The 72,089-nt window shown below is 35.7% G+C and overlaps 1 protein-coding gene and 2 long non-coding RNA genes across 4 annotated transcripts in view; 1 reads left to right on the top strand and 2 right to left on the bottom strand.

Annotated features, from left to right (window-relative positions):
* Positions 1-2,729, bottom strand: part of LOC136833977 (uncharacterized) — a 10,186-nt gene extending 7,457 nt beyond the window's left edge. For both annotated transcript variants that reach the window (XR_010851637.1, XR_010851638.1), the window contains exons 1-3: positions 2,503-2,729; positions 363-532; positions 1-77 (exon numbers count right to left, since the gene is read on the bottom strand). The exon at positions 1-77 is cut by the window's left edge and continues 99 nt beyond it. This is a non-coding gene — a long non-coding RNA (uncharacterized lncRNA). The remainder of the gene's footprint in view (positions 78-362; positions 533-2,502) is intronic.
* Positions 2,730-16,771: 14,042 nt separating this feature from the next.
* LOC136833835 (uncharacterized) lies at positions 16,772-18,594 on the top strand. The gene is made up of 4 exons (XM_067096135.1): positions 16,772-16,979; positions 17,367-17,503; positions 17,985-18,239; positions 18,349-18,594. The coding sequence occupies exons 1-4, from the start codon at positions 16,772-16,774 to the stop codon at positions 18,499-18,501; spliced, it is 753 nt and encodes a 250-aa protein (XP_066952236.1). The 3' UTR covers positions 18,502-18,594.
* Positions 18,595-23,636: 5,042 nt separating this feature from the next.
* On the bottom strand, positions 23,637-26,674 carry LOC136833871 (uncharacterized). The gene is made up of 4 exons (XR_010851604.1): positions 26,550-26,674; positions 25,996-26,131; positions 24,407-24,820; positions 23,637-23,877 (listed from the first exon to the last, which is right to left on the bottom strand). It is a non-coding gene; the product is annotated as an uncharacterized lncRNA (long non-coding RNA).
* Positions 26,675-72,089: the final 45,415 nt, after the last annotated feature.

The raw sequence follows: 72,089 nt of genomic DNA, 5'->3' as shown, positions 1-72,089 counted from the left end.
GTTTTCGAACTATTGCTTCAGTCATTCAGTATCATTTATATTTCCAGTGAAGTGAGATTCAGTAATATTCTTGATATCTGTAAAAATTAAGTCACGTATAAGAACTGTACTTTCTAATACTGTATATTCAAGAGCGATACCTAAATCACTTCTCATCTTCTACAATGTTAACAGAAAATGTCAAACACTTTCCATGACTTCTATTCCCTTACTAACTTCTATTTATCATACCTTTGTAGACTACTGAATGCATGTCACATTTCTGATTTCACCTGCTCCAACTGTGTTTACTTAAGTAATGTACTCAATCTGACAACTCCTTTTTCCTTTCACTCTTGATGAAGCTTAATAATGTTACTTACAATGATACGCAGAAGGATCAGTCACCAACAAAGACTTGGAATTGGACCAATACTGCTGCCATTTGTATTGCACTACTGTTACAGTCCATTTTCATTTTGATCATTTGTAACCTGTTTTACCTCGTTCCATTTCAGGTCACATTTCTTCCTCTGGTTCACCGTGTTGTCAGCTGCAAATGATAGTAATAAAGGTCACACAAACTATTTCCTGTAAGTATGCAAACCAATATTTCATGCAAGGTTTCATTATCAGTACTCTGATATGCTCTACATTACACTGCTTCCTAAATTAGCAAAAACACAATCTTTCATGTTTATGTGTGAGTTTTACAGCACATTTTCAAGACTATCACAAACTTACCAAGCTCATTTAGAGCACCGAGACAAAAGGCTCATGCTAACAACAAAAATTCTTAACGATCCAGTAAGGAAATTAACTCAATTTAAAATTAACTGAAAACTAAAAAATTCTTGACAATCCAATAAGGAAATTAACTCTATTTAAAATTAACTGAAATGCATCAAATAATAGACTGCATTAAAACTCGCCGTAAACACACATTGGAATCGTAACGTTAGCGCTTTCAAATCACAAATGGGTTTAGAACAAGTCACCGATCGTATGTAGAGAGTGTATCTTTGACAAACGCTGGATAATCTTAAGGAGCAGTGGTCAGGACATTAATATTACCAACAGGGGGTTGGCTTGTTTTCAACCTGTTTGTGGTTTGTGCAAGATAAGTAACCAGTGTGTGTTTATCAAGTGTTTTACTGCAGTGTGGGTAATGAACCCTTACCTAACCACTTACACAATACATAACAAAGATATCGTACCACCAAAAAGACAACTGTTAACTTCCATATGATGAAATTGCCTCAGCTTTTAACAATACACTTTCTACGATGACGTTAATCAAAAACTGCATAAATGCTGAGGACATTTATAATACCATAGAGATACTGATTAAGTGTATGAGTACCTAAGCTTTTCAAGTTGAACAGTTTTATTCATGGCTCTTTCCACTGCTGAATGCTGAAAATATAGCTCCACTATCATACCACAGATATAACCACTTCAACAGTTTTTATTACTACTAACCTAAACATACTAGCCAGCTCTGTAGTAAAATATATATGGCATAGATACCTCATGGGATCATGCTTAGTATACAATCTGGTAGTATCTTTAAACGCATGGATGTAATCTCTCAACCAGTACAGTTTGCGTACACAAAAATGTGTAAATCTAAAACCTGATTTTGTTAAGCATCTATTCACATTTCCACTCTTTTTTTAGTGAGTTTACAGTACATGGGTTGATGTTTTCTATGTTATTTTACTTGCTTTACAAGAGTTTAAGGTAATATTTTGCCGGTCGGCTGCTGCTCAACTGTAATTTAAACCTTGAGCTGCGTGCGACCCACTGGCGGTTCTCTCTGCCCACTGGCACAGACGTGCAGTTTTCGAGGTTCAATTACATTTTAGTTACAGCCGACCGACAAAATATCATTTTAAATTCTTGTTTAGCGGATAAAATGGTAAAACTTTATAAGTTGCCAATATAAAATAATACCACGTAACCTAGGGGTGTTTACTGGTTACAATTTTGCCATATTAGCTACGGAGGGGTTGGGGGGCGGGTATCGTCTTACCGCCTTACCTTATAGGTCGTAATTTGATGAAAGAGGTCATTTAAAAACGTAGGTTACAATTTCATATCGTGTATCGGCAACTTATAAAACAATACCGATAAAATAACATAGGAAAACGTCAGTAGGTTCAAACTATCAATGCCTACCCAAGGGCACACCTGTAGGGTACGAGAGGCCTACATTAGCCTTACCTGGGATGGGTTCAGATTGATAATTTAGGGCGAGGCTATACCCACAGTACCCCTCAAAGGCTCATATGTGGTTTATATAATCCTATGATAACTTCTATCAATAACCTTCGCCCTGGGCCAAAGACCCCGGGTGAGCTTAGGGTATGCCATGCAAATTAGGGTAACCAGTGGCCCAGTTCAATTAATTACTGGCGTTACACTGTTTCAGCATTGGACTAAAGCAAATACCTTGTTAGGAAAGGTTAATAAGCCCCCATACCCATACCCAGGGGGGCAAAACATCGAAATATTTCATACGTGATCGAAGGTATTGCCATGGTGGTCGACCGGCCAAAATCCTCATCTCTTCTTTCGTTTCTAGACGACGTCCGGCATTAATTACCGTAATTATCTCTGTAATTATTACTCGCCTGGGGTCGAATTACGTTCCAGTTACGACCTGCCGTTCCCCCGGAGAAAAGGAACCACAATACAGACGTTAATAAGAGGGACATTTTGAGCCTTCGGCGGCTGATCTCTTCCGATTCCGGAGACATTTGTAAACAAACCGGGTGGAAGTTGCCATTCGTAAGTTTTTATTCTTATTTTATTCAAATCTTTTTCGTATATTTATTTAAACGCGCATAATAGCTTGAAATTAATTTAATATACCATTAATTTTTAATTCAGTGTGATTTTATACCTTTTTGTAAGATTTCTTTCAATATACACGGGGTTATAATCGTTTATGCAATGAATGCTGGCAACTCTCCCTGATGACAGCCAATGGCTCCCTTAGTCAAGAATACACGCCACTAAAATTATTTTATTTAAAATTTAAAATAATTTAATAATAATACGCTTTCGTTTACGATAACTAAAAGTGCAATGAGTTGAGTAATTAATGAACAAATGAGTTAGCATCTGCTACACGTAAAACGTATGTGTATAATTTATATAACTTCACCAAGCCAAAACGACGAATCATACAACTGCCGACCCTAATCTGACTCTTGACTTTTTTTTTTTTTCTAGTTCATCATGGACACAATGATGCAGTTCATCATTGACTTAATAATGCACTTCATCATAGACACAATAAGCCAGTTCATACTAGACATAATTATGCAGTTCGTCATGGACATGATAATGTACTGGAGATGCGACATTTTTTTTTTTCATTATACGGCAAAGTCCACCTCTGCAATTCAAATTCTCTTACTACTCCCTTGTCCAGTCTTTCCTATAAGTTTATGTATGAAATCCTTATTGTGCATGAAAAGATTTCCATTTTATCCTCTCTCTCTCTCTCTCTCTCTCTCTCTCTCTCTCTCTCTCTCTCTCTCTCTCTCTCTCTAATCCACGTACTTATATATATATATATATATATATATATATATATATATATATATATATATATATATATATATATATGTGTGTGTGTGTGTGTGTGTGTGTGTGTGTGTGTGTGTGTGTGGATCTGAGAGAGAGAGAAGGAGAGAGAGAGAAAGATCTTGCTGATATAATAGGAATCTTTTCATGCATTATAAGGTTTCAGACAAATACCTATGGGAAAGATTGGGTGAATCTAGGTGTGCCATGTATGCATGTATATATATTACATACACGTATATATACACAATACATGTGGGCTTTGAGTGTCTCAGGTCCCAATCCCGTCGATAATTCCCGTCGAGTTAAGTTTTATTCTGCCATGATAGTGCGCCTAGATCTGAAGCAATGTTCAAGAAGGAGGTTTTGTCACAAACCTAGGTCTTAGGCTAGGCTACCTAACTGAACTAGACTATTTATCAAAGAAATTAAAGTTGCTATAACTAATTTAAAGTCAACACACAGCGGAAGCATAATATGTTCTCAATAATTCCCATCGGGTTGAGTTGAATTCTGCCATTACAGAGCACCCTGATTCTGAAGCAACGTTCAAGAACATGACCTTGTCAAACGCCTAGGCCTAGGCCTAGGCTAGGCTGCCTAGCTGAGCTAGGCTATTTATAAAAGAAATTCAGTTGGTATAACTAAACTAAGTTAACTATCTGAGCTAGGCTATTTATAAAAGAAATTAAAGTTGCTATAACTAATCTAAAGTCCACACACACACACACACACTTAGCTGAAGCATAATATTCTTGATGATTAATTAACACCTTGCTCCTGGGTGGGAACTTTCAGCGATGGCCGCTTAGTTTAACTCGTTTGATTACCTCATAAATCCCCCTTTCCCAACAACCAACCCCCCCCCACCCTTCCCCTCACACGCACACCTCGATAGCACGATTCCCACATCAATTTCACAAGGACAGTTGACCTTATTGCTCTAATTTACATTTCAGTTCCGGCATATTCTGTGTGGGTCTTCAACATTACTACTGTCTCTCTTGTACCCATCTATCTGCCTATCTATCTATCTATCTATCTATCTATCTGTCTATTTATCCATCTATCTATCTATCCATCTATCTATCTATATATATATATATACATATACATATAGATAGATATTTTTACATATATTTGTCTAGCCCTCCCAACAGCTGACTTGCATCTTAATACATATTTATCTGTTTATCAATTTATTTTTTCTTTTTTAATAAGTGAGGTCTCGTCTTCCTGTATTTCTTTTTACCTCCTCTTACTTCTTCCTAATGATAATAATAATAATAATAATAATAATAATAATAATAATAATAATAATAATAATATCCTTTTCAGTTTCTTTGGCAGGCATAACTTTTACCTATTGAGATTTTGTTCTGTGTATTGTTCTGTATTCATAAATCAATTTCATACTTTCTAAATATACCTATCTTTATGCTTCGTTCACCAGCTTTTCCCTAACAGTTTGGAGGGGGGGGGACTAGGATTGAAAGCTGATGAAATTCATGCTAAGATAGAAAGATAGAAGCTTATTGACCACATATACAGTTATTAAAATTACAAGTTCTTGACTATGGTCCACCAAAAGACATATAAAAATATACATATAAATCTCTAGATTAAATTAAAATGAAAATAACATCTCAACTAGAACACGTGAAAATATTATATAATATAATATTTGCAGCATTCTAATTTTTACATATCAAACTTTAATAAGTTTATAACCATTTAAGCAGAACCTTAACTAATTCCTGCGACCATCACTTTCTTCTACAAAACATGAAACTGAAATTATATATATATATATATATATATATATATATATATATATATATATATATATATATATATATATATATATATATATATAACTCATGCATTTTGTAGAGTCTCCACATTTCCTGCATCTAATTTTCTTACCATCAGTTCAACCTTTATTTGACAATTATCTGAGGAGACTGAATAGACCAGAACATAGAATTTAGGCCAAACGCCAAGCCATGGGACCTAAGAGGTCATTCAGCGCTGAAAGGGATATCGACTGCAAAAAGGTCTGAAAGGTGTAACAGGAGGAAAACCTCGCAGCTGCCCCTACGAAACAATTGTTAGGAGGGGTGGATAGTGAGGTAGGAAGAAAGGTAATACAAACGGAGGTACAGCAAAAAAAAAAGAATGAAAGGGGTTGCAGCTAGGGGCCGAAGGAACGCTGCAAAGACTCCTAAGTGGGAGCGTTGGCCAGAGGCTCATGGAATGAAGGAATTAGCTGCTACGGGAATATTTTAGCTGAGTTAGAGAGGAACAAAATACCAGGAGAGAAGGTAACTTGGTTGTAATACGAGAGAGAAGTCAAAAATGCTAATTTCATTTTTCTCGATGGATTTTAGCCACATGTAAGAGGAAACAGTTGAGAGTCAATGACATTAGACTATTGCAACTCGTCTTTGCATAGAAATTTTGAGCACTATGACATTTAGTTTTGTGGGATACAGTAATATTAAGATGGAAGACATGCTAGAAGCTTGTGACGCCAGTTTTAATAGGCCTGATCAATCAGTCAGCATGCTAGAAGCCATATTGGCAGTTCGGAGAGAGTGTTTAGGTCAACAGAGGAGGGAACTCTTGCAATATTGCTGCAATGTCTTACTGTTGTATTACATATCTATTGAAAAATTTTTGGACATATATTTTTTTAGTCATCCAAGCAGGATTCCAGTGCCTTGTTGACAGCTCAAGTAACGGGGGGGGGGGATGGGGGGGGGCTTTGTCGAATCAAGGGATTGTTGTATTTCGGATTATCTGAGGTCGTCCAAGTTTCACGACTTGCAACGTATTTAAGTATATGTATATATGTTATATATATACATATATATATAATATATATATTTATATATACATACATACATATATATATATATATACATATGTATATATACATGGACTGCGTCATAGGGAAGAAACATGTATTGTACGTGTGTACGTGTGCGTGTGTGAGTGTGTGTGCGTGTGTATGTGTGTGAAGGCGAGCGCGCAAAACGAACTGCGCACAGGTGTCCTCTTACCGTCAGCCACTCTTTTTGTAAATATATTCACACCTGGCGTGCTTTGAACAAGTGGTCACTTTAAAAATAGTTAATGGTGTTTTCACACCTGAGGGTAAAATGGTTTTAAAAAATAATTGAATTCAGAATTGCACCGCAGCTGTGGGCTCGCATGAGGGTGCCAACCCTTCCTTACCTTGAACCACAAAGAATCGCCAATGGAATCCCAGAAGTTCAGAACACTATAGTTCCTAATTCACACACTTTTCATGCATCATCCGACTTTAAAGTAACTATAGGTTTTATTTCTTCAAGTTGTTGCGAAGAGGTTTTGCTTCTTAATGTTTATAGACAAAATATATAGATCATTCAGTCCTTCCGCTCAGGAAATAAGCAATTATAAGGAAAATATTATATGCTTCTGTAGAATGCAGTATGGAGTGAATTTTGGAGTCAGCTAAGGACCAAATTCTAATTCAGCACTGTATTGCACAAACCATGTCGTATTTTGCACAATCACAAATAAAATGAACACTCACAAATGAAATGACAATCACAAATGAAATGAACAGTCGCAAATGAAATGACAATCACAAATAAAGTGAACAATCATAAATAAAAATGAAATGACAATCACAAATGGAAATGACAGTCACAAATGAAATGAACAATCGCAAATAAAAATGAAGATGAGACTCACAACTGAAATGACAATCACAATTAAAATGAACAATCACATGACAATCACAAATGACATGACAATCACAAATGACATGACAATCACAAATAAAATGAACAATCACAGATAAAAATGAAGATGACTATCACAAATGAAATGACAATCACAAAAAAATGACCAATCATAAATAAAAATTAAATGACAATCACAAATGAAATGAACAATCACAAATAATAATGAAATGACAATCACAAATAAAGTGACAATCACAGATAAAAATGAAGACGACAATCACAAATAAAAAAAAATGAAATGACACAAATGAAATGACAATCACAAATGAAATGACATTCATAAATAAAGTGACAATCACAAATAAAAATGAAGATAAGAATCACAAATGAAATAACAATCACAAACGAAATGACAATCACAAATAGAATGACAATCATAAATGAAATTAAATGACAATCACAAATAAAAACACAATCACAAATAAAATGACAATCACAAATAAAATGACAATCACAAATAAAAGGAAGATGAAACCGAAAATTTAATCTAGATTTTTAAAGTACAAAATAAACGTATAAAATGAAATTTTTTTTTTTTGCTTACTAAAAAATCTAATCTACCAATAAAGACAATTTGATTTTATTAAAAACTGCCAAGTGTACCGCAAATTTGGAAATTACCAAATTATCTTTTATTTTCAAATGTAATTCAGTTAATCAACATATGATAAAGCATTAAATGGATAACTACAACTCAAGTGTCAGCCTTATTTCTAATAATTACATTAAGAGTATTTTTTAAAAAATACTTTTAACACTGTTTTTAAAAGCAAGGTCTGCCGGCAATTTATTGCAAATCGAACAGCTAAGAAATAAACAGTTTCAGAATGGACGGACATTTGAAAAAACACTTAAAATTGAAGAACAAATATATTTAGGATTGAACTGAATATACAATTTAGACCAGAGGCCAAGCACTGGGACCTATGAGGTCATTCAACGCTGAAACGGAAACTGACAGTAAAAGGTTTGAAAGGTGTAATAGGAGGAAAACCTCAAAGCACTATGAATCAATTGCTAGGAGAGGGTTGAGGACAGTACGATGAATGAAAAGAGATTATGAACGGAGGTACAATGATAGGAATGAAAGGAGTTGAAGCTACGGAAAATCATCAGAACTAAGAAAAAAATATTAATTTAGAAAATATCTAGCGCCAGACAGAAATATTCGCATCCACAACCATCGTGACAGATGGTGGAGGGCTTGTTCTCTCTCCTGTCGAATACAGGTCGTCTTTCCTTGAATGTTGCACGAATCTCAGTGATACAGGTCCCCAACCTTCTTATGCAGGCGACGAGAACAACGAGATTATTATTATTATTATTATTATTATTATTATTATTATTAATCAGAAAGTACACACAAAAATAAGAGATCTCATACATGAAAAAAGAAAAATATATTAATAAATTAATAAATAGATAAAACCGTATTAAATGCAAGGAGACTAGCATTAGGGTGGTAATAACAGGTTGATCATTTGTAACATAAAGCCGAACACCATGTAATGTCATTAACAGTTCGATATTGCGTTCGTTCCCAGAGCATTAAAAAAAAAAAATGGGCCTGAGTTGGAAAACTTTCCATCGCTACTTCTTCGCTTTATCTAGAACAGCTCCTGTGGGCGAGAGAGAGAGAGAGAGAGAGAGAGAGAGAGAGAGAGAGAGAGAGAGAGAGAGAGAGAGAGAGAAATTCCTTCTAAATCTGAATCGTCTCCATGATGTAAGTAATGCAAAATGTGAGAGAGAAATGAGAGAGAGAGAGAGAGAGAGAGAGAGAGAGAGATGAATTCCTTCTAAATCTGAATTGTTTCCATGATGGAAGTCAGCAAAATACGCAGGAAAAGAGAGAGAGAGAGAGAGAGAGAGAGAGAGAGAGAGAGAGAGAGAGAGAGAGCGATAAATTCCTTCTAAATCTGAATTTGGTCTCTATGATGGAAATCAGCAAAATATGTAAAATGAGAGAGAGAGAGAGAGAGAGAGAGAGAGAGAGAGAGAGAGAGAGAGAGAGAGAGACATTCATGTTGAGCTAGCTTAGGTATTGTTTATTACTAGTTCTGAATTGCGTCTTCCATACTTCTACAATATGATGCCAATTACACGCCAACATGGAATGTTTGCCATTTTATCATATAGCGTTTCCTTTACAGAACTATTCTGACCTACATAATACATTATTTACAACTACACATTCTTTAAGAAAATCCCAAATTCGTAAGCTGAGATTTGCAAACCTATGAAGAGATTTTTCGCCGAAAGAGTTGACACGATTTCACACAAGCTCTCGGATCAAATAGGCAGACGACTCATTTTAAATACGCTGAATCTTTTTACCGAAAACCCTGTTAAGATCATTTAAAAACTAAATGTAACTCCATTCAGATTTTATGGTGCTATTTAGTTTTACTTCCATTGTGCTGCTGTGACAGATTTCCCGAGGAACTTTGGAGAGGAATTTGAACTTTGGAGAAACTGAATGGGTCAGTGCTAGGTAGAAGATTCCTCAGTGTCAGACTCATTAAATATGTCTTTTGTCCTCTCCTCTAGAGCAGGTACGTTGACCAGTTCCAATGCAACGCCCCTTTGTCCCATCTTCTTCTTCTGAATAAAAATAATAATAATAATAATGTGGTACCAAATACTTGCATTATTTCATTCAAGAACAGACTAAATCTCCATGTGAACCTTTTTCTTCATTTATTCAGGGGATTGAAATGAACGAATTCATCGATTGAAAAGCAATGAAAAAAAAAAAAAAAGAGTCCTTATTGCGCCTGTCAATTGCACACTTGTTGTTACCCCTCCCCCCTGGAATATCAAACTACCCCAAGGGGGTAATTTAGCCCCAATCTGCCACGGCTTCTTCAAACAAAGCATAAAACCCTGATCTCGCAGGTGTTGCCGACAATTAACTGTAGCTCCGCCTTCAGGTGACGTCAGGAGGCTAAAACGCAATTTCTAATAATTCCCCTTCCAAATCTATTTTTATTTCACGCAGGGTTTAAAACAAAGGCCCTCCCTCCCCCACACCTTCTCGGCAATGTCTATTTATCAATTTATTTTTTCTTTAATACCTTAGTTTTACCAGACCACTGAGCTGATTAATAGCTCTCCTAGGGCTGGCCGCCCGAAGGATTAGACTTATTTTACGTGGCTAAGAACCAGTTGGTTACTTAGCGACGGGACCTACGGCTTATTGTGGAATCCGAACCACATTATAGCGAGAAATTAATGTCTATCACCAGAAATAAATTCCTCTAACTCTTCATCAGCCGGCCGCGGGAATTGAACTCCGGCCCATCGAGTGACAGTCTGAAGCTCAAGCGATTCGGCCAACAAAGGGCTTCCATATGAATGAGTTTCATCTTTTGGTTAATAATAATAATAATAATAATAATAATAATAATAATAATAATAATAATAATAATAATAATCCTTTAACTTTCTCAGCTGTCTAAGATGTCCTTATTCCTATAATCGCAGTTTTCAGACGCGAACTTACAGAGTACCTTTCATCCTAATCTTCAGCAAATGATATTTCATGAGGCTTTTAAAAATAAACATTGGAAATTGGGAAATTTCTCATCGATTTCCTGATATTCCACTGAATGCGTTGACATTCTTACTGATTGTTGCATTTTAAAATGCAAAGAGTTTATATATATATATATATATATATATATATATATATATATATATATATATATATATATATATATATATATATACTAAAAGGACCTCATTCAAACTGGATGGTATCTAACGGAGTTTTTATTCAGGAAAAGTTACAGGCTTTCTTGGACAAACAGTCCACATTGTCAAGTATCCGTTAGATACCATCCAGTTTGAATGAGGTCCTGTTAGTAATTCTACTAATGCACAGAACAATTGTGTATGTGATAAATTATATATATATATATATATATATATATATATATATATATATATATATATATATATATATATAACCATTTTATATATACATTTTATATATATCAATCTTTCGTGTCAGTTTTTTTTTTATTTATTTTGTCGTTGCCATTGAATGCTCTTTCTCAACCCTTGAGAAGAAGAAGAAGAAGAAGAACCCGGATATATTCTTAATATACTGTACAACAAGTGTCATAATGTTCTCGGGAGTCAGGTCATTCTCATAGGTGTCATTTTGCTATAATCCTGTGTTTTGATCCAGTTTAGCCAGTCTGTTAGGAACGGTGTTCTTGACACACAGACATTACGGTAAGGGTGCAATGGAAAGGTCGGGTAATTTCGAATTAACCGATAAACACACACACATATAATATATATATATATATATATGTGTGTGTGTGTGTGTGTATGAATATATATATATATATATATATATATATATATATATATATATATATATATATACACATATATATAGTTATTTGACGATTCACATTTCACCCCTGAAATTATTCAGTCTAAAACGACCGCAATTCTATAAAAGGCGTAAACTAGCCTCTCCGCCTCCGACCTTTTGAAAGTATAAAAACAAATAAAAAGAAATATGGAACAAATCTTCCTATAAAACAATGACAAGGGAAAAGGAAAACATTCTTATCCGTCTATTAATTTATTAATTATTTTTTTTCTTTTTAAATAAGAGATCTCTTTCTCTATTTCCCGTTACTTCTTCCTAATGAACACCATAATATTCTTTGGAAGCTTGAATCTCAAGTCAATGGCTCTTTTGGTGGGTTTGTTCCATATGAATAGGTTTCACTTTCTGAATAATAATAATAATAATAATAATAATAATAATAATAATAATAATAATAATAATAATAATAATAATAATAATAATAATAATAAGTTTTCAGTCAATATGTTTGCTAAAGAAGAATCTTTTTCTTACTGTTAAAACCCATTTCAAGGATACTGTTCTATGGGGGATCGGGGAAATCTCGGGGTTCATTTGAACGATTCGTAACCGAAGTCTTCTGTCAGTTTTCTAAGACACTTTTTGTCGCAGTGGAAAGCATCATTTCACGAGAATAAGACACGGGACCGTTTTGAAATGCAGAACAACTTCCTTTTCGTGCAATTTAGGGATGGTGTTACTTCTGGTGCAGTGAGTCACTGGAGTGAAATATTTTTCAAAGGTTTTATTGACATCGACTTAGACTGATTCAGTACCGTTCTTGTGTTTTCCCCTCTGCTAATTCCTTGATCTAAACATTTTCAAAAAAGTTAGATAAAATTATAAATGCTCTATTTATTCTTGCGGAAGTTGTTTACACTTTGAGCGCTTAAAAAATGATTTTGGGGGTATTCTAAAAACTCATAAAAGCATTTTAATTTTTTTATCTAACTTTAAGGGGTCACATTTGCGTTCATTAAGAGCTCCTGAGGTTTTATTTTTTACGTTATTTGAGAATGAGCATAAAACAACTCATTTGCCTTCAGCTCAACAGTATGAAATTCAGACAGAACAGATTTTAAAGTTACCACGAAATAATCCTGTAATTTTATTTGCTATAACCGCTTCATCACGAGGAACAAAGACAGTCTAGGACAGGACCATTTGTCGATCGTTCCAAGGCCAATGTACACGTGCAAAACAATGCAATTATGATTATCAACCCCACAAAAGTTTCCCCCCCCCCGCCAACCCCTCACTCACGCCAACGAAAATGCTCAGCGGCCGCCCCACGTGACTTCCCCAGGGCCACAATTGTGCCAGAGCTCTGAAGGTCAACCCTTGCAGTGCAGAAGGGCTACAAAACCGCAGCACAGGGCATACCGTCGTCAGTCGAGTGATTCCTCGCCTTCTCCGAAGAACCGAAGAAGAACCGAAGCTCCCCCTCTGAGTCCAGCCGGATCAGTCAAGCCGTTCTTCTTCTTCTTCTTCATCTTCTTCTTCTTCTTCTTCTTCTTCGTCGTCGTCGCTGCAACAATGGAGGTTTCGAGCGTTTGGGTGGTCCTCGCGACCCTGCTAGCTTCTGCCTGCGTCTGTCAGGTAGTATTTTTCTTATTTTTTTATTTTGTCTGTCTGTCTGTCTGTCTGTCCGTCACTTTTAGTAAAGAACTCTTCTTCTCATATACCGTCCAGTTCTGTAGCCAGGAAGATCGAATAAGAGTTGATTTCGAACTGTTTAAATTTAAAAGATGTTTACGTTTATTTTGAAATGGGTAAAAAAAAAGATTATTAAGCTTAGAATTAATACTTTGAAGGTCTCGACTGAGAGAGAGAGAGAGAGAGAGAGAGAGAGAGAGAGAGAGAGAGAGATTTGTCCCCTTCTGTTCAATACTAACTATTCACTTACTTTAGACAGTTACTCAATTACTTTAGCCAGTTACACAGTTACTCAGTTACTTTAGCCCGTTAATCAATTATTTTTGTGAACTTAATATCATTTTTGGTGTTTGATTCGACAATGCAAAAAGCACTTTGAATAAAATGTTAAGAATATACAAATCCGCCATTGTCAAGCTTTCAACAATGTCTTTACTTCTAAACATTCTGAACTCAGTTGTTAAAATATCAGAAAAGAAAGAGAAGAAGTTTGAGAAAACTTCTCCAGATCCAAGAAACTTTTTTGTCAGTTCTCAAAGTTAAGTTTTGAAAGTCTTGGCAAAATTTTTGTCAGTTCTCAAAGTTAAGTTTTGAAAGTCTTGGCAAAATTTTTTGTCAGTTCTCAAAGTCAAGTTTTGAAAGTCTTGGCAAAATTTTTGTCAGTTCTCAAAGTTAAGTTTTGAAAGTCTTGGCAAAATTTTTGTCAGTTCTCAAAGTTAAGTTTTGAAAGTCTTGGCAAAATTTTTGTCAGTTCTCAAAGTCAAGTTTTGAAAGTCTTGGCAAAATTTTTGTCAGTTCTCAAAGTCAAGTTTTGAAAGTCTTGGCAAAATTTTTGTCAGTTCTCAAAGTTAAGTTTTGAAAGTCTTGGCAAAATTTTTGTCAGTTCTCAAAGTCAAGTTTTGAAAGTCTTGGCAAAATTTTTGTCAGTTCTCAAAGTTAAGTTTTGAAAGTCTTGGCAAAATTTTTGTCAGTTCTCAAAGTCAAGTTTTGAAAGTCTTGGCAAAATTTTTGTCAGTTCTCAAAGTCAAGTTTTGAAAGTCTTGGCAAAATTGATAACTTGATTTTTTCACTAAATCGCTGCAAAAAACGTCAAAGCTTTAACCTCTGTGACTTGTGTTTAACTCATACTGCTGTTTCAATAGTCCTGATCCCCCTTACTGTACCTCTTTTCATATTCTCTTTCTTCCATCTTACTCTCCATCTTTTTCTAACAATTGAGTCATAGTGCAACTGCTTTGAGGTTTTCCTCCTGTTACACCTTTCAAACCTTTTGCTGTCAATTTCCATTTCAGCGCTGAATGACCTCATAGGTGCCAGTGCTTGGCCTTTGGCCTAAATTCTACATTCAGTTCAATTCAGTTCAATTCAATTCAACTGTCCTGATAATGTTCAGAAGTAAAGGCACTGTTGAAAGCTTGATAGTGGCGGATTTTAATATTCTTAACATTCTATTAGTCCATTTGTAATGTCGAATCAAACCAAAAATGATATTAAGTTCACAAAAGTACTTGAATAACTGTCTAAAAGAACTGTGCATCTGGCTAAAGTAACTGTGTAACTGGCTAAAGTAACTGTGTAACCGGTTAAAATAATTGAGTGGTTGTCTACAGTAAGCGAAGAGTAAGTGACTATCTAAAGTATGTCAATAGTTAGAAACTGTCTAAAGTAAGTGAATAGTCAGTAACTGTCTAAAGTATGTGAATAGTTAGTAACTGTCTAAAGCATGTGAATAATTAGAAACTGTCTAAAAGTAAGTGAATAGTTAGTAGCTGTCTAAAGTAACTGAATAGTTAGTAACTGTCTAAAGTAACTGAATAGTTAGTAACTGTCTAAAGTAACTGAATAGTTAGTAACTGTCTAAAGTAACTGAATAGTTAGTAACTGTCTAAAGTAAGTGAATAGTTATTATTGCACAGAGGGAGGCAAATAAAAATCTGACTCTAAACACAATCAAATAATTACGTAGGTATGGGTTTCTCTCTCTCTCTCTCTCTCTCTCTCTCTCTCTCTCTCTCTCTCTCTCTCTCTCTCTCTCTCAGATATTCTAACTTCTTTTTAGAAGACAGCCGGTAGCCTTGGTGTAGATTTGTCTTATATCATTTTTTTTAGTTTCATAAATAAAAAATACTGAGAATATAACTGTGTCACATATTGTATACGTTTACAAGCCTATTATTCTGTTCATTTAGCTCGAGACAGCAGCTGTTTGAATACCAAGTGAGGCTAATTTTTATTTATTATTGTCATTAATATTTTTTTTTTTTTTGTATTCCAGGGTCAAGGTACGTAAACCTGTAGTCTCTAGTGACATCAGTGCAACTCCGAGACAAATCTGTAAGTCAAGCCATGCTAACTTCTCATTTTTTTTTTTTTTCGGTTTGCCTCTCTACGCCCACAAGAAACCTTCTCTTAAAAGAGACACTCATTTATTTATATGTCATCGGAACACGAGTGAATCTATCAATTCTCATAGTGCTTGAAATACGGCAGAGTGGGAATGGTCACAATAATGGGGCGGAGTGACGTTCTTTTCCAAATGAGGGTGGTTTATTTTTAGAGTGCCTTGTGATATATTTATACATATATGTATATATATATATTTGTATGTATATATATACATATATATATATATATACACATACATATATATATATATGTGTGTGTGTGTGCATATATATATAATATATATACTGTCCAGCCAGTATACATTCGCATTTATTTGTATTTATAGACTGAGATTCACTAATGCCTCACTATTTATAGACTGAGATTCACTGTCCTCACTATATATAGGCTGAGATTCACGAATGTCCTCACAGCTAACATATTTTCCTTCAAAGTCAAGTATGTACTTATTAGCATTTAGTGGAAATGTGCATTTGAACCAAGCATCCACTGGGATAATCGGTTACGGGACCAATAACAGAGAACCCACTGGGAAGTGGTATTACTGGTAACCGTCTTGCTGCCGTCCTTAGGTACTTGTATTTAAGAGGACCGTCGTGCAAAACTTGCTCATATACATAACTCCGGCTTTTTACTTGTTAACATCGAAATGATGAATGTGAGAGCCTTTACAAATGCCATATCAGTCCTTTCCTCTCACCTTGGGATGTTGGGAGTTTCTTATAAAAAATATCCGACTTTCCCCAAGTTTCAATATTCGGGAATAAACACGCATTCTTCCAGTCGACCTCAATTCAGGAAGTTATTTTCAGTCACTCATTCCCAGATTTTAACTCCATAAAATATGATCGAGATTCAAAGAGGTTCACTTTGACACTGATGCACTTTTCAAATTGATGTTGAAATTGGTAAGTGTCAAATGGAAACTCCTTCTTTGTCCCATATCGACATGGCTTTGTCTAGTGCTCATATTCTCAATGTTCCACTTGATGTAATGACACACTTAAAGGAGAACTGCTACTGTTACATAATATCACTTTCAGGATGTCCAGCAACTGCCAAGTGTGACAATTTGGGAGGTAGTTGCGTGGCCACCGGTAGTTGCAGCGGAATTAGTTATGACGCTTGCGGCTCAGGGTGCACCTGCTGTATTCCTGGTGAGTGCGTTTCCTTAACCAATGCTTCAAGTCAATACCTGTTCGAAAGTTGGTACATCTAGCTGAAGAATCACTGATAAAGTCGGCGATCCAGAAATATGTCCTCTAAGCCTTCACGCAACAAAAGCTGCATCAGGACAACAAAGATTTTCTCTTAACTGGAGAGTTTCATCTATGTTTCTTCTCTCTCACCGTTTTTGGCAAAATTGTAAATGGATGTTTGAAGCAGACTAGAATACTGCATGTAATGTACAAAACTCTCCTTGTGCTTACAAACACTGAAATCTTTTTTCAAAACAGACACACACACACACACACATTTTTTGAATTCCTGTTGTTTCCTTTCATTGCACGCCTATATCATCTAATACCTCATCATCTTTTCAGATAATGGAATTGTACCAGGTTACCGGCTTGTGAATATTTTGCAGGGACGTGCCTCCATCTTGAAGATTCATGCAAGTGCCCAGGCATTCTCGAACCCAGTACATGCCTTGGAACCAACTGTACCTGTTGCATGTATGGTAAGTAAAATCTTCAATCATATTTTTAGATGTAAAAATTTGTTGTGGAGAATTATCCATTGACTACTCATATACATATATATATATATATATATATATATATATATATATATATATATATATATATACAGGTAGTCCCTGGTTATTGGCAATCTGGGAATCGGTGCCGATCTCCAGTTATCGGCACTGATCCCCTGTTATTGGTGCCGATAACCGGATATCAGCACTGTGCTATTACCACCAATTTTTGGTTATCATCATGCTGTCAGGAACGGAACCCCGCTGATAACCGGGGGACTGCCTATATATACATACACACACACATATATATATATATATATATATATATATATATATATATATATATATATATATATATATATATTCTTCATTCTTCATTCTGTAATGCAGTTAATTATTAAAGTGATAACTTTGAAACAACAACACTGACAAACACTTGTCTTCCTTTAACGACCAAAAGGTTGCCCTTGACGTCACGACTGTGCAGCTCTTGGAGGCTATTGCTTCCGGACAGACGGTCCTCACGTGTGCGGAGGCGAAGTTCTCGACTTATGCATCTATGATGTCTGTAAATGTTGCGTGGATCCTCAATGCCCACGCGGGCAGGGGCACGCGTACGCTTATGGTCACCGTAGCTGTGCAGCTGGTGGTCCTGGTCAGGGTAACGGTCAGGGTAATGGTAACGGTAATGGTCAAGGCAACGGTAACGGTAACGGTAAGAAAGATTCTTATTTTCTTGACGTTTGTTATGAGAGGAACCTCTGCCTAAATTTTTCTTGTTCCAGAAGTCATGTTTTTGAAGCCTATGATCTTATCTTTTTCAGGAAACGCCCAAGGATCTGCAGGAGCAGCTGCAGCACCACCGGCAAAAGGTTAACCTTTGCAAACAGAGGAAAGAAAATGGGCGTTGTCTCCTACTAGTGGTCCAAGGCTATTCTAAGATGAGGAAGATTGAGTCATTAAGAATCATAGTTTGATTGAAGACATTCTTTTCATGATAATCATAAATTTTAAACTCTTGTGAAATAGTAAGCTGTAAATCATTCTGCAAATAAATAGCAAGCATTGTACCTCCTTATGATTTCATTCCTACTCTTATCCTCAAAGTGTGTCAAAAGACTTCTCTATACAGGTTAGTTTATACTAGATTTCTTTTTTTTACATAATTTGGTGTTGCTCTGTATACATGGGAATATAAATAAGACTTGATCACTGAAGTCACACAAAAAATTGGACAATTCAAGGGCTATCCCAACTGAAACCAGTCCAGTTACAAAACAGAGGTGATCTGGAAATTCTGTCAAAGATATTTTCCCATTATTACAGAACGTTTTGTGTATCCAAAGTTCTTGATACAAAGTAGATAGGCTGTCCTTGTGTGACAGCTCTGATAGAAGTCAAAATAAGAAATACGACTTATGGTACCAATGTATCTTATTCAGTGCTAAGGTGTTCAAGAACTTCATCAAGATCACAGTATTATCTTTCGTCAAGAAAATCCAAGATCTGAACAAACCATTACAAGCAAGTTATTCCTTTGCTAAACAATGTAACTGAGCACCTATCTAATTTCCTGGGTTGAGATAATATGGGAATCCAGACCAACCACCAAATGAACAACTAAAACAGAATGCTAATGCTGACGTCAGGCAGAAACTACGATATAATGAGAGATGTAAATGGGTTTCCTAGGCTGAGTTTAATTAAAGCATGAACTTATTACTGATTCCCAATTTTTACAGTTGGCTAGAGGTTTGTGATTTCTAGAAGAGAAATGTTTGTGGAATCTCCCAATTACCTGTGTTGGTTTTCACTGGGATTCATTATCACACATTACTGAGTCTTTGTCGTATCTACCTCCTAATTATTTTCCTTCCCTGTTCACATGTCAATACTGAAGCTTTTTTTACTTTAGGATAAGGCCTTTTTTTTTTCTTAATTCGTTTCAGTTCTTCTATATATATATATATATATATATATATATATATATATATATATATATATATATATATATATATATATATATATATATATATATATATATATATATATATATATTATACACTGTTACACAAGGTTGGAGAAAAACTGCTGTAACAAGGTTGGAGACTGCTACATCGAATAAAAACACGTGAAAACGCAATAAAACAAAGAGGGCCGAGCCTTTAACCTAAAACTTACATGAAATAAAAATTTTGCAAATAATGTCAATCTGGTTTGTGTGTTTTACAAGAACGAAATTACAATTCTACCTTCACAGAAACACAGAAACACAAACAATCTACCAACTTGAACGCAAAATTACATGAGCTGAATTGAACTGAATACAGAATTCAGGGCAAAGGCCGAGCACTGGGACTTATTAGGTCATTCAGCACTGAAATGGAAATTGGCAGTAAAGGTTTGAAAGGTGTAACCGTCTGCAGTTGCACCATGAGATCATTGTCAAAAGGGGTGGATGGCGAGATGGAAGAAAGAGAATGTGAAAGGAAATAAGTCTTAGGTCTTCATGAAACCTGTTTCGAAATGTGACACATTGTGACACATTTATTTTAAATATATATGAATAAATAAAAATATATATAAATATATATACATATGTGTACTGTATATATAAATACTAGATATATATATATATATATATATATATATATATATATATATATATATATATATTATATATATATATATATATATATATATCAGTATATGATGGAAAACCCAGCCAAACTGCAGATAAAATGAAAAGCTTGTCAACATGTATATCAGAATTCCACATGAACTTTTCAATGACCAATCCACACACACACACACACACACACACACACATATATATATATATATATATATATATATATATATATATATATATATATATATATATATATATATATATGTGTGTGTACATAATAGTATCATACGTATGCGTGCATATGAATACACATGCACAAGCAAACACATACAAACATACACACATGTATATATGTATGTATGTTTGCGTGTGCATGTGCGTTCATATGCACACATATGTATAATACCCATTATATACATATATCTATTTGTGTGTGTGGGTGTGTATGTGTATATTGGTCATTGAAAAGTTCAATGAGTATACTGTTAGACCTCCAAAAAGTATATTATGGTGTTAGACTAAGCCTAGCCAAAGCAATAACTTCTCATCAGTATTATAATGAATGAGAGTTCAACATATCCATAAAATATTATAGGGAATAAAATAAAAGGTTTTAGTGGTTCCTATCAAAAGTTTTATTTTTCAATACAGCAGCTTAACAAAAGAAAGCTTAAGTTTAAAGGTAACAAAAGACAATGGTTAAATATTTGAGAAAATAAAAGATCCCTCGTTTGCTTTATGGCTGAAAATGACATTTCTCCTGAGTTTCCTTCTACGTAAAGTGGCCATCCTTTCTGCCATGTTCAAATCATGATGAGCCTCTTGCTCAGACGTTGATGTTGACCCGTAGAATCCCCACCGGCAGTCTCTTCGAGCCAGAAGCCAGCTTCCACAGGACACAAGCCATGGTCACGAACAAGAGAACAGAGAGTCTTGGAGAACACACTCAGGCAAACTCTGGTTACAGCCCTGAGACACCAGGAGAACAGTTTCCCCACGCCCCTCCTCCTCAGAGCCGATAATTCAATCACTAGCTGGACATACCATCGAAAGATGAACCAATTGGACGCTGACGCATCTTCGTCCCGATCCTGGAGCTCTCTCGGTTCATCCAGTGGCGATGGTGGCGCAGGAGACGGTGCCAGAGCTCTTGGCACTGCAGACGAAAATGAGGAAAGAGTCGATCGAGGTTCAACCAGAATACCTTCGGTGCTGCCACTCCAGAGCAGGTCTGGTTCGTCGTCATCCTCTTGTTTAATCTGCATCCCTGAGTCAGGTTTAGCTGGAGTACGGCCAGTGTTGGGACGCCAGGGCAGGTCTGGTTCGTCGTCATCCTCTTGTTTAATCTGCATTCCTGAGTCAGGTTTAGCTGGAGTACCGTCAGTGCTAGGACGCCAGGGCAGGTCTGATTCGTCGTCATCCTCTTGTTTAATCCGCATTCCTGAGTCAGGTTTAGCTGGAGTACCGTCAGTGCTAGGACGCCAGGGCAGGTCTGATTTCATCTGCATTCCCGACTCAGGTTTAACTGGAGCACCGCCAGTTTTGGGATGCCTGGGCAGGTTTGTTTTGGTGTCTTCCTCGAGTTTGCTACGCATTATTGGCCCTGGCTCTTCGGGTGGGAATGCCTTCCTTGAACCCTTCGGGTCGATAAAACGATATCTCCCGCAGGTGCATTTGCCATGCCACTTCCCATACCTCAGTTGGTTCATGCAACTGGGACACAAATGGGCTTGAGTGCTCCTGGCAACAAAGACTGCTTTACTCTCCTCGTCCAGTCCCTTCTGCGGGTAGAGCACATATCTTGGAGAATTCATCCTCAGTGACGATACAAGGTACGATGTCTTGTGGATCAGCAGCCATTGTCTTCAATATATAGGTGGCCTCCTCCTCTTTCACAGCAAATTTATGGGAATTTTTCTTTTCATTTTTAATCACACAGACCAGAAGGAAAATTCGCAAAAATGTAGAAACTTTGCAACCTTCTGGATAAAAGATCTTTGGACTCCAAGCTCTCCTGTGTCATACAAGTCTATTGTCTATGTTCAGGGATCTTGTTATTGTGAAGCAGTTGTCTTCGTAGTTGAGACAGCATTGTCGTCTCTCTGCGACAGTGGTTCTCACCCTGGGGGCCACGAGTCCTGTAGAAAAATGAAAAATTCTTTAAATATATTCGTTATTCTCTTAACAAGAGTCACTAAGAAGCAGTGTCAAGTATCTCACTAATTCATTCCCAAAAGAATAAAAGTACCCCTTCTCTTTCTCTTCTTATTTTCATAGATGCAAGGGGGCGTGGAGGGAAGGACCAACTCTTAGAGGGGGCGTGGCACTAAAAGGGTTAAGAACCACTGCTCTACGTGCACTAGAACGCATATGGAATGACCTCTCTCTTTCGCTTTCAACCGGGATAAACGGTTGAAAACCTTGAGTGGATAAATTCACTTAGTTGAGTAAAACTTATGACTTGAGTGTGTTTTTCTGATCACAATTCACACTTAGCTCAGGATATATATATATATATATATATATATATATATATATATATATATATATATATATATATATATATATATATATATTATATATATATAATATATATATATAAATACATATACACAACGTCAGTGACATTGTCAAGTCTCTCATTTCATATGAAATTCTGATATTCATGTTGACAAGGTCCTCATTTTATTTGCAGTTCGGTTGGGTTTTCCATCTTATACTGATGCGCTCTAGGAGGATGACAAGTGTGTTGTGAGACGGTTTGTTCTTGTGGAAAGAACGGGAGTATGAAAGGTTGGTGTAAAAAGAGCAAACACTAAGAATGTGTTTTTATTACCGGAATACTTTGGAAAAGTTAGCGCAGGGAGTTTGACGCTGCTTGGCCTGGTGTTGTTGTGTGCGTGAGTGCGTGTGTGTGTGTGATAATGAATCCCAGTGAAAACCAACGCAGTTAATTGGGATATTCCACAACCCAGGATACTAGACAGATGCCCAGTTACATTATTCAGTAAAGGAACAACCTGCTTTTAATGGTTTGTTCAAATCTTGGATGTACTTGACTAAAGATAGTACTGTGATCTTGATGAAGTTCTTGAACACCTTAGCACAGAATAAGATACATTGGTACCATTAGTCGTATTTCTTATTTTGACTTCTGTCAGTGCCGTCGCAAAAGGACAGCCTGCTTTGTATCAAGAACTTTGGATACATAAAATGTTCCGTAATGATGGAAAAATATCTTGGACAGAATTTCCAGTTCACTTCTGTTTTGTAACTGGACTGGTTTCAGTTGGGATAGCCCTTGAATTGTCCAATTTTTGCTGTGACTTCAGTGATCAACAGTATTCCTTATAATTATTCTCATGTATACATGGGAACACCAAATTATGTAAAAAAAAAAAAACTAGTATAAATTAACCTGAATAGAGATGCCTTTTAACACTTCAAGTATAAGAGTAGGAATGAAATCATAAGAAGGTACAATGCTTGCTATTTATTTGCAGAATGATTTACAGCTTAATATTTCACAAGAGTTTAAAATTTATGATTATGAAAAGAGTGTTTTCAATCAAATTATGATTCTTAATGACTCAATCTTCCTCATCTTAGAGTAGCCTTGGACCACTAGTAGGGGACAACGTCCGTTTTCTTTCCTCTGGTTGCAAAGGTTAATCTTTTACCGATGGAGCTGAAGCTGCTCCTGGAGATTCTTGGACGCTTCCTGAAAAAGATAAGACCATAGGCTTCAAAAACATGACTTCTGGAACAAGAAAAATTTAGGTATTTTTCTTAAAAATACGCAGCATCCATCACCATGCTACTTTGATTAGCCTCTTGGGAGGATTTTCATATTGTGAGCAGGCGATATTTACCTATCAAGTCTGATCGAAATCAGTCAAAAAGGGGGGTGAAAAAAAAAAGACTAAAAAGAGCAGTAATAACAACAAAAGCAATTACATACGTCATGCACAAATGGTAACGATCGAAGAGGGGATCCTAAATGCATGATAAGATGAATAAACTAGTGTTATGAATGTCGAGGCCTAACAGAACAAGGAAAACGAAGAGGGATGGGTGAGGAGTGGGAGTTAAACCTGGGGGAAGTGTTAAGATGCAGAGTATGAAAAATAGAAGCCTATGCAGTCACTGGTGAACAGCTCAGAGTATTTAGTGGTGTGGCTAAACAGTCTCTTTTAAATCACAGAGGTCCCTCTCATAACAAACATCAAGAAAATCAGAAATTTTCTTACCATTACTGCTACTGTTGCCAAGGGCCTTGAGGCAGGACTTCCTACTGCGTCGTCAGCAGGAGCAAGGGGCTTGAACGGGACTTCCTCCTGTAAGGCTACCAAAGACACGGGCCCAAGCGGCACGTGTCTCTCTTTTGTTGCCAGAAGCAGAGGCTTGAGCAAATGTTCCTACTTTTTGGCCAAAACCCCGACCATAACCATAAGCGTGACCAATACCCTGACTTTTAGCCTTTCCATTACCCTGACCCTGACCGTTGCCTTGACCATGACCGTGAGGGGGGCATTGAGGATTCACACAACATTTACAGATACCAAAGTAGCATAAGTCCAAGACATCTCCTTCGCACACGTAGGGACCGTCTGTTCGGAAGCAGTAGCCCCCAGCAGCTGTGCAGTCGTACGTCGTAGGGCAACCTTTGGTCGTTGAAGGAAGACAAGTGTTTGTCAGTGTTGTTGTTTCAAAGTTGTCACGTGAATAATTAACTTCATGCTCTTACATTACAGAATGAAGAATATATATAATATATATATATATATATATATATATATATATATATATATATATATATATATATATATATATATATATATATATATATATATATTACAGTACAAATTACTGATGATCGGTTCATAACTTGATCTGGAACAACAGATTACAAGCAGTTACCCACAAACACACATTTCATATATATATATATATATATATATATATATATATATATATATATATATATATATATATATACATATGGTTATAATTATTTTAGAACGTGACTCGTTCATCAAACATTACCACAGGTGAAAAAATAAGACACGGGGTGTAGGTTCTGACCGGTTTCGACTTTATTTCCAAGCCACTGACGTCATTGGCTTGGAAATAAAGTCGAAAACTAATCCAGGGCCTACACCCCGTCCTAATATATATATATATATATATATATATATATATATATATATATATATATATATATATATATATATATATATATATATATATCTCACACCGTTAACAGAATCCACAGACCTGTCTTTTCAGGGGAGGAAAGTTTAAAGAGTCAGATTAAACAGTCAAAATCTATGCCACAGGAATTAGCTGCTACGCAGGCGGCTTGCCGCTCTTTAAAGATGCGAGATTCCTAAGGACTTGAGGTCGAGCAGAAATACTGGCTGAGGCTAACTCAACACAAAAGGCAGGGTTACTATCCGCCCCCCAACTTCCTAGACTTTACTGAAGGTGGAAATACAGGACGCACACTCGCTTGTGTAACAGTGCTAGAAACAAACTTCCAGCTCACTTTGGGAACGAACTCGGGATTCTCAAATGAAAGGCAAGGGCTCTGCCGACTGACTCGCAGGAAGAAGCCTTGGAAGAAGTTGAAATCTAAGTACTTCTGTACCCGGGCCATTACTCGAACAGGTTACCATCTGCACACCGGAGGGTTTTACCCAACTTCCCGATCCACTCCTTCCATTTGAGTCCCGGGTTCGATCCCGATGCGAGTTAGAAATTCACACTGCGAGTAGTCAGTGGATAATTCTCCGCAACAAATTTTTACATCAAAGATTCCGACTGAAGATTTACTCACTATACGAGCAACAGGTGCAGTCGGTTCCAAGGCAGTAATAGGGTAGAGAACGCCTGGGCACTTGCTCGAGTCGTCAAGATGGATGCATACCCGCCAAAATCCGCACAATCCTGTAACGCGGCACAAGTACCATTATCTGGAAAGATGACGAGATATTAGATGATATACATATACAGGTATATATATACAGTATATGCATGTACGTGTATATATATATATATATATATATATATATATATATATATATATATATATATATATATATATATATATATATATATATATATAATATATATATATAACATGCATTATTTAAATATATATATGCACATATATATATATATTCAATTGTACCAGAAACGGTGCGAGAGAAGAAGCGAAGCTGAAACTCTCCAGTTAAGGGAAAATCTTTGTTGTCCTGATGCAGCTTTTGTTGCGTGAAGGCTTAGAGGACATATTTCTGGATCGCCGACGTTATCAGTGATTCTTCAGCTAGATATACCAACTTTCGAACAGGTAATGACTTCAAGCATTGGTTAAGGAAACGCACTCACCAGGAATACAGCAGGTGCACCCTGAGCCGCAAGCGCCATAGCTAATTCCGCCGCAGCTACCGGTGGCCACGCAAGTACCTCCCAAATTGTCACACTCGGTCGTTGCTGAGCATCCTGAAAATGATATTATGTAACAGTAGCAGTTCTCCTTTAACTGTGTCATTACATTGAGTGAAATATTGAGAGTATGAGCACGTAAATTTATATTCATATATGTATATATATATATATATATATATATATATATATATATATATATATATATATATATATATAGATATACTGAAAATAGATATATGTATATGTATATATATATATAATGTATATATATGTATATATATATATATATCAGAAGGCACTCTAAAAATAAACCACCCTCATTAGGAAAAGAATGTTACTCTTCCATCACTGTGATCATTCTCACCCTGCCTTATTTCAAGCACTGTGAGAATTTATGGATTCACTTTTCCGATACCATATAACTAAATGGGTGTCTATTTTAAGAGAAGGTTTCTTGTGGGCGAAGAGAGGCACGCCAGGAAAAGACCGATAAGTTAGCATGGTGGCTCGACTTACAGTTTTGTCTCGGATGTCCTTAGAGACTACAGGTTTACATACCTTGACCCTGCAATAATAAAAAATAAAAAATTAGCCTCACATGGTATTCAAACAGTTACTGCCTCAAACTGAATGGACGGAATAATAAGCCTGTAAATGTATACAATATGTGACACAAATATATTCTCAGTATTTATCATCCATGAAACTAAAGAAAATGATATTCGACAAATCTACACCAAGGCTACCGGCTGTCTTTTAAAAAGAAATTAGAATATCTAAAGAGAGAGAGAGAGAGAGAGAGAGAGAGAGAGAGAGAGAGAGAGAGAGAGAGAGAACCCAAGCCTAAATATTTATTTGGCTGTGTTTAGAGTCAGGTTTTTATTCGTCTCCTTTTGTTCAGTATTAACTATTCACTTACTTTAGACAGTTACTTAATTACTTTAGCCCGTTACACAGTTACTTCAGACAGCTATCCAATTACTTTTGTGAACTTGATATCATTTTCGGTTGTTTGATTTGAAATTACAAAATGGACTTTGAACAGAATGTCAAGAATTTTAAAATCCTCCACTGTCAAGCTTTCAACAATGTCTTCTGAACATTATCAGGACAACTGAGACAGCATTATGAGTTAAACACAAGTCACAGAGGGTACAGCTTTGACGTTTTTGCAGCGAGTTAGTGAAAAAATGTCACTAAGTTATCAATTTTACCAAGATTTTCAAAAGTTGACTTTGAGATGAGATAGAAAGTTTCTAGGACCCTGAGAATTTTTCTCAAATTTTTTTTTCTGTTCTGATATTTTGAAAACAATTGAGTTCAAAATGTTTAGAGTAAAGGCATTGTTGGAAGCTTGATATTGGCGGATTTTCATGTTCTTAACATTCTATTTCAAGTTTATTTTGTACTGTCAGATCAAACACCCAAAAATTAGATCAAGTTCACAAAAGTAATTGAATAACTGGCTAAAGTAACTGTGTAACTGGCTAAAATAACTGAGTAGCTGTAAAGTAAGTGAATAGTTAGTAACTGTCTAAAGTAAGTGAATAGTTAGTATCGAACAGAAGGAAATAAATAAAAACCCGATACTAAACACAATCAAATAATTATGTAGGTATGGTCTCTCTCTCTCTCTCTCTCTCTCTCTCTCTCTCTCTCTCTCTCTCTCTCTCTCTCTCTAAGTCAAACCTTCAAAGTTTTAATTCTAAGCTCAATAGTCTTTCACAAACGCTTCAATTTTTTTACCCATTTGAAAACAAACGTAAACATCTTTTAAATTTACACAGTTCAAAATCAACTCTTATTCGATTTTCCTGCCTACAGAACTGGACGGTATATGAGGAGAAGAGTTCTTTACTAAAAGTGACAGACAGACAGACAGACAGACAGACAAAATAAAAAAATAAGAAAAATACTACCTGACAGACGCAGGCAGAAGCTAGCAGGGTCGCGAGGACCACCCAAACCCTCGAAACCTCCATCGTTGGAGCGACGACGACGAAGAAGAGGAAGAAGAAGAAGAAGATGAAGAAGAAGAAGAAGAACGGCTTGACTGATCCGGCTGGACTCAGAGGGGGAGCTTCGGTTCTTCTTCGGTTCTTCGGAGAAGGCGAGGAATCACTCTCGACTGACGACGGTATGCCCTGTGCTGCGGTTTTTGTAGCCCTTCTGCACTGCAAGGGTTGACCTTCAGAGCTCTGGCACAATTGTGGCCCTGGGGAAGTCACGTGGGGCGGCCGCTGAGCATTTTCCCTGGCGTGAGTGAGGGGTTGGCGGGGGAACTTTTTGTGGGGTTGATAATCATAATTGCATTGTTTGCACGTGTACACTGGCCTTGGAACGATCGACAAATGGTCCTGTTCTAGACTGTCTTTGTTCCTCGTGATGAAGCGGTTATAGCAAATAAAATTACAGGATTATTTCGTGGTAACTTTAAAATCTGTTCTGTCTGAATTTCATACTGTTGAGCTGAAGGCATATGAGTTGTTTTATGCTCATTCTCAAATAACGTAAAAAAATAAAACCTGAGCAGCTCTTAATGAACGCAAATGTGACCCCTTAAAGTTAAAAAAAAATTAAAATGCTTTTATGAGTTTTTAGAATACCCCCAACATAATTTATTAATGCGCTCAAAATGTAAGCAACTTCCGCAAGAATAAATCGAACACTTATAATCTTATCTAACTTTTTGAAAATGTATAGATCAAGGAATTGACAGAGGGAAAACACAAGAACGGTACTGAATCAGTCTAAGTCGATGTCAATAAAACCTTTGAAAAATATTTCACTCCAATGACCCACTGCACCAGAAGTAACACCATCCCTAAATTGCACGAAAAGGAAGTTGTTCTGTATTTCAAAATGGTCCCGTGTCTTATTCTCGTGAAATGATGCTTTCCACTGCGACGACAAAAAATATCTTAGGAAATTGGCAGAAGGCTTCGGTTACGAATCATTCAAATGATCCCCGAGACTTCTCCGATCCCCCATAGAACAATGATATCTTTGAAAATGGTTTTAACATTAAGAAAAGGATGTTTTTTTTTAGCAAACATATTGACTGAAAACTTTTATTATTATTATTATTATTATTATTATTATTATTATTATTATTATTATTATTATTATTATTATTATTATTATTATTTATTATTATTATTCAGAAAATGAGACTATTCATATGGAAATACAGAATGGGATCTTTTATCTAAAAAGAAAAATATATTAATAAATTAATGAATAGATAAGTACAGTATGTATATATATACACAGTATATATATATCTGTATATATATGTATCTATATATATATACAGTATATATATATATATATATATATATATATATATATATATATATATATATATATATATATATATATATATATATATATATATATATATATATATATATATATATATATATATATCATTAATTCGAATATATATACCTTTCCATTTCAGCATTACTGTAATGTGTGTATGTCAAGAACACCGTTCCTAACAGACGGGCTAAACTGAATCAAAACACAGGATTATAGCAGAAATGACACCTTTGAGAATGACCTGATTCCCGAGAACATTATGACACTTATTGTACAGTACATTAAGGATAAATCCGGGTTCTTCTTCTTCTTCACCTGACTCCCGAGAACATTATGACACTTATTTTCTATTGAGAATATATCCGGGTTCTTCTTCCTCAAAAACAGACGCCGGGGGTGGGGGGGGGACGGGTGGTTAGGTTATACCATCATGCACTGGAGTTGTCTGACTTCCAGCAAGGTGGCAGATGCTGCTTCATGTAAATCGATTCTATTAAAAGGAAACGCGAAAGATTTTGGATACTAAAATAATAAAAATAAAGTAATAAAATTGGTACATATAAAATGTATATATAAAACAAATTTATATAACAAATCTTATATATATATATATATATATATACATATATATATATAAAATCTAATAAAATTAACAAACATATGGTTGATCTATTATAGAAATCGATATATTTATATAACAAATTATATATATATATAATATCATTAAATATCTTTTGCCGGATATATATATATATATATATATCTTAAAAAATAAAATTGGTACATAAAAGGTAAAATGTCTGGAAACCGCGATTATATAATAAAATCTTAGCTGAGAAAATTAAAGGATATGTATCATTATTATTATTATTATTATATATATTATTATTATTATTATTATAATTATAAGTATATATTATTATATTATTATTATTATTATATATATTATATTATTATTATATTATTATTATTATTATATTAAAGGATTATTATTATTATTATTATTATTATTATTATTATTATTAAAATCATTAGTATTATTATTATATTACACACATATATAAAATCTTGGATTTTAAAATATTCAACAAACAAGTGAGAAGGTTACTGACTCAAATTCAAGCTTCCAAAATATCATTTAGAATTAAGAAGGTCGAAATACTTATTAAAAAAATTTCTAATTCAATAAACGTTCATTTTACAAGCTCATTAAATATCTTTTTGCCGGAGTGACTAAAAACCAGTAAATAATTACTTGCTGTTCAAAGGTCTTGAAAAACCAAAGTGACAGATAACACCTGCGGATAAAGGTTTTATGCTCTATCTGAAGAACCCGTTCACGTCTGGAAACCCCCCTTGATTTAATATTCAGGAATAAGGACATCTTAGCTGAGAAAATTAAAGGATAATTATTATTTTTCATTATTATTATTATTATTATTAATAAATATTAAAAGTTATTATAATTATAAGTTAAAGTTATTATTATTATTATTATTATTATTATTATTATTATTATTATTATTATTATTATTATTATTGAAGATGGAAACCTACGTTGCAAGGTAATGGTCACAAGCCTGCTTTGGAGGAGAGAACAAGACAAATTTAATGACTTGACAGTTCAAGGATTTTCAAAGCACTGATATTACAGTTTTCTCCAAAGTCATTTAGTTCCTAAGAGGAGGTCAATGGCAGTGAAAAATACAGAAAAAAGAATAGAATCTTTAGTTTTTAAAAAAAACAAAAAAATTAAGCGTATAAACGAACGTTGTCGATCCACAAACTGTGAGGACCAAGGCATTCGTTTCAAAATCCCTGCGTGAACTGAAAATAGATTTTGGGGGGAAATTAACAGAAATTGCGTTTTAGCTTCCTGACGTCACCTGAAGGCGGCGCTAATAGTTAACTGTCAACAACACCTGTACAAGAATCAAGGTTTTGCACTTTGTTTGAAGAACCCGTGGCAGACACACTGGGCTAAAGATGACAAGCTCTCATCTCTCTCTCTAGTTTAATATTCAAGGCGGGAGGACGCAGTTCAGAACAAAAAATGCAAGTTGAAATATGAATGCAATAAGGACTCTTTTCCATTGTTTTTCAATCTCTCTCTCTTCGTTCATTTTATACAATTTTGCTGAATTCCGTGATGAAAATTCAGATTCAGAGTGAGATTTAGCTCTCTCCTTGAATGAAACAATCTATTATTATTATTATTATTTATTATTATTATTATTATTATTTTTCCCTTCTGATTGGATTATTATTAAATTAGTCTTCTTATTGGAGGTATTCAGAAACTTTCTCCTCTGATTGGGGTTAACAAAGGAAACGTTGCAAGGAGGTTAACTACAAACTAGCTCTGATTGGAGGTTAACAAGAAACAAAGTTTAATTGGAGTCTGAAACTAGTCCTCTGATTGGAGGTTAACTCTAGCTATTGCTATGAACTAGTCCCATTGGAGTTTAAGGAAACTCCATTGGAGTTAACTAAGGAAACTTCCTCTGATTGGAGTTAACTCAGGAAATCTAGTCCTCTGATTGAGCTCAATAAGGAAACTAGTCCTCTGATTGGAAACTAAAAACTAGTCACCATAAAAACTGAATAGTCCTCTGAGAATTACATTTAGTTTTAACTAAAAACTAGTCCTCTGATTGGAAACAGTTTTCAGTTGGAGGTTAACTAAGGAACTAGTCCTCTGATTGGAGGTTAACTGAAACTTCCTCTGATTGAGGTTAACTAAGGAAACTAGTCCTCTGATTGGAGAACTAAGGAAACTAGTTCTGATTGGAGGTTAACTAAAAATCTCTTCTGATTGGAGGTTAACTAAGAGCTAGTTATTGGATTAACTCTTCCTCTGATTGGAGGTTTTAAGTTACTAGTCCTCTGATTTGATCCTAACAAGGGGAATATATAGTTGGAGGTTAATAATGTCCTCTGTGTGGTTAGAGGACAGTTCTGATTGGAGGTTAACTAAGGAAACTAGTCACACTGATTGGAGATAAGATGACAAGCATTCCATATTAACTAAGCGAAACTAGTCCTCTGAATGTTAACTCATATTGTCCAAGAATGGTTAAGAAGGAAACTAGTCCTCTGATTGGAGTAATAAAAAACTAGTCCTCTGATTGGAGCTTAACTAAGAAACTAGTCCTCTCTTGGAGGTTAACTCTAGTCCTCTGATTGGAGGTTAACTAAGGAAACTAGTCTCTCTGATTGGAGGTTTTAGTCCTCTGATTTTTACTGAAACTTCCGTCACGGAGGTTAATTCAAAACCAGTCAGATTGGAGAAGGAACTTTCTCTCTTGGAGGCTCTCTCTCTCTCTCTTGGAGGTTAATCTCAGGAAACTCTCTCTCTCTTGGAGGTTAATTCAGGAAACTTGTCTCTCTGATTGGAGGTTAATTCAGGAAACTTTACTTCTGATTGGAGGTTAATTCAGGAAACAAGTCTTCAGATTGGAGAAGGAAACTCTCTTCTGATTGGAGATTAATTCTCTAGTCTTCTGATTGGAAGTTAATCTCTCTCTTCTGATTGGAGGTTAATTCAGGAAACTCTCTCTGATTGGAGTCTTCTTCTGATTGGAGGTTAATTCAGGAAAACCAGTCTTCTGATTGGAGGTTAATTCAGGAAACTTGTCTTCTGATTGGAGGTTAATTCAGGAAACTTGTCTTCTGATTGGAGGTTAATTCAGGAAACAAGTCTTCTGATTGGAGGTTAATTCAGGAAACTTGTCTTCTGATTGGAGGTTAATTCAGGAAACTAGTCTTCTGATTGGAGGTTAATTCACGAAACTAGTCTTCTGATTGGAGGTTAATTCAGGAAACTAGTCTTCTGATTGGAGGTTAATTCACGAAACTAGTCTTCTGATTGGAGTTAATTCAGGAAACTGTTTCTGATTGGAAGTTAATTCAGAAACTAGTCTTCTGATTGGATGGTTAATTCAGGAAACTTGTCTTCTGACTGGAATTAATTCATTGGAAAAACTTGTCTTCTGATTGGAGTGTTAATTCAAGAACCTTGTCTTCTGACTGGAGGTTAATTCACGAAACTTGTCTTCTGATTGGAGGTTAATTCAAGAACCTTGTCTTCTGATTGGAGGTTAATTCAGGAAACTCGTCTTCTGATTGGAGGTTAATTTAGGAAACTTGTCCTCTGATTGGAGGTTAATTCAGGTAACTAGTCTTCTGACTGGAGGTTAATTAAAAAAAATTTGTCTTCTGATTGGAGGTAAATTCAAAAAACTTGTCTTCTGATTGGAGGTTAATTCAGGAAACCACAACATCGACGCACAAAATCATATTGTTCTCATTAATCTTCACAAATGTTAAAGCATATTTTTACAAGTCGAGGTCATTCGTTCAACAGCATAAATAAAAAAAAAAATAAAAAAAAAAAGCTTCCAAGTTACGACGAGCGGCGCCAGTATTGAATTCGATTCAGATAATTACGAGAATTGTCCAGACAACAGCTGTGCAGGACCTGTCGTTTTCACGTGGTATTAATTCTGTGCAAAACAGGAAACGATTTTCCTAACACCTGTGCACTGCCTTCTTCGTTGAGTCTTCATGGGCTCATGGGCCAAGTGGGCGTGGCGTTGGGTACATGATCAAATCACATTAAGCATTATACCTACATACATACATACATTCACACAAACACACATATATATATATATATACATTTTATATATAAATATATATATGTGTATATATAAAAAATACATACATACATATATTTATAATATTTGTATATACATATATATATATATATATATATATATATATATATATATATATATATATATATATATATATATATATATATAATAATATCGTGGCATTTTCAAGGCCGCAATACTTAAAGGCACCTATTGCAATGTAACAAAAAAAACAAATAAAGACTAACTAACAACTTTGTGTGTTTACAAAACCATCTATCCTTCGATTTTACGTAAGTTTCAATAAATTTTACCAATTTAATATGAGATATTTATATGAAAATGATTCTTCTTTTCATTGGTCTTAAATATTATTCTTATTTTTTGCAATATGTTCCTAAATAAATATATTTTAAAAACATTACAGAGCAACTATTACATTTCAGGCATTTTCAAGCATAAAGCTATTGTCTAAGCTTTAAAGAAATGCATATAAAAATATATATTTCAAGATATTTAATTGAATTTAAAAATATATAAGTTAAATATTATATTTAATGGTATTAAAACTAAAATTAATGGAGAATTTTTAGTAAAAACAAGAACTCTTAAAGGTATTTTCCCCTCACAGCTTGGTAAAACAAACATTCAGGTAATCTTTGAAACTTGACAGAAAATTTAAAGTAAAACATTAAATTATATTTAAGAAGTCAATAAACATTCAATTGATTGGCTCTAAATCATGCAAAATCAAGTTTTCTTAAAATCTATAAATTAAAAATGTAGATTTTATTGAAAAATCAAACATTTTGCAAGATTTTGTTGAGCAAATCTTGTAAAATATTCCCAAGACGTCATTGAATGGGAAACTTGACTAAAATAGCATTGAATTCGTCATTTTGAAAACGCGTTCAATTTTGGATTAAATTGGTATCAGATCTGCATTAAATCATATCTTTAAGAATATCAAAGTCTCAGGACTACACCATTTGAAAGATTTACTCTAAACAATGGTTTAGAGTGTCCTGTAATTATGTAGAATATTATCCATGATTTAAAATTTTATTAATAAAATATCTATCTGTTCAATATAAGGTATGGTTTATTAAGTTATCTAAGTATTAAGCAATGATGAATCTAATTTTGACCTCGAATTACATATATTTTTAGGCATACTTTGTTAAGTCGTCTTGTAAAATATTATCCAGACATCATTTACAGGGAAATTGGACTAAAAGGAAATGAAATAACATTGAATTCATCAGATATAAAATGTATTCAGTTTAGACTGAATCGATATTAAATGTGTATCAAATCATATCTTAATGCACATAAATGAGTCAGGACCACATTATTTGAAAGATTTATGTGAAATGATGGTAAGCATCGTAACTGGCAATGTCTTTTAATTATACAATATTATCTATGATTTAAAGAAAGCTGGGTCAAATTAAACTCTGTTCAAAAAATAATTAGAATAATTACATAAATCATAACTGATTGGCTATAAAGGCTACTTAGTTAGAGTTACGGGGATTGGTTAGATAATTATATATAAAATAAATAATAGCTACTGATACAACTCACATAACTCGAACGCCTTTGACATATGACACTTCACTTTGCCCACTTCACCACACTTCACCTTCTCCACTTCACTTCTCTTCAGTTTTTTCAGTTCCACTTCACCTCACTTTTGGTTCTAGTAACACTTCGCCCCACTTTATTTTTTTTTGTTTACACTTCCACTTCACACATCAGTTTTACTTTCTCTCGTGTCCTATTTCAATCTATATGAATTTATATCAATATTAAAAAATTAAAACAATAAAATTCTAAATTAAATTCAAAATTTTATGTAAATTTATATATTAAACACACACATAAGTGTGTGTGTTTGATATATAAATTTCCAATAAAAACTTTCATATATATTGAATATAATATTTAATATTCATTATGTAATGTCATATTTATTATACATTTAAAAACATATCTTTCGTAATTAGTTTTAGGCTCGTTATTTTTAAGAAATTCATGGGGCCTTCTGGACACCTGTTGACGAATTAAGTAACTAAAATAAAAAAAAAATCAAACTTTTTAGTGGTAACTGACAACTTTATTTGTTTACGCAAACATTCAAGCATCGATTTTACGTTAAATAAGAGCGAATTTCAACGATTTAATATACGATATAGATTAATAAACCTTTCTCTGTCTGTCTGTCTGTCTGTCTGTCTGTCTCTCTCTCTCTCTCTCTCTCTCTCTCTCTCTCTCTCTCTTTTTATACATATTTTGCTGACTTCCGTCACGGAGACAATTCAGATTTAGAAGGAACTCTCTCTCTCTCTCTCTCTCTCTCTCTCTCTCTCTCTCTCTCTCTCTCTCTCTCTCTCGTTATTTCAAATTAGTCTTCTGATTGGAGGTTAATTCAGAAAACTAGTCCTCTGATTGGAGGTTAACTAAGGAAACTAGTCCTCTGATTGGAGGTTAACTAAGGAAACTAGTCCTCTGATTGGAGGTTAACTAAGGAAACTAGTCCTCTGATTGGAGGTTAACTAAGGAAACTAGTCCTCTGATTGGAGGTTAACTAAGAAACTAGTCCTCTGATTGGAGGTTAACTAAGGAAACTAGTCCTCTGATTGGGAGGTTAACTAAGGAAACTAGTCCTCTGATTGGAGGTTAACTAAGGAAACTAGTCCTCTGATTGGAGTTAACTAAAGAAACTAGTCCTCTGATTGGAGGTTAACTAAGGAAACTAGTCCTCTGATTGGAGGTTAACTAAGGAAACTAGTCCTCTGATTGGAGGTTAACTAAAGAAACTAGTCCTCCTGATTGGAGGTTAACTAAAGAAACTAGTCCTCTGATTGGAGGTTAACTAAGGAAACTAGTCCTCTGATTGGAGGTTAACTAAGGAAACTAGTCCTCTGATTGGAGGTTAACTAAGGAAACTAGTCCTCTGATTGGAGGTTAACTAAAGAAACTAGTCCTCTGATTGGAGGTTAACTAAGGAAACTAGTCCTCTGATTGGAGGTTAACTAAGGAAACTAGTCCTCTGATTGGAGGTTAACTAAGGAAACTAGTCCTCTGATTGGAGGTTAACTAAGGAAACTAGTCCTCTGATTGGAGGTTAACTAAGGAAACTAGTCCTCTGATTGGAGGCTACTTCAGGAAACTCGTCTTCTGATTGGAGGTTAATTCAGGAAACTTGTCTTCTGATTGGAGGTTAATTCAGGAAACTTGTCTTCTGATTGGAGGTTAATTCAGAAACAAAATCTTCTGATTGAGGCCACTTCAGGAAACTAGTCTTCTGATTGGAGATTAATTCGGGAAACTAGTCTTCTGATTGGAAGTTAATTCACGAAACTAGTCTTCTGATTGGAGGTTAATTCAGAAACTAGTCTTCTGATTGGAGGTTAATTCACGAAACTCGTCTTCTGATTGGAGGTAAATTCAGGAAACTTGTTTTCTGATTGGAAGTAATTCAGGAAACTAGTCTTCTGATTGGAGGACCATTCAAAGAAACTTGTCTTCTGACTGGAGAGTTAATTCAAGAAACTTGTCTTCTGATTGGAGGTTAATTCAGGAAACTCGTCTTCTGATTGGAGGTTAATTTAGGAAACTTGTCTTCTGATTGGAGGTTAATTCAGGTAACTAACTAGTCTTCTGACTGGAGGTTAATTAAAAAAAATTTGTCTTCTGATTGGAGGTAAATTAAAAAAACTTGTCTTCTGATTGGAGGTTAATTCAGGTAACTAACTAGTCTTCTGACAGGAGGTTAATTAAAAAAAATTTGTCTTCTGATTGGAGGTTAATTAAAAAAACTTGTCTTCTGATTGGAGTTAATTCAGGAAACACAACATCGACGCACAAAATCATATTGTTCTCATTAATCTTCACAAATGTTAAAGCATATTTTTCAAAGTCGAGGTCATTCGTTCAACAGCATAAATAAAAAAATAAAAAAAAAGCTTCCAAGTTACGACGAGCGGCGCCAGTATTGAATTCGATTCAGATAATTACGAGAATTGTCAGACAACAGCTGTGCAGGACCTGTCGTTTTCACGTGGTATTAATTCTGTGCAAAACAGGAAACGATTTTCCTAACACCTGTGCACTGCCTTCTTCGTTGAGTCTTCATGGGCCATGGGCCAAGTGGGCGTGGCGTTGGGTACATGATCAAATCACATTAAGCATTATAATTCATGGGGCCCTCTGACATCTATTGACGAATTGCTAACTAAATAAAAAATCAACTTTTAATGGTAACTGACAACTTTATTTGTTTACGTAACCACCATCGATTTTACGTTAACAAGAGCGAATTTCAATATACGATATAGATTAATAAACCTTTTCTTGTCTTCTTTCGGCCCTGAAGAGTAAGCAAACGATTTTCAAATTGCCAAAATAACTAATTTAAAACACGTTGCCAACCTACAGTTTTGGGTTCTTACAGTATATAACTATTGTCTAAGCTAAATATTTCGATCTATAAATATCTATCTTTAAACAAGTAATGGTATATAAGAAAATTAACGAAATGATAAATTGGTTCATATAAAATTGGTAATGACGTATTTTGATCAAAACCAAGAAACTAAAGGGTGTTTTCCTCGTGGCTGTCTAAAATAAACAGCAAGACGTACTTTGAAATCCTGACAGATTTTAAACTAAACACAACGTATTTTTCTGTCAGTCAATAAACAGACAACAATGAACGGAGATTTGCTGAATTAAAAGTATTCATAAGTATTAAGCAATGATGAATGTAATTATGACTCGGATTCTATACATTTTTAGGCATACTTTGTTAAGTCGTCTTAAATATTATCCAGACATCATTTACAGGGAATTGAACTATTTATATATATATATATATATATATATATATATTAGTTATATATATATATATATATATATATATATATATATATATATATATATATATATATATATATATATATATATATATATATATATATATATCCTTTCCTTTCTCGGAGTCTCTTTTACCCATAAAGATTACGAGCCTAAAAAAATATGCAAAAATAAATGATATTGTAACATTAATATGATATAATCGAATTATTTCCAATAAAAACTCTCATTTATTGAATATAATATTTAATATTCATATGTAATGTCATATTTATCATACATTTAAAAACATATGTTTCGTAATTAATTTTAGGCTCGTTATTTTTAAGAAATTCATGGGGCCTTCTGGACATCTATTGACGAATTAAGTAACTAAAATATAAAAAAATAAAACTTTTTAGTGGTAACTGACAACTTTATTTGTTTACGTAAATATTCAAGCATCGATTTTACGTTAAATAACAGCGAATTTCAACGATTTAATATTCGATATTGATTAATAAACCTTTCTTGTATTCTTCGGCCCCGAAGAATGTTGTTTGATTTCGCTCAAATTGCCAAAATAAACTACTCTTAAAAACATTGCTAACAACTCTAAAGCTTTGGCTACAGCATGTAACTATTGTCTAAGCTAAATATTTTACTCACAACATCTATCTAAACAAGTACGGTATATAAGAAAATTAACGAAATGATAAATTAAAACCATATAAAAATCATTGTGTAATGACGGCTTGATCAAAATCGAGAAATCTAAAAAGCGTTTTCCCTGTGGCTGTCTGGTAAAATAAACAGTAAGATGTATTTTTGAAACTTGACACAGATTTTAAAACTAAAACACAACGTATTTTTCTGTCAGTCAATGAACAGACAATGAACGGAGATTTGTTGAATTGAAAAAGTATTCATAAGTATTAAGCAATGATGAATGTACTGCGACCGATTCTATACATTTTAGGCATAGCGAAATAAAATCTTGTAAAATATTATTCAGACATATCACAGGGAAACGGAAACTAAAAGGAAATGAAATAACATTGATATCAGATATAAATATCAGCGTTTAGATTGGACCAGCAGTTAATGTGCATCAAATCATACCCATCAGACATAATGAGTCAGACCACATTATTTGAAAGATTTATGAAGTAATGGTACATCAAAAATGTCAATAATTACTCATAGAATATTATCTATGATTTAAAGAATGCTGGTCAATTAAACCCGTTCAATAAATTATAATACTACATAAATCATAATGATTATTATAAAGGCTACTTAGTTAGAGTTACGGGGATTGGTTAGATAAATTTCTCTGTATATAAAATAAATAACAGCAACTTCGATTCGCATACTGAACGCCTTTGACATGATTAGTTTGAGTTAAAATTATTCTAATTCCACTATAAATCGAAACGTACTAGTGTTCAGAGCATTAAAATTCAAAAGTCTATTTTTTATATTTTTAAGAATTTCATTCACTGTCATTTTATTCTTACACATCTACCCTTCTCAAAATTCGTCTGCTTGTGTCGTTTATGGCCATTCTCAAAAAGGGACTATGGTCTTATACATGAAAAAAATTAATAATATACTTCACATTTTATTACTTATAAAGATATTTATATGAAATATGATATTTCATATTAGTTTGTGGCAAAAAATGTAGTTTTCATTGAAAAATAAAACGGTTTCTAAGGCTTCCTGCTCTAAGTGTTTTGGTCACTCGAAAATGCAGACGAATTTACTGAAGAAATGAACACGAAAATATTTAGTTAACTTAAAGAAATTCAGGGGTTTAAAATGCTCTGTTGGACATTCGACAGAGAACATATAAAACAGTTGAAGATATTATAAACCGAAATGAATCTCCTAACATGTACAAGTATAAATATTTATATATCAAAATATTTAAGCTTAGACAATAGTTATATGCTTTACGAAGCCTTAAGTTTGACAGATGCTTAGCAATGTTTTTAAAATGAATTTATTTGACGATTTTAGCGGGATGAAACGATAGTCTTCAGGGTCAAAGGAAACAAGAATGTTTTTGAAATCTATTCCTCACATCACATCGTTTACAAATCTCCTGTCTTTCGTTTATTTCGTGTTCATCGCCTGCGAATTCGTGTGCTTTGTTCGAGTTACCAAAACACTTAGAGCAGAGAGCCTTAGAAATCATTTTATTTTTCGATAAAAACGACGGTATTTGCTGCTAACTAGTATTAAATATTATATTTTATATAAATATCTTTCAATAATAAAAAGGTGAAGCATATTATTGGTTTTTTAATGTACAAGACAATAGTCCTTTTTTTCGAGAATGCCCAGCAGACGAATTTTGAGAAGGGGTGGAAGCCTAAAATAAAAATAGGATGATGAGATGAAATTCTTAAAATTATAAACCATGACTTTTTAAAATTTCAACGTAGAAACTTTGGTATGTTTTAGATTGATTGTGGGTTAGACTGAAAAGTTTTAGCTAAAAGTTGTCATATATCAAAGGTATCTGATAGCTTCATGGGAGTTGCACACCATATTAGTTATTTTGTATATAATTATCTAGCTAATTCCTATAACTTTAATTAAGTAGCCTTTATAGCAATGAGTTATGATTTATATAATGATTCTAATCATTAGCTGAACGGAGTTGAATTTTTTGCAGCACTCATTAAATCATAGATAATATTGTACATAATTACAAGACTGCCATTTTTTATGTATACCATTATTTCACATAAATCTTTTACATATTGTATTCTGACTCTTTATTGACATTAAGATATGATTGATACATTATTTAATATCGATTCAGTCTAAACTGAATACATTTTATTATATCTGACGAATTCATTTCATTTTAGTTCCGTTTTCCTGCAAATGATGTCATGATAATATTTTACAAGACGACTTAGGAAAATTTGCCTAAAAATATGTAATTTGAGAATAAAGTTAGCTTTATCTTTGCTTGATACTTATGAGTACTTTATTTAATTCAATAAATGTCTGCGCATTGTCTGTTTATTGAGTGATAGAATACTACGTCGTGTTTTACTTCAAAGTTTGCGTCAAGTTCCAAAGTCTTCTGACATTCGTAGGAAAACACCTTTTAAATTTCTCAGTTTTGATCAAATTACGTCACAAATGATGATTTTTTAAATGAATCAGTATACCACTGTAGTCTTCTTCTTATATATCACGACATGAATAAATATAGATATTTATATGTGAAAACGTGTAAGCTTAGCAATAGTTTTATGCTAAACGAAGCCTTAAGTTTGACAGTTGCTTAGCAATGCTTTTAAAATGATTAATTTTGGCAATTTTATCGAGATTAAACAATCATCTTTAGGGTCAAAGTAAACAAGAAAGGTGTATTAATCTTTATCTTAAATCGTTGAAATTCGTTGTTTTATAATGTAAAATTTGACATTCACTCAAGCGAAGCCAACTCTCTAACAATCCAGGTTTCGTGATGAGGACAGCTCCTGCAAGAAAAATTCTTCATTAAGTCATATTTTTCACTACTTTGAATGTTAAATCACGTGGATGTTAAGTGTTTGAATAACTACCCAAAAATATGATAAGTCAGTCTTCAGATACTTTAAGGACAGACCTTAGCTAGCCATTGGTTGAAACTAAACACTATTGAAAAAATCAATCCTTTGTATACCAGAATGTGATCAGATCATGAGAAACCCATTACTATTCAAGCACTAAAATGAAAGTACTATAATACCTTTCCTATGGAAAAGGTGAAAACATCCTGGAGTCAGCTGGTAAACTCGAGATATATAAACTGAATAATATTGAGTCACTAAATTCCTTGCTTGCAACAATTCAGAAAAAATGGCACAAAATTTCCTTCATAACTTACTAAAAAGTTGAAAGTAATTCCTTACTTGATAAGCCAATATTTTCTATATACCACTGTTCATAATTCAAAAGTGGTTACCCCAGGTTTTACGTCTTTATACCACTACCTGGCTTATCCAAAGAGTGGTTACCCCAGAGCAAGATATGCCAAGTCTAAGGCGAAACCAGATGTAAAAAGCGTTCAGTATCCCTTAACATTTAGGAAGATGAATAATAGAGAGAGAGAGAGAGTTACCATTCAATTCCGTTCTAGTCCGCTGTCATATTTGGCTTGATAATTATGTATTGTAGGTGTAATTGTCGTCTTATTTTTACCGGAGAGAGAGCGAGACGTGACTTGTCTTGCCTTAGGTTTACAATTGACCGTCCCATATACCATTCTTCAAACACTTCAGATTCATCGGACGGTGATAATCACCATAATTTTTTGCAGTGAATTTGCTCAGCGTTTGAATGAAGCTCTTCTATGCTTCCGTATGCAGAATTATAAGTCGGCCACCTTTCCTGGCGGCACTTTAATTCCAGTAGCATTCTCCGATTTATTATCTTCCCAGCATTTTCCTACCGTGTGATTTTGATTAACCCAAGTCTCATCCAGATAAATTACATTTCGTCCGTTCTCTCTGACTCTTTGCATTTTTCCTAGGAATCTTGTTCGCAAGCGCTGCACGTCATATCGTTCCATCAAAAATGTCCTACCATCGAGGTTTTGCGCGCCGGAAACCAATCTCTTCTACAGTTTTTTCAAAGATTTTCTACCACCTTTAACCTGTTCTTCATTTCAAACAACACTTTGTTAACGGTTGGAATTTCTTTCCTCTCGTACGGAGGATTATCCGACGAAGTAAAACATTTGTCAAAAGCCCTCCAAACCAGTCGTAGGTTTTGATCGTTTCCTCTTTATCTTCGAAAAAATGGGTCACCGAATAATTTCTTGCGACTCTCGTGCTTCTGCATATTCGTTCAACTGTAGCTTCACTGACTTTGTTGCCTCATGTAACGAAGAGTTGCACGGTAAATACTGGTCATGGGTCCAATTGTTCTGTTTCTCCATTGTGAAGCATCTTAACACATTATGAATAATGACTGGTTTAATACAATATTTATCGGGATCTGTGTACAGTGAAGATTCACATTACTTGGAGCAAATTTATTAATTTCAGTTACTAAACTGCTCCCTTTACTCCCTCATTAAAAATTTTGATAGATTGATGTTCGGCAACTCCAGACCAATTTCAATCCTAACCACCCACAGTATTTAGATTTTTTCATCTTATCACCCGAATATTTTTTTTCATATTCAGTTGATTGTTGTCTTGAAACAAACTACACAAGAAAAAAATAACATCAAAGATGGAAAAAACAATTTCATATTCAAATTTCTCTATTTATAGAAAAGTTCAGATGAGAAACATCTTTTAAGCATTTAATCACACACACACGCGCGTGTTTGAGCGCCAACTGTAATTACATTCGCTAATCCTCCCCTTCCCCATAAAGGACCCCAGCTTATAAGATTTGACCATTCTTAAGAGATTAACGAAGGGTTTATTGTTTCTTAACTAACAGATACAGATTTCAGTACTTGACCTGAGAATCGAGATTATAGATGTGGCAACATGTATGCCATGTTTCTCAAATATGATATTGAAAATCAGTAAAATATTGATCATTAACAACTGTATACATAAAAACCATGTTTAGTAAATATTTCAGAGTAATTCCTTTCAGTTTTGTTATATAACAACGACCTATATTCCATAAAATTTTCCTTAGGGTGGAAGTTTGGCAACGCACGTGAATGACTTTCGTCCCAACAAAACCCTCACCATAGATTGGTACTACTATTGGGGGGACCCGGTCCTCAAACCCCGGGCGACCCCCATAGTGACGCCACTGGTTAAACGGTTTGATTCCCAACTATGCTACGGATATTATCCTGGTGTCACAGAATATAGTTTTAAATAGATTCATTCAGTCTATATAATCACGCAAGAGCTTCTTGTGACTGAGCACGGCATCCTCGACCATATGGCCTTCACAATACAGACGGAATTCCTTTTTTTTTTTTTTTTGGTGTTGGGAGTGTATCTCTCTCTCTCTCTCTCTCTCTCTCTCTCTCTCTCTCTCTCTCTCTCTCTCTCTGCTACGTTTCATTTCAGCTGCATTACGAATTTTCTAAATACTATTATTATTATCCTTTTGGGTGCCAGCGTTAGTGTGTATGAAGCCTCAATTTTTTTTTTTTTTTTTTTTTTTTGCCATAGTCAATTCAATTTTACGCTTGACCTCTAAACCAAAGCAAACGTAGCCTTCAAAAAGCTATACTAAAAGATTAATGAAGTATATATCGTGAGGGTAGTTAGGAAATACACATAAATTAAACAATTTCGGGCAGTTCTGGTGTTTTCCCGTCCTCAATTGGCTTCTTCGTCCGAAACCGAAATCAAAATATGTCCAGGAACTTATTTATTTTACAGGTATCCATAAACAGTGATTGATTTGTGAATATCTATTAAGTGGGCAAATGATTTACGGATCAAAGGCTGTCAAGGTACAGAGAGAGAGAGAGAGAGAGAGAGAGAGAGAGAGAGAGCGAGAGAGAGAGAGAGAGAGTTCTAAGACGGATTGTCCACGTATCAATACACTGGAAGAAATATTATATTTAATGTGATTATGAAAGGTTTCGATAACGTTTCTCAATGAAAGTACTTTTTAATTTCACCCAACATATTTAGGTACAAAATTATTATTATTATTATTAAAGGCTTTAATTTCACTTAAACACGAAGAAGTGTCGTCGATATAATAAATTGTCGAAGTAAGTTCCTTAGCAGTGTAACGACCGGAATGGTCATTCGCTGTAGCTTGTGATTTGTTTATTCCCGAGATGGTCGGACCTACTCGAGTACCAACGTTCAACGCGGCTCCGCCCCGCCGAAAATCGCGATGACTTGATTCGGTGAAGTGAACATGTTATGTGTGCGCTTTGGATGAGGAGAACCGCCACAGTATCGTGAGTTTTTATTTTATTTTTTTTTTATTCCGTTTTATTACGCTTTTAGAAACTGAATTTTCGGCAGTTTCTCGCTGACATCGGGTTTAGCTTATGTTATTTAGAACTTGCGTGATTTTTCCTCTAGCTATTGAAGGGATTTTTATGGTCTTTCCATTTTCGTGATAGTGAGTAGGACTTGTCGTAGGTAGACTTTCTCTCGTTCATTACGGCCCTAAAGTCCTAATTTATATTAGAAGTACCCAAAAATCCTTCAAGTTTCTGAATTGGTAACTATTGTAGATTTAGTATTCGGTATTCCGGAATCCTATATATATCAAATAACGGCAGAAGTATGAAAGGAAATTTTAATAGCTCTGCCTTATTCGTTATTCCAGAACCCCAACGATAACGAAAAAACTGTCGTTACTGCTTTGTTATTACGTTGAGGATATTAAATTTGATGAAACTGCGGGTTTTACGTTGATGTAGGTGTCTTAGGCTTGTTTACTTTTCGTTTAATCGTTTCAGCTAAAGTTTCACATTGTACGTATTTTATACCTAATGGACTGTTTCTCAATAGAATTTTTCATATCTCGCAGTTAAGCCTCTCAAAATCTTTCAATTTCACGGTTGGTGCTATTGACAAGGCCCGTTACCGGTGTAAGAGCGGTGGAAGGAGCGAGTACAACACCAATCTGTATTTTCCTTTATGCTCTTTATATGTCGTGCCCCGAAGACTTGTAGTTCGTTGTAGTAATTGTTGTCAGTGATAGGCATTATGGCTACTAGAGTGGTAGTTGTCTCCCCATTGCCAATCCGTTCGGAGAAAGATAAGGATAGATGGATACGATTGTAGCTTAACGGCATCATGACAGTGAGGTTTCTGTGGTGAAATCAATTGAAATGGCTCTGTCCTGTTTGTTTTTCATGGCCCTAAAATTAGTGGATAAACATGTAAATCAACTTCCATTAAGCTAACCTATTGTTTCGATAATTTTTTTATGGTTTCTTGATAGTATAGCTTGAAGGCTATTTTATTTGGAATTCACCGTTTTTACGTTAGCCTAATTATATTTTGATTTTCATTGGTAATTCGTTCAATCTTTAAATTGTTTAATAGGCTGGACTTTATAGCCCAATTGACTTCATTAGTTCGTGGTGCCCATAAAAATATTTTCATATCCGTAATTTGGTGACTCCTAACTAGGCATATAGTTATCTAAGCCGCATCTTTTCTCTCGGCAAAAGAGCCCTCTGACCCCTGTCATTTCTTGGTTAGCAGCTAGTGCGTAATTTTTGACTTGATGGAACAATTTGCAGTTTTCTTTGTAGGTAGTTAGGAGACCTTAGTATGTAACGTTGCAGAAGTCGGGTTTTTCGCGAAAGTATTTGTCGCAAATTGCTGTTTTCAAAATCTTTGTTTAGGCATTTTCAATAAATGCAATTTGCTAATATGATAGTTACAGGTTTTTACACATGCAATATGGTTCATAGACACGACAATACTCCCTAGTCCTCACCGCTGCTGCAATGTCATTGTTGACGAACCATTAGTTATCTCTAAAGTGTTCATTTTCGAGGTGCAATTCGTCAGATCCAAACAGCATACACCTGTTTTGTCTTCATTAAGTTTCAATTTCTTCGCTACATCCATTTTTTGATATCTTTCATTATTACATCAGTTTTACAAATGGCGCCTTCTACCGTTTCGACAGGAAAATAGAACAGAGTATCATCAGCATACAGTTTATACTTAATCTTGTGCTTGTTAGAATTCTAGATAGTTCGATGTAAATGATAGTTCGATGTAAATAAGCAATAGCAGGGACCCAGAACGCTGACTTGTAATTCCTTTGTTTGGCTTCTCTGACTCACATTTGATATTACCACCGTAACGTTCCCATTTAAGTAGCTTTGTACCATTTGTACATCATCTTCAATGCCTACTGCTCAGGTCTTCAAGGAGTAGATTGTGGTCGACTTTGTCAAACGCTGTACTTAGGTCAAGCATAACCAGTATGTCACATTTTCAGTTTTCGTCATTTTACCATATTTATAATTGCGCACAAATGTAGCTCTGGCGAGTGGTTTTTTCGTACGCTGACTGATCATCAGGTATAATGCTGAGTTAGTGTTTCCAAGTTTGTGAACTTAGTTTCTATAAGTTTGACAAGTACGATAGGTCTGATATTGGTCTATAGAAGTTTAGATTTCTTTATCGCCTTTTCCTCTATAGGCCGGCTTTGTACAGGCAAGCTTCTCACTGTTTGGAAAGGATGCTCAAAGTAAACTCACGGATAATATCAAAATACAGCTCCGCAACTGTCCAGAGTATTTTGCCTCTTTAAATCACTCGAGGGAAACAGGCATTGCCACAGTAGGTAAGCTTTTTACTTTTCATCGTTTTTCAAAAACTTTTTCAGCTTTTAAACTTGCTGAATTTGCCATTTATCATTGTGATCACTGGGAGATCAGGAGGACCTCCTTATCGAAACCGACATTCTTCCAATTTTTTCTTCAAAGTAGTTCACAAAATTATCGGGCCAGGTTTACATCAGGTAGGACTGTTTCTGAGCCCCAATATTCCCAAGCAATTGTCATGTGGATTTTAAGGGGGTTTTTCTCTACACTAAACATCTATTGTACATATTTTCTTGGTTTTCAGGTTTTCATAAGTCGTTGTGCTTGATTCTTTGATCTTTTCCATAGATCTTCCATTTTTCTTTCTTTTTCCTAGCTTTACGAAATTCAATGTTAAAACCATTTGGCATTTTCATAAATATCTGCCTAGTTATCCTGACATTTATCGTTTTAGCTATGCCAATATAGGAATGTAAACAGCTTACGCATACTTGGTGATTCACTATATCAACACAACCAATTATTAGTTTCTTTTATTTTCTTTGTACTCTACAATAAATTCACCAGCATTAAAGTTGGTTTTGTTTTTGTAGTGATAGGTAGCCTTTCGAGATATTTATACTAAATGTAACTAGTTTATGCACTGGAGATATCATATCCAGGCTCGAATTTGTATGTCACTCAATCTCTTTTTTGTTTTGGCATCACTAGTCAATGGTATGGTTCAATAATGATGTTTGGTTTTATCAACATTTACAAGGTCGTGGCTTTCTGGCACCTCCTATAAATTCTTCTGACATATTTGCTAATGTTATCATCCAGATGTATGAAATCACCACAAATCAGTATATTTTGATGTCAGCTAACAAGTCGAGGAAGTCACTGAATTCCAAGAACGATCTCTTTGTGCTTGGTGGTTTATAGACTATGATGTTTGTTTGTGTAATTTTGGTGTTTGTAAATCAAATGTACTGAACTCATTTTTGGTTCATTATAGATACTTTGCATACTTTTTGACAAATATTCCCACTCCACCACCGTTTTTTCTCTCACATGGTAAAAGTTGAGATCATGTAATTTCTACTTATTTTAGAATAATCACATTATTGCTTAGCCAAGTCTCCGTTAGCATGCATATATCTAGATTTTGGATCATTTATGGGTGATTTAACAGTGTTAGCTTAATTTCCGTGACTGCATGTTTAGATAATTGCATAGAAGATTATTAGGCAAAGCCATGATCCGTATCTCTTCATTTGGCACACATTCTTTATATACTATGCACTTATTGCCATCATATGTTTTATGTTTAGTATCACTATGGCCTTTCCTTACGCAGTTTAATGCTTTAAGGTGATGCTAGCAAATTCATTTGATTTGTGATTTTCACCATATCTAGGGGAAACTTGGTCATTTCTACTGTGTAGTTATGACTCCAATTCTGACATCATTGATATGGCATGTATCAGTCGTACACTTTGTAACGGCTATACAGTGTACACAGCAAAGTCACCATACTTGTGGTGCATTTGATATAGTGCTTATAGGCTACTTGTCATCTTTGGCTTTCATTTCTCAATTTTCAGAGCGTCATTTTCAGACATGAGATTACCTACTACTATTTTTGGTTCAAGTTTACTCCTCTCATTTACCGATATATCATTGATTTCTTGAAACTCCTTTTTTTTTTTCTAAGCTTTTCCTGTGTGGAAATCTTTACAACAAGTGTCCATCTCTGTTGTTTTAACCGTTCAACTGGCGCCGTTACTTTACTCATAATTTGTCTTCCATTTTCTGCTGTGCTCTCTTCGTTTGTAGATTTAATCTGGAGTTTTTTATCTTTAGTGATTCAGCATAAATTTTGTCGTTGTTTACCGCGGTCTTTACATGTCAACATTGTCAGCTTTGTTTTGGATTTCATCTATGTCGGTCGTTACACCACTAGTTTTCTGCCGAATCCTGAATCAACTTTGCTAACATCTCTGCTTATTTCTTCAAGTCTACATCTTCAATGAGTTTTTTGTTTTATTTGTTCAGACCTCTGGCAGTTGTTACAGAAGTAGAATATGTTGTCACACCGAAGTATGGTTGTGTATCCGTCCTCAAAACCTGAACATTTGTAGTGGAACCATGTATGTATCACACATTTCACAGAAGCAAGTTCCTTCCTCATCAACTTCATCAGAGCAATGTCCGCAAGTTGCTGACTCACTCTCTCGATGTGGATTGACTCATCCTCCTCCAGTATTTCCTTTAGCGTTTCATCTTTACGTGCTGCTTCGATAATTATGAGATAATGTTCGTATGATAGTGTGAACTTTCCCCCCTACTTGGTTTAATTTCTATGTTCTTCATGGCTAGTCTTCGTACTCACTTCGAACATCGCCTGCCAGGCACTTTTCCCACAGCACTTCAGACACATCCCACTCTCACGAAAGCTTCTTGGTAATGTCGCCCATGGAAAACTAATCAATATAAAGCACTGACGTCAGTGATTGCATGATGGCCTTTATTGCCAACTGATAGGGGTAAGATAAGGAGAGGTCAGGATTTGTTTCCTTACAGTGAGGTTTCTTGAAAGACACCATGAAATTGAAGTGGCTCTGCTGTATTTGTTATTTCAGGGCCCTGTAGTAGTACATTAGGGAGTGAAAATGTGTAAACTCATTTTTTCGTTTCTATCGCGTGAAGGGTATTTATCACATTTAGAAAACCGTTTTACACTTCGTTATCTTATGAGTTTCCCTTCATGTCGTTTGATAATCTTTCCACCGTGATGAATAATGAGGAATTGTGGAGTGAGGAAGGGTAGAACTTTAGCAGCCTAATTAACTTCCTTCGTTCGAGGTGGCCCTAAAATAGAGTAATCTTATCTTTATACCAAATTTAAAACTTCTTGCTAGAAATATAGTCGTCCAGTTGTTTATGTCATTTTTCTAGAAAAGTGCCTAAGAATCTTTGAGTTTCAGTTGGTACAGTCCATGTAAGATTTTTCCCTGTGGTGCAACAGAGCCTCTTTGTCGTTTCCAGTGGAAAACTACTAAAGTATCGATTGTTGGGTGGTGCAAGGCATTATTACTATTAGAATGCAAACGTTAGTTTTATATTGCCAGTCCTATAGGATAGAAAAGGGCAGGATATGAGTGCTATAATATACAGTATTATAGAAAAGAGGTTTGTTGGGAGTCATCGGGAAATTGGAAGTGGTCGTATCTAACGGCCACACAGGCCACTTTTTTAGTTTGTTAGTGTTGCACGAAGGCTTTTTATTATATTTCGAAACTGATTTTGACGTTAATTTGGACATCTTGCATTTGTTCCTCTTTATATCGTTTTAAGATGACGTTTCTTCGCGCTATTGAAGAGGAGTAGCTTATAGTCTCAGTTTTAAAAGCCTACTAATTTGTCGTCTGTACGAGTAATGGCCGTATACTATGCTTTCTTTCTTCTTTTCATATTATATGCCAAATTTATCACGTTCAGCCAGGAATATCGCCCAGTTGTTTCAGTGAGTGTCGTTTCTCTTGGCAAAATGCCCCAAAATCCTTTAATTTGTTCGTAGCACCACACCCGTTAATTCGATGCCAAGAGCCAATTCGTTAATTGATGTAAGTGGCGAAAGCGAACGCAGGCACTTGACGCGTACGTGCGCAGCACAAACCAACCTGCTACCAGAGGTCCTTCTTTCGCTGAAACTGGTTATGTCGCACTGAATAGGTAGCTAAAGAGCAACAGTCACTGATGGGGCGTTTTGGCAGTTAGAATGTGGAACGTTATTTCCCCACTGGCAACTTCTAGGGGTTCTCTGTTGCCCGCGTTCGAGTCTCTGGATGACCAATGAAGTATTAGAGGAATTTGTGGTGATGGAAATTCATTTCTCGGCGTGATTCGATACCACGATATTGTACTGTAGGTCCCGTTGCTAGTAACCACCAGTCTGTAGCCACGTGTATCAAGTCTAATCCTTCACACAGTTCCTCTCTAGAGAGCTGTTAATCAGCTCTCATTGGTCTGGTTAAACTCAAGGTATACTTAACTTAACCATTAGGGGAAAATAATAGGGAGAGGATGTGACTAACCTTAGTAATTTCATAGAAATTGATGTTTCTCGAATGGCCTCAGGAAATTGGAAGGCTGTACCCTCTATTTATTTTTTTTCAAGGCTCCATATCGTGACTGGAATAGCAGGATGCTGGGATTGCTGACGGGGATGGTAAGGTTGTCTAGCAGAATGAAACATTGCAAACCTTCAGAGAATGCGAGATGAGACAGTATTACACGACGAATTTTCCCAGTATCGCTGATTTATTGCAAACTCTCAGAGTGCGAGGATGAGACACAGTACATGCATGAATTTTCCCAGTATCGTTGATTTATTTCAATAATTCCATGCAGAGGACTGGAAATTATCTAATGAGAGGATAGCTCGTAATATAGGGAGAGAAACATAGGCCGATAGGGTTACGGAATAGCAATTGTTAGTAATAACACTGCCTTTGTGAAGGATCACTGCGAAGAGAAGTGTAACTGGCGTGTAATGCAAAGTTGTGAACAGCACTTTCGTGACAATCAATTAACATGATCTAGCAATGAAAGGAGATCGTCAAATGTCATTATGTAGACAGCTCGGCTTAACGTTTAATATCTATAGACTGAGTAGGCTGCGAGAATATACTGCAATACAGTCTGATTATAGACATACTGTTGCCTTAATGTGAGCGAGTTTATTCACACGAGTGAGGTTATCCATGGAAAATAGTTTAGAAACAACAGCACTGTTATTTAGGGTCTTAATTACTGCCTGTAATTGGCCAATTAGGTTCTACTGGGTGATATTAAACGAGGATTGCCATTGACAGTTCTGACCACAATGCTTTTGGTCACACACCTCCTCCTGGTAGTACTTAAACTAAATGGATAGGTCAAACTTATCAGATTATGCAGCAAAGACTAATAAAAGTAATGAGTATGGTGCCTGTTGTTAAATATGGAAGTATAGTGGTATATATGTGTACAATTTGAATATTTAAATTATTGTGGTGATGTCAGAACTGGTGGATATCTGTGGAAAAAGAGCATAAGTCATCTCCGTACTTCATTCATTCTCTCTTAAGGATTCCCGCTGATTTCTGCGATTCTGTCCCGGAATGGTCACGACCTCAGCGTGGTGAGACAGTAAGAAATACGGATCACCTGTGATGGATATGACACTTGTCATGTGATCCATGGCTAACAGTGACCAAAACATCTCAGGTTAGTATTGAGATTTTGCTATTTTTAGTTCTATACTTAAGGGCAAATCATTTCAAAATTTGTTTCTAGTGATCAGAATAGGTGGGGATACATTTCACCCAAGTGGCAAAGTCCTTAAAGAACCTGAACGCGATGAATTAAAATTATAAAAATACGGCAGTAGTTAATTACTGTACAAATGTGATACATTTTTACAAAATACATATTTCTTGAGCACTCTGGTGTTACGTGTTTCAAGTTCAGCAGGCTAAACTACTTGTTAATTGGTAGTATTTTGACGTTTTTCTCCCAGTTCTAATATAGAAAAAAATATTTGAGATAATGGTACATTATGATGGCAAATGCTCATTTTAATGGATACCTGGAGAACACAAATAATAACTTTTTCTTTGTTTCAGGATATTGGGTCATCTTTGCTGCTCAAGATCATCTTTGTTGTTCAAGAGGCTACAAATGAGGTGTTCTTAGCAGGTCATTACTTGGGAATGCTAGTTCCTATTGTTAAATAAATTTTGTATTTTTTATACAAGAGAAAGTTTAGCCTCTCGAGGTTAAATAGTTTGCAGATAGTGAAACTCCTTATTTCATCTCTGAGGCTAAATAGTATGTGGATAATCTTTATTTAATCTCTGAGGCTAAATAGTTTGCAGATAATAAAAAAAAATTGATTTAATCTCTGAGGCCACATAATTCATGGATAGTCAGAAAGTATAATCTCTCGAGTACAAATAGTTTATGGAGAGTAAAAAGTTTATTTAAACTCGAGGCAATAGTCATAGATAGTCAGAGTATTTAGTCTTGAGGCTAAATAGTTTGGTAGATATAGTCAAAAGTTCATTTAATATCTGAGGCTAACTAGTTTGCAGATAGTCAAAAGTTTTTTAATCTGAGGCTAAATAGTTTGCAGATAGTAAAAATTCATTAAATCTCTTTTGAGGCCAAATATTTCGGGATAGTCAGAGCTTAATCTCTTGAGGCTAAATAGTTTGCAGATAGTCAAAAAGTTTAATTTTTGCATAAATATTTCAAGCATAGAAAAAATTTAATCTTCTTGAGTCAAATATAGATAGTGAAAGAATTTATCTCTTGAGGCTAAATATTTGCAGATAGTAAAAATTGATTTAATCTCTGAGGCTAAATAATTCATGGATATCAAAAGTATAATTTCGAGGCTAAATAGTTTATGATGGTCGAAAAGTTTGCATCTATCATACAACATAATAGTCAAAACTGGATTATTTTAGTAAAATCTGTTTTCAGTAAACTTAGAATTGAAACTAAACTTGAGGCAATAAGTTTATGGTGTAGGTGAATGTGTGTGTACATACAATATTTTATTGTGGGCGTTTGCGTTAGTAGGCCTTGCAGTGCTGGCTTGAGACATGCTCCGTGATGCAGTGTTTATTTAGTGATTAGAAGGGTAGACATCTGTAATGCTTTTACAAAAATATTTGATAATCTCGGAAAAGTAGTTTGAGAGCAAGCCAGAACTTTGGAGTTATTTCGTAAAATCAACCTGATCTGAATTATGACGTTATAAAAATTGCTCAATGATTGTGTGAGCTAGATGAATGCTGCAGTATAATGCAATGCTTTGCAGATAATCCATCAACATGATTAAAGGAGTGAAGGTAGATCAAAATACTGTATCATAATTAGATAATGTAGCTGAAAAGCTTCTTTGGATGTTTAATGACATCTATAGAATTGAGTATATCACGAAAAACTACTGCGATACAGTCTGATTATTGGTGGAACTTTACTGTTATCTTGATATGAGTGACTTTACCCATATGAAGGTGGTTTAGAAGTAAATATTAATGTTACATATCTTAACACCACTTCTCATAATCCGGGGTCTCTGTCGATGTGAAATAGGAATTGCATGGACAATTTCTCAGACAAGCTTTTGTGGTCAGATTCTCTGCATGGTTAAGTCCTGAATTAATGTACAGATGGTGCAGCACCAACTAAAGATACCAGTTAGCGGTAGATTTTGTAACAGTTTGAATAATTTAAGAATTTTTCTTGTGGGAATTACAGTGGAATTCGAAGTGTTTTCTGATAGTCAAAAACTTGATTAATCTGTGAAAGCTACATAGTTTGCGGGTAGTCAAAAAGTTTATTTCTGGAGGCTATATAGTTTGTGGATACTGTGGTCAAAAAGTTTACTTAATATCTGAGGTAAATAGTTTTGCAGATACAAAAGTCGTTAATCTCTACAATATTTGTGGATAGTCAAAAAGTTTATTTAAACCTTGAGGCTAAATAGTTTGTAGATAGTCAAAAGTTTATTAATTTCTTTGGAGGCTAAATAGTTTGTCGATATGAAAGTTGATTTGGACCTGAGTACTAAATAGTTTGATAGTCAAAAGTTTATTAATCTCTGAAGGCTAAATAGTTTGTGGATAGTTATGAGGAATGAGGTTATTGCATTTGACAAACGTCTTGTGAGAGAGAGAGAGAGAGGTGAGTGTATGTGCTTTTTTTTGTTAGTGTGAGTGTGTGATTGTGAAATCCCTGCCATATTTCATTATGCCCAACGTGGGGTTGTTGTGTATTTACTGTTAGGATTGTTTTGTGGTGGGTAGAGGAGAGTAAGAGGTCAGATGTGAGTGAGATAGAGAAACTGAGAGAGGAACTCTTGTGGCTAGGGAACTCCAGGTAGGCTGGAGAGAATGGGAGGCTGAGGAGTGAGAATGAGGAGTTGGAGGAGCTGAAGTGGAGGAGATGGGGAATGCTAAGGAGTGCAAAAGAAGAAATGAAAGAGGAGATGAAAGAGTATGAAGAAAGAATGGATACAGTTCAGTCTGCAGGCAGGATGCAGGAAATGATGAAGGAATAAGTGCATATTCTTTTGAGAAGGAGAGGAGGTTCCCTGTCTCGGGATGGGCCAGGAAGGGTTGCAGAAGGTAGAGAAGAGTGGAGATGAGAGTGATGGAAGGATGAGGTGCAGTAAAGAAGGAAAAGAAGGGAGAGATGTTGGCTAAAGGTAAACGGGAGGACAAGGTTAAGAAAGGTGAGGAAAAGAAAAAAAAAAAGGAAAGGGACTTAGGAAGGATGAGAAGAAAGCTGATATTGGAAATTGGAAAGAGTAAGGAACGAGACATGAGTTGGAGAAGATTGATAAGGGTAGTTAAGAAGAAGGGGTAAGAAAAGGCAGCGTTGGGAGGATGGATGTTAGTGTGGAAGATTCAATTGTATTCAAAGAGGCGAAAGGTCAGAGTGAAACCAGCGGCAGCTTACAGTGAGAGGAGAAAGAAGCACGGAAGGCTGTATGTGAGAGAAGTGCCACGGTGAGAAGGCATGAAGAGTATGGAAGTAGGGATAAGGGATTTTTTCCAGGAGTATGAAGGTTATTGCATGGCTAAATATGGAGAGAATAAGAGGGTATGGGCACGAGAGTTAGGGGTTTCTAACAGTGGCTTTGCTGAGTATATGGGTGGTAATGAGTGGGGTCATGTGTCCTATGAAAGTATTAAAAGTAGGATTATAGAACAGGCAAGAAGGACAAAAATATAAGAAGTATAAGGAAATGATTTCGATGAGGCAAGAATGAATGATGGTGAATCTTTGATATGTAATGTCTGTCGGTTGGAAACATTAGCCAGAAGGAAATTTAGATGAGGGAATAAATGAGGCAAAAGAGTTATACAAAGTTGTTGGCTACGGTACTTGAGGGTATGAGTTCATAACAGGAAGCGAGGAAAAGACGAAGTGGACAAATGAAAGGTCATTGAGGTGGGAATGAAATTTTGATCTGGTTGAAGACCATGAGGTTGACAGATGCAAAGCAGAGAGTAGAGTGTTAGCGTAGGGCAGAGGTACCAGAATCTGTAGCTATAGGAAGCAGTTTTGGCAGGCCGGGAGATGGTAGAGCAAGTAGTTGATAGAAGTGTGTAAACGTAAATGCAAATATCAAGGGCCACAGAGAGATAAGTAGTAGTATTGGAAGAGTAGGGTGGGTTATGATCTCGCAGAAAATGTTAAAGGTGTGGTGCGGGGGCATAAGAAAATGAATGTTGTGGGCATTGGGAGCTTGTTTTGGGTGGAGAAACGGGGTATTTGGTGAGGAATGTAAGAAGGTTAGTACTGGTGTTATAGGTGTGGGCAGATAGGACATATAAGCCAGTGGCTGTCGGGGTACTCATGGGGGCATAATTTGTGGTAACTGTGGGTAAAATGCGCATTATGCCAGGATGTGTATGAAGTGAGAGCAAAGTGTAATCTAATGTGGGGTGGAAGGTCGCGGCGGGTGTGTAGGCGAATGAGAGTGGGGCAGAGTACCAGTTCGGGAAACTAATTAGTGAGGGGTTCAGTTGGTGGATCCTCCAGAATGCAGCCAGAGGGTAATGCATGTGCATGAAGGGTTGATGCTGAGAAAGGTTTGTGGGGTAAATGCACGAGTGTACGAGCGCAAGTGATCGGGCAGTGTGTTTGATTGCTCTGATTGATACTGTGAAAAATGTGTTGTTTAAAAATGGGCATGATATGTTACGGCTGAGGCAGATAGGAATTGTAAGGGTGAGGTCCGTGGATAGGAAATTTAGGGGTAAATTCTATAGTAGGGATGATGTGAAAAGATAGAATTGGTGGGGTAGTGATGAATGTATGATTTTTGTGTGTGATTGAGGAAGAATGATAAATACGATATGTTGTTAGATATAGATTTTTGAAGGGGTGATGGTGGTCCGTCCGGAGTGAGAGTGTTATGAGTTGCATGAAGGGTGGCCGTTTGGATTGTTGGAGTGAGGAGGAGGTTGAAATGCAGGATCAGGAGTGGGGTCAGTATATTACGGTGTATTGTGGGGGTGAGAGGGAGGATTGGCTCTGGAGTTGGATGCATACAGGAGGGTTGACGGTTTGTGGTGTGTAGGAATGTGTACTTTTTGCATCAGGAGGGGTTGTAAATGAAGGGGTGTATATACCGTGTTTTCCTTCATGCAGCCGTGAGTATGTCTTGCTGGTACATGATCGTTGGGGCATTTAGAAAGAATAAGGGGTGTATGAGAGAGAGACTGTATGTGCCTGGGTTGGAACAAGATTTGTGTGATGTAGCTGCCACGTGTGAAGATTGTCGAGAGGGAAATATCAGTGCGTGCAAATCCGCCAGTCTTACGACTGCAGATGAAAGAATTGTTTGAGATGGTTGTGACTGATTGCGTGTCATTACCACGGACTGCAAGAGGGCATGTGGGAAGATTGTGATGGTGGATCAAGCACGAGTAAGTTTGCATGGCGCGGTCCTATCAAGGATAAAAGGAGTGAAACTGTTGCGCGAATGGTAGGCAAGCACATTGCCGATGTGTGTATGTAGGCTCAGAGAATGTTGGAGTGACAATGGCCTGAGCGGGGTGCAGTTTGAGGAAACAAGCGAGACAGTGGGGTATTGTGCATGTATGCAATTCGTATATGAAAGGAATGGTTTGGCTGAGAGAACTTTGAGAACGATGACAGATTTTGCAACAACATGAGTAAATGTGATGACGATTGGGATGTACATGTTACGTGCAGTGTGGGTATAACTCCAATGTTGCATAAGAGCTGCATGTCTCTCTTCGAAATATGTGTTAAATTTTAGAGGATGGTTAGACCAAGGTTAGTTAACGGAGATGACCGTTGTTATGGAAGAGGGCGTAGTGAAATATTTGAAAGTTTTGGTTTGATGAAGTGCCAATTGTTATTGATTTCGTATAAAAAGAAAAACCATTTATTTCAGGTCTTGAGGCTAAACGATTTGCAGATAGCCAAAAAGTTTATTGACCTCAAGGCTAAATAGTTTGTAGATAGTCAAAGTTTATTAATTTCGAGGCTAAATAGTTTGCTGATATGAAAAAGTTTTTGAACTCTGAGGCTAAATAGTTTTCTGATAGTCAAAAACTTGATTAATCTGTGAAAGCTACATAGTTTGTGAGTAGGAAAAGTTTATTTCTGAGGCTATAGTTTGTGGATAATTGTAGTCAAAAAGTTTTAATATTTGGAGGGTAAATAGTTTGCAGATAGCTAAAACTGAATATGTTGGTAATTAGTTTTTGTGGGCAATCGGAACTGAAGTAATCCTTGAGGCAATACGTTTATGGTAGGCATAGTTGGAATGTTTGTATCGTGTACAATATTTGATTGTATGTTTAGAGTTAGCGGCCATGCAGTGGTGGTTTGAGGTTAGTTGAAGCAGTGTTTGGGAAGTGAGGCTAGTTGAAATTTGTTAGCATTAATAAAATTATAGATGGCCATGCAGATTTTGTAACAGCTGAAATTTGAGGTGGTATTTTTATTTGTATGGTTAATGAGTGAGGAAGGAGGGGGTTTTCAGATAGCTGAAGACTTTGAACCAAATCCAATTTACTAACACGGAAAGAGCTCCACGAGCACAAGTCTACTTTTACTTTTACTTCCTGCTTTTAATCCTCTGTGTCCGGGTCAGTTACACTGTCCAAAGGCTTGTTGCCGATTCCTGGCTGATCAGACTTTAGCCAAATCCAACCTCTTGTGTCCGGTCAGTTACAGTGTCCAAAGGCTTGTTGCTTCGATTCCTGGCTGACTTGTGTCACTTAACCAAATCCAATTTATTAACAATGGAAAGAGCTCACGAGCATAAGTCGCCTACTTTACTTCCTGCTTTAATCCTCTTGTGTCCGGCCACATATGTCCAAAGGCTTGTTGCCGATTCCTGGCTGACTTCTGTGACTTTAACCAAATCCAATCCTCTTGTGTCCGGCTGTTACATGCTCCAAAGGCTTGTTGCTCTATTCCTGGCTGACTTGTGTCACTTTAACCAAATCCACTTACTTCAACAATGGTGAGCTCTACGAGCATAAGTCGCCTCTTACTTACTTCCTACTTTCAAATTAATGTCCTCTCTCACTTGTTTAAGTAAAGAACTTGATTTGGATTGTGTGTGTGGCAGCCCATATCAATTTCAATCTCAGGAGTCCTTTCTGAGGGGGCTTATCTCACGGTTTAGGGTTCCGTGATTAGCACCGGCGGGCGTGAAGCTACATGCTTCATCTTCCTTGGTATTGACGTCCCCTACCGTCTCGACGGTCATGTCCTCAACGCGGTGAGACAGTGGCAACATGGTTCATTCATGATGGATGTATATCATTCTTCGCGTAATGATTCATGGCCACTCATGACCATAACATCACAGGTTAAAGTCTCGGCTGAGTCAAATTTGTATTTAAAGAAGAAGAATGGTGCATTGTGGTCACCAACAATAATGCTGTTACAAAATTCACATCATCACTGCAGTATTAGTTTATCAACTCTCAACCAGAAATTTAAATGCCAGAAAATATTGAAATCATTTCATAATAAATGCCTATCAATTAAGAAGTGAATGAGTTGGTGATGCTAATGTAGTTGATAATCTGCTTTATATGTTTCATGACACAGAATTAGAGTAGGTTATAAGAAAATTGACCTGTATGAAAGGCTGAGAGAGGATTAATATTTTGATGACTTAGAACGGTGTGTTGTCCTCTGCTTGTGGACAGTTTCAGCAAATATTTGCTTTCAGTCAGATTTCACCCATGGTAAAGTCCTTAAAGAATGAACAAAAAGGTTAATATTTAATTAATATGGCAGCAGTAAATTATATATTTGATATACCTTGAAACATGTATATTTGGTAGCTGTTTTCTAAAGTGTTAATTTTTCCATAGTCAGTAAATCCTAGTTCATTTAAGCTTTGAAAGAAATCAGAAGATATTTTATAATGCTTATTAAATACTGTTTCTATTTGATTAAATAAGCTTCAAATATTCACCCAATTCAGTAGGAAAACATTCAAGAGTAAATGATGTGTACAGGATGGCAAAAGCCCATTTAATGGACACGTAGAGAGAACAAATTAAGATATTTTTGTTTCAGGATACAATTGTTGGGTTATATTTGCTGCTGTGTGAAAGAATACGGGATGAAGTTTTTTATGGATTTTGACGGCTTGAAGGTTTGTTGAAGTGCTAATTGTTATTGGATTTCGTATAAAAGAAAAAACTGTTTATTTCAGGTCTTTTGAGGCTAAAACGATTTGCAGATAGCCAAAAAGTTTATTAATCTCTACAAAATAGTCAGATAGTCAAAAGTTTATTAATTTCCTCGAGGCTAAATAGTTTGCCGATATGAAAAAGTTTTTTTAAACTCTGGAGGCTAAATAGTTTTCTGATAGTCAAAAATCTGATTAATCTGGGTGAGTTACATAGTCAGAGTAGTGAAAGTTTATTTCTGGAGGCTATATAGTTTGTAGGATACTGTATGTCAAAAAGTTTTAATATTCGAGGTAAATATTTTAAGATAGCTAAAACTGAATATGTTGGTAATTAGTTTTTTGTGGGCAATCGTGAACTGAAGTAACCTGAGGCAATACGCTTATGGTAGGCATAGTTGGAATGTTTGTGCACGTACAATATCGATTGTATGCTAGTGTTAGCGGCCATGCAGTGGTGGCTTGAGGCTGTTGAAGCAGTGTTTGGGGAAGTGAGTGCAATAGTTGAAATTTGTTAGCATTAATAAAATTATAGATGCACATGTAGATTTTGTAACAGCTGAAATTTGAGGTGGTATTTTATTTAAAAGGGTTAATGAGGAGGAAGGAGGCTTTGTGATATTGAAGACTTTAACCAACCAATTTACTACCGAAAGAGCCTACGAGCATGAGTCGCCTCTTACTTTGCTTCCTGCTTTTTAATCCTCCAGTCCGGGTCAAGCTATATGCCCAAAGGTTTACTGTCGATTCTGGCTGACTTCTGTGACTTTAGCCAAATCCAATCCTCTGTGTCTGGCCACAGCGTCCAAAGGTTTGTTGCCGATTCCTGGCTGACTTGCGTCACTTTAACCAAATCCAATTTACTAACAATGGAAAGAGCTCTACGAGCAAGTCGTCTCTTACTTTACTTCCTGCTTTAATCCTCTTTGTGTCCGTCAGTTACAGCGTCCAAAGGCTTAAGTTGCCGATTCCTGGCTGACTTCTGTGACTCTAAATCCAAATCCAATCCTCTTGTGTCCGGTCAGTTACAGCGCCCAAAGGCTTGTTGTCGCATTCCTGGCTGACTTGGTGTCACTTTAACCAAATCCAATTTACATTAACAATGGAAAGAGCTCTGGCGAGCATAAGTCGCTCTTACTTTACTTCCTACTTTCAAATTAATGTCCTCTCACTTGTTTAAGTAAAGAACTTGATTTTGGGATTGGTGGGGTGTGGCAGCCCATATCAATTTCAATCTCAGGAGTCTCCTTTCTGAGGGGCTTATCTCACGGGTTTAGGGTTCCGTGACAGTACCGGGCTAAGGTGAAGTTTCACATGCTTCATCTTCCTTGGTATTGACGTCCCCTACTGTCTCGACGGTCATGTCCTCAACGCGAGACAGTGGCAACATGGTTCATTCATGATGGATGTATATCATTCTTCATGTACGATTCATGGCTACATTATGACCATAACATCACAGGTTACAAAGTCTCATGAGTCAAATTTGTATTTAAAGAAGAAGAATGGCATTGTAATACCAACAATAATGCTGTTAAAATCTACATCATCACTGCAGTATTAGTTTCATCAACTTTCAACCGTAAATTCTAGTCGTTTCTGTAAAAATATTGAAATTATTTCCATAAATGCCTTTATCAATTAAGAAGTGAATGGAGTTGAGGATGCTAATGTAGCTGATAATCTGCTTTATATGTTTCATGACACAGAATTAGAGTAGGCTATAAGAAAATTGACCTTGTAAGTGAAAGTGGTTGAGAGAGGATTAATATTTTGATGAATTAGGAACGTGTTGTCCCCTGCTTGTGGACAGTTTCCAGCAACATTTGCTTTCAGTCAGATTTCACCAAAGTCTCAAAGAATGAATAAAAGGTTAATATTTAGACTAATATGGCAGCAGTAAATTATATATTTGATATAATTCCTTGAAAATAAGGTATATTTCAGGAAGCTGTTTCTCTAAAGTGTTAATTTTTCCATAGTCAGTAAACTTAATTCATTTAAGTTTTGTTAACTGGTGAAGATATTTTATAATGCTTATTAAATACTGTTTCTATTTGATTAAAATAAGCTTCAAATATTCACCCAATTCAGGAAAATATTCAAGAGAGTAATGATGTGTTATGATGGCAAAAGCCTGCTTTAATGGACACGTGGAGAGAACAAATTAAGATATTTCTTTGTTTCAGGATACACTGTTGGGTTATATTTGCTGCCTGTGTTGAAAGAAATAATGGGGATGAAGCTGCGGATTTTGACGTGGCTTGAAGGTTGTTAGCTGCCAATTGTTATTGATTTCTCGTATAAAAGAAAAACTGTTTATTTGTGTCTTTGAGGCTAAATGATTTGCAGATAGCCAAAAGTTTATTAACTTCTCACATAGATAGTCAAAAGTTTATTAATTCTCGATACTAAATAGTTTGTCGATAGTGAAAAGTTTTTAAACTCTGAGGCTAAATAGTTTTCTCGATAGTCAAAACTTGATTAATCTGTGAAAGCTACATATTGTGGAGTAGTGAAAAGTTTATTTCTGGAGGCTATATAGTTTAGTATACTGTAGTCAAAAAGTTTTAATATCTGAGGGTAAATATACAGATAGCCAAACTGAATATGTTGGTAATTAGTTTTAGGCAATCGTGGAACCAGCAAACCTTTGAGGCAATACGTTTGGTGGTAGGCATAGTTGAATGTTTCAGTACTACAATATTTGATTGTATGTTTAGTGTTAGCGGCCATGCAGTGGTGGCTTGAGGCCAGTTGTTGAAGCAGTGTTTGGGGAAGTGAGTGCAATAGTTGAAATTTGTTAGCACTAATAAAATTATAGATGCAGATGTAGATTTTGTAACAGCTGAAATTTGGAGTGTGGTATTTATTTGTATGGTTAAATGAGTGATAGAGGGGGTTTTGCAGACACAAGACTTTAACCAAATGGAAAGAGTTTCACGAAAGCATAAGTCGTTTCATTTACTTCTGCTTTAACTCTCTGTGTCCGGTCAGTTACAAGGCCCGTTTGTTGCCGATTCCTGGTTGACTTCTGTGACTTTAGCCAAATCCAATCCTCTTGTGTCCGGTCAGTTACTATGTCCAAAGGCTTGTTGCCGATTCCTGGGCTGACTTGTGTCACTTTAACCAACCAATTTACTAATTAATGGAAAGAGCTCGAGCATAAGTCGCCTCTACTTTTTACTTCCTGCTTTAACTCTCTTGTGTCCGGGTCGTTACAGTCTGTGGCTTGTTGCCGATTCCCTGGCTGACTTCTGGTGACTTTAACCAACCCAATCCTCCTTGTGTCCGGCCGTTACAGCGTCCAAAGGCTGTTGCCGACCTGGCCGACTTGTGTCACTTTAACCAACCAATTTACTAACACGGAGAGCTTCCCACGAGCATAAGTCGCCTCTTACTTACTTCCTACTTTTCAAATTAATGTCTTTCTCATTTGTTTAAGTAAAGAAACTTGATTTTGGGATTGCGTGGGTGTGGCAGCCATATCACCCCCAACTTCAGGAGTCCTTTCTGAGGCTTATTCACGGTTTAGGTTCCGTGACAGTACCGGCGAAGGTGAAGTTTTGGCAGTTTCATCTTCCTGGTATTGACGCCCTACTGTCTTCGACGGTCATGTCCTCAACGCGTGAGACAGTGGCACATGGTTCATTCATGATGGATGTATATCATTCTTCATGTACGATTCATGGCTACTATGACCATAACATCACAGGTTAAAGTTCCCGGCTGAGTCAAATTTTTATATTTAAAGAAGAAGAATGGTGCATTGTGGTCACCAACACAAGGTTACAAAATCTACATCACTGCAGTATTAGTTATCAACTTTCAACCGTAAATTCTAGTCGTTGCAAAATATTGAAATTATTTACACAAATGTCTTTATCAATTAAGAAGTGAATGGTTGAGGATGCTAATGTAAATGATTCAGTTTTATATGTTTCATGACACAGAATTAGAGAGATATAAGAAAATTGGACTGTATGAAAGTGGTTGAGAGAGGATTAACATTTGATGAATTAGAACGTGTGTTGTCCCTGCTTGTGGACAGTTTCAGCAAAATATTTGCTTTCAGTCAGATTTCACCCATGGTAAAGTCCTTAAAGAATGAATAAAAGGTTAATATTTAGACTAATATGGCAGCAGTGAAATTATAATGGATATAATTCTTGAAAATAAGGTATATTTCAGAAGCTGTTTCTCTAAAGTGTTAATTTTTCCATGTCAGTAAACTTAGTTCATTTGTTTTGTTAACTGGTGAAGATATTTTTATAATGCTTATTAAATATTGCTTTATTTGATTAAAATAAGTTCAAATATTCACCCAATTCAGTAGGAAAAAATATTCAAGAGAGTAATGATGTGTTGCGATGGCAAAAGCCTGCTTTAATGGACACGTGGAGAGAGAACAAATTAAGATATTTTTGTTTCAGGATACACTGTTGGGTTATATTTATGCTCAGGTGAAAGAAATGGGATGAAGTTTTTGCGGATTTTGACGTGGCTTGGAAGGTTTGTTGAAGTGCCAATTGTTATTGATTTCTCGTATAAAGAAAACGCTTATTTCAGGTCTTTGAGGCTAAACGATTTGCAGATAGCCAAAAAGTTTATTAATCTCTACTAAATAGTTTGTAGATAGTCAAAAAGTTTATTAATTCGAGGCTAAATATTTGCCGATAGTGAAAAAAGTTTTTTTAAACTGAGGCTAAATATTGATAGTCAAAAACTTGATTAATCTGTGAAAGCTACATAGTTTGTGAGTAGTGAAAAAGTTTATTTCTGGAGGCTATATAAATAGGATACTGTAGTCAAAAGTTTGTTTAATATCTGGCGTGGTAAATAGTTTGCAGATAGCTAAACTGAATATGTTGGTAATTAGTTTTTTGTAAGTAATCGTGAACTGAAGTAACTTGAGGCAATACGTTTATGGTAGGCATAGTTGTCGTTTGTGCACGATACACTGATTGTATGTTTAGTGTTAGCGCTAAGTGCAGTGGTGGTTTGAGGCTAGTTGTTGAAGAGTAATAGAAGTGAGTGCAATAGTTGAAATTTGTTAGCATTAATAAAATTATAGATGCACATGTAGATTTTGTAACAGCTGAAATTTGAGTGGGTATTTTTATTTGCTGGTTAATGAGTGAGGAAGGAGGGGTTTTCTAGGATAGCTGAAGACTTTAACCAAATCCAATTTACTAACAATGGAAAGAGCTCTACGAGCATAAGTCGCCTCTTACTTACTTCCTGCTTTTTAATCCTCTTGTGTCCGGTCAGTTACAGCCCAAAGGCTTGTTGCCATTCCCGCTGACTTCTGTGACTTCAGCCAAATCCAATCCTCTTTGTGTCCGGGTCAGTTACAGCGTCCAAAGGCTTGTTGCCGATTCCTGGCTGACTGTGTCACTTAACCAAATCCACGACATCAATGGAGCAGCTCTCTAATGAGCATATCGCCTTTACTTTACTTCCGGCTTTAATCCTTCAACCGGTCAGTTACAGCGTCCAAAGGCTTGCTGCCGATTCTGGCTGACTTCTGTGACTTTAACCAAATCCAACTCTCTTTGTGTCCGGCCAGTTACAGCCCGAAAGGCTTGCTGTCGATTCCTGGCTGACTTGTGTCACTTAACCAAATCCAATTTACTAACAATGGAAAGAGCTCTACGAGCATAAGCTCATTACTTTCATTCCTACTTTCAAATTAATGTCCTCTCTCACTTGTTTAAGTAAAGAACTTGATTTGATGGTGGGTGTGGCAGCCTACACACTCCCAATCTCAGGAGTCCCTTTCTGAGGGCTTACCTCACGGTTAGGGTTCCGACAGCACCGCGAAGGGGTGAAGTTTTGCATGTTTCATCTTCCTGGTATTGACGTCCCCTACTGTCTCGACGGTCATGTCCTCAACGCGTGAGCATTGCGGCAACATGGTTCATTCATGGATGTATACCATTCTTCATGCACGATTCATGGCTAATTGCGACCATAACATCACAGGTTGTAAAGTCTCGGCTGAGTCAAATTTTGTGTTTAAAGAAGAAGAATGGTGCATTGTGGTCACCAACAATAATGCTACAAATCTACATCATCACTGCAGTATTAGTTTATCAACTTTCAACCGTGAAATTCTAGTCGTTTTCGTAAAAATATTGAAATCTATTTCATAATAAATGCCTTTATCAATTAAGAAGTGAATGGAGTTGAGGATGTTAATGTAGCTGATAATCTGCTTTATATGTTTCATGACACAGAATTCAGAGTAGGTTAAAGAAAATTGACCTGTATTGTTTTTTGTTGAGAGAGGATTAATATTGATGAATTAGGAACGTGTGTTTGTCCTCTGCTTGTGACAGTTTCCCAGCAAATATTTGCTTTCAGTCAGATTTCACCTATGGTAAAGTCCTTAAAGAATGAATAAAAGGCATATTTAGACTAATATGGCAAGGTAAATTATATATTTGATATAATTCTGAAAATAAGGTATATTTCAGAAGCTGTTTCTCTAAAGTGTTAATTTTTCATAGTCAAAAACTTAGTTCATTTAAGTTTTGTTAACTGGGTGAAGATATTTTATAATGCTTATTAAATACTGTTTCTATTTGATTAAAATAAGCCTAAATATTCACTCAATTCAGTAGAAAACATTCAAGAGAGTAATGATGTGTTGCGATGGTAAAAGCTGCTTTAATGGGACACGTGGAGAGAGAACAAATTAAGATATTTCTTTGTTTCAGGATACACTGTTGCATATTTGCTGCTCAGATGAAAGAAATACGGGGATGAAGTTTTGGTGATTTTGACGGTTTAGGTTTGGTTAGCGCTACTGTTAGCTGATTTCTCGTGATAAAAGAAAAAACTGTTTATTTCAGGTCTTGAGGCTAAACGATTGCAGATAGCCAAAGTTTATTAATCTCTCAATAGTTTGATAGTCAAAAGTTTATTAATTTCGATACAAATAGTTTGCCGATAGTGAAAGTTTAAACCGAGGCTAAATAGTTTTCGATAGTCAAAAACTTGATTAATTCAGAAAGCTACATAGTTTGTGAGTAGTGAAAAAGTTTATTTCGGAGGCTATAGTTTGTGGATACTGTAGTCAAAAAGTTTGTTTAATATCTGGATGGTAAATAGTTTGCAGATAGCTAAAACTGAATATGTTGGTAATTAGTTTTTTGTATAATCGGGAATTGAACTAACCTTTTTGAGGCAATACGCTTATGGTAGGCATGTTGAAATAAGCCGTGCACGCATAATATTTGATTGTATGTTTAGTGTTAGCGCCATGCAGTGGTGGTTTGAGGCTAGTTGTTGAAGCAGGGGCTTGGAAGTGCATAGTTGAAATTTGTTACATTAATAAAATTATAGATGCAATATGTAGATTTTGGTAACAGCTGAAATTTGAGTGTGGTATTTTTATTTGTATGGTTAATGAGTGAGGAAGGAGGGCTTTCAGGGACAGTTGAAGACTTTAACTAAATCCAATTTACTAACATGAAAGAGCTCTACGAGCATAAGTCGCCTCTACTTTACTTCCTGCTTTTTAACTCTTGTGTCCGAAGTCAGTTACATGTCCAAAGGCTTGTTGCCGATTCCTGGCTTGGACTTCTGTGACTTTAGCCAAATCCAATCCCTCTTGGTAACCGGTCTACAGTGTCCAAAGGCTTGCTTGCTTCCATTCCGGCTGACTTGTGTCACTTTTAACCAAATCCACCTACTAACACAATGAAAGAGCTCTATATTAAGTCGCTCCTCTTACTTTACTTCCTGCTTATCCTCTTGTGTCCGGTCAGTTACAGCGTCCAAAGGCTTGTTGCCGATTCCTGGCTGACTTCTACCTTTAACCAAATCCAACTCTCTGTGTCCGGTCAGTTACATGTCCAAAGGTTTGTTGCTTCCATTCCTGGCTGATCAGGCCATTTTTTTTAACCAAATCCACTTACTAACACGGGAAAGAGTCAACAGCACAAGTCGCCTCTTACTTACTTCCTACTTTCAAATTAATGTCCTCTCTCACTCTGTTTAAGTAAAGAATCCTGATTTGGGATTGCGTGGGTGTGGCAGCTCATATCAATTTCTAACTTGCACTTTCTGAGGGCCATTCACGGTTTAGGGTTCCGTGACAGTACCGGGCGTAAGGTGAAGCTGGTACGTTTCATCTTCCCTGGTATTGACGTCTCCCTTAATGTCTCGACGGCCATGTCCTCAACGCGTGAGACAGTGGCAACATGGTTCATTCATGATGGATGTATATCATTTTTCATGTACGATTCATGGCTAATTATGACCATAACATCACAGGTTAAAGCCCAGGGGCTGAGTCAAATTGTATTTAAAGAAGAAGAATGGCATTGTGGTCACCAACAATAATGCTGTTACAAAATCTATATCATCACTGCAGTATTAGTTTATCAACTTTCAACCAGAAATTTAGTCAAGCTTCGTAAAAATATTGAAATTATTTCATAATAAATGCCTTTATCAATTAAGAAGTGAATGAGTTGAGGATGCTAATGTAGCGATAATCCGCTTTAGGCGTTTCCATGACACAGAATTATAGGTTATAAGAAAATTGACCTGTATGAAAGTGGTTGAGAGAGGATTACTGTTTTGATGAATTAGGAACGTGTTGTCCTCTGTCAGGACAAGCTTCAGCAAATATTTACTATAGTCGATTTCTCACCCATGGTAAAGTCCTTAAAGAATGAATAAAAAGGCTAATATTTAGACCAATATGGCAGCAGTAAATTATATATTTGATATAATTCTTGAAAATAAGGTATATTTCAGGAAGCTGTTTATCTAAAGTGTTAATTTTTCCATAGTCAGTAAACTTAGTTCATTTAAGTTTTGTTAACTGGTGAAGATATTTTATAATGCTTATTAAATACTGTTTCTATTTGATTAAAAATAAACTTCAAATATTCACCTAATCTAGTAGAAAAATATTCAAGAGAGTAATGATGTGTTGCGATGGCAAAGCCTGCTTTAATGGACACGTGGAGAGAACAAATTAAGATATTTCTTTGTTTCAGGATACACTGTTGGGTCATATTTGCTGCTCAGATGAAACAAATATCGGGATGAAGTTTTGCGGATTTTGACGGTTTGGAAGGTTTGTTGAAGTGCCAATTGTTATTGATTTCTCTCGTGATAAAAAGAAACACTATTTATTTCAGGTCTTGAGGCTAAACGATTTGCAGATAGCCAAAAAAGTTTATTAATCTCTGCTGCTAAATAGTTGTAGATAGTCAAAACGCTTATTAATTTCGAGGCTAATAGTTTGCCGATAGTGAAAAAAGTTTTAAATCCTGGAGGCTAAATAGTTTTCGATAGTCAAAAACTGATTAATTCAGAAAGCTACAGTAGTTTGTGAGTAGTGAAAAGTTTATTTCTGAGGCTATATAGTTTGTGGATACTAGTCAAAAAGTTTGTTTAATATCTGAGGGTAAATAGTTTGCAGATAGCTAAAAGTTTATTAATCTCTCAAGCAATAGTTTGTGATAGTCAAAAAGTTTATTTAAACTTTGAGGCTAAATAGTTTGTAGATATCAAAAAGCTTATTAATTTCTGAGTGCTGGCTGTTTGTCGATAGTGAAAGTTGATTTGACCTGAGCCTAATAGTTTTCTGATAGTCAAAAGTTTATTAATCTCTGAAGGCTAAATAGTTTGTGGATAGTTAAGGAGGAATGAGGTTATTGCATTTGACAAACGTCTTGCGAGAGAGAGAGAGAGGTGAGTATAAAGGTTTTTTTTGTTAGTGGAGTGTGTGATTGTGAAATCCTGCCACATTATTTGCTCCCAACGGGGTTGTTGTGTATTTACTGTTAGATTGTTTTGTGGTGGTAGAGGAGAGTACAGGTCAGGATGAGTGGACAGAGAAACTGGAGAGAGGAACTCTGGGTGGCTAGGAACTCCAGGTAGGCTGAGAGGAGAATGGGAGGCTGAGGAGTGAGAATGAGAGTTGGAGAGTCAGTTGAGGAGATGGGGAATGCTGGAGTGCAAAGAAAGAAATGAAAGAGGAGATGAAAGAGTATGAAGAAAGAATGATAAGAAGTTCGAGTCTGCAGTAAGCAGGATGCAGGAAATGAGAAGGGAATGCTTAAGGAGTTCAGAGAAGGAGCTGTATGGAGGTTCCTCTGGGTCTCGGGATGGGCCAG

The sequence above is a fragment of the Macrobrachium rosenbergii genome, chromosome 52, assembly GCF_040412425.1.
Source record: "Macrobrachium rosenbergii isolate ZJJX-2024 chromosome 52, ASM4041242v1, whole genome shotgun sequence".
NCBI lineage: Eukaryota > Metazoa > Arthropoda > Malacostraca > Decapoda > Palaemonidae > Macrobrachium > Macrobrachium rosenbergii.
This window is presented reverse-complemented; position numbering and strand designations above follow the sequence as displayed.

What these genes read in the sequence shown, in the direction of transcription:
- LOC136833835 (XM_067096135.1), top strand. Translation starts at nt 16,772, where the DNA reads ATGGCTTTGTCTAGTGCTCATATTCTCAATGTTCCACTTGATGTAATG. An exon ending in CTGTACCTGTTGCATGTATG is followed by an intron (nt 17,504 to 17,984) that starts GTAAGTAAAATC and finishes AACGACCAAAAG; the next exon opens with GTTGCCCTTGACGTCACGAC. An exon ending in AGGCAACGGTAACGGTAACG is followed by an intron (nt 18,240 to 18,348) that starts GTAAGAAAGATT and finishes TATCTTTTTCAG; the next exon opens with GAAACGCCCAAGGATCTGCA.